This window comes from Crocuta crocuta, unplaced genomic scaffold, assembly GCF_008692635.1.
Source record: "Crocuta crocuta isolate KB4526 unplaced genomic scaffold, BGI_CrCroc_1.0 scaffold219, whole genome shotgun sequence".
In the NCBI taxonomy this organism is placed as follows: Eukaryota; Metazoa; Chordata; class Mammalia; order Carnivora; family Hyaenidae; genus Crocuta; species Crocuta crocuta.
In genome coordinates, this window is record NW_027551572.1 from 1,736,744 (window position 1) to 1,798,060 (window position 61,317).

At 37.2% G+C, this 61,317-nt stretch overlaps 1 protein-coding gene across 1 annotated transcript; it reads left to right on the top strand.

Moving 5' to 3' along the window:
* The first annotated feature begins 38,616 nt into the window (after window positions 1–38,616).
* On the top strand, window positions 38,617–60,678 carry XIRP2 (xin actin binding repeat containing 2). The gene is made up of 7 exons (XM_077751190.1): window positions 38,617–38,634; window positions 39,232–39,304; window positions 40,241–40,371; window positions 41,016–46,271; window positions 46,347–50,322; window positions 51,263–51,380; window positions 58,936–60,678. The coding sequence occupies exons 1-7, from the start codon at window positions 38,632–38,634 to the stop codon at window positions 60,437–60,439; spliced, it is 11,061 nt and encodes a 3,686-aa protein (XP_077607316.1). The 5' UTR covers window positions 38,617–38,631; the 3' UTR covers window positions 60,440–60,678.
* Window positions 60,679–61,317: the final 639 nt, after the last annotated feature.

Sequence of the window (61,317 nt, forward strand, 5' to 3'; positions counted from 1 at the left end):
AAGTAAGTAATTGCCAAATTGCTCTGGCATACACATGATTTAAGATAAATATAATATTAAAAGAATTTATTTTGGGAAATTTCTCTTTTTGTAAAAGATTCAATAGCATCTTCCTCAAGAATCTAAATAGATCAGCATGTGCATTTCTAAATGCATTTACTTGGTAGTTACCAATGTTGAACAGCTAAAAAAAAATTCATATCACCATTAATTTTGCAAGCGAAGTCCAGCATTATTAATGGCTTCCAAACATGTTCTCAGTGTTCTTTATTTAAAGTTCAATAAATGTGACTTAATATAAACTAATGTGTAATTATCATTTAATGTAATTTTTAATTCATAGAAAGTTAATTGCATTGAAATAAAACTTAGGTAGAATTCACATTATAGAGTAGCTTGGTGTTTTTAAGCTCTGTATGTTAAATTTTGATAAGTAGAGTCACATTTCCCCATTGAATTACATTATAACCTCCTAGGTGCTTTATCACTGTCTATGTTATTTACGGTATTTTTTTTTTTTTTTTTTTTTTTTTNAGAACTCAGCTGTACCTTACCTAACCAGTAAGCCTTTTTGGCAAATAATTCCAGGTTCATAGGTTACTGTAAATAAGTGCTGGAGAGAAACAATGGGAAAAAAACTTTTTGTAAAGCTAAGGGTCACCTTTCAATGTATCTGTTTTTTAAGTTAGAATTCTTGACTCTCTGCACAAGGGCTGTATTGCTAAGTTGGAATAGTTCTGGGAAAGGGGCAAGAATAAAGTGAGTTTGTCCATGTAATGAAAGGTTGTCAATTCCAGCTACAAGCTCTTTATAAAATTCAGTGTCTCTGCTTCTGCTGGATCACAAGCCATTTTCCTGAGTGCTACAGGGCAGAAGCCTGCTGGTTTGCTAGGAGGGTAAAGCCCAGCAGCTAGAGGTAGAGATGCTAAAGGAACAAGTGACAGCCATCAGCAGCCAGCTCAGTTCTTTCTGTCCTCGGAACCATTCCAGATGCTCAGAGTGGGAACAGAACCTCATTATAGCCCCAGCTTCTTCAGGAGAAACTATGCTAGCCCTCTGAGTCCCAGAGCACTCAAAACCATATATTTTTTTAGGAATGTAACTGTATTAGTGCACGTCTGCTCCAGTCACTGACTCATCCTGGAATGGGAATAATTTCAGGATGCATCATCATCCATCTGTCATCCAGAGCTGGACAACAGCCCCAACTTTGACTCTGTAAAATATCAGAGAAATGAAATATGAAAGGAAGGCATGTGTTTGTACTTAAGTTACAATTTTTTTTCCTGAAAAGATCTAGTCCAGCTATTGCAGTTATCAACTCAAAACTACTATTTATAATTTCTCATTCTCCACCCTTTAAATAGAAGCAGTAAATTACCTCAGGCTTCAATGTTTGCTTCTTTTCATTTACCTCACCATTTCAACCCAACTGGCTGCAGTTTCTTCACTGTGTCATTATATTATGTTACCATTTCTTTCCATTATGCTCATATATATCTATATATATATTTTATATATGTGTGTATATTATTTTTGTAAAGTATTGTATTACTGGTGCCTCCATATTGTCTTCCATTTCTTTCATATTCTTGAAGTGCATTTGGATGTTCAAATAAAGACAAGTAGTCTTCAGACAAGAACCAATAACCACAATATCATCCAGAATGACATTTCTTTTTACTTTTTGCATAACATTGAAACTGACACAAAATTTTGTAAACATTTGCATTAAGAAACTGTCAAACTACATCTTTATAACAACAACAATGATAAAAAATTTTAATAATAAATGTAAACATTTTCTGCAGGAGTATTCTTCCCTGGATAGATTTATTTTTAAAGTTCCAGGAGCTGATATGTAAAATTTCATTTTTTATATCATCTTTACATTTTAATTAGTATGAATAGTTCTTGAAATCAGAAAGATTTCTCAAGTGATGCAGTATCTTCTCTCTCTTTGACTTTCCTCTGCCTTCTTTTTTTTTTTTTTTATCTCATTTCCAGTAAAGACCTGTGGAATATATTCCTTAGTATATTATCCTTAAGATGTATGCAGTGCCCTCCGTTTACCAGAATCACAAAAACACCATCTCCGAGGGCCAAAACAGGTTCCAAATGAACCCCAGATAACACTTTATTGAGAAATCAGAAAATGCTGTCAGGTGAACCCTAGTTAGCTGAACACAGTCTTTGGAACCAGACTGCCTGGGTTTGTATTCTGGATCTTACACTTTCCAACTGGATGACTTTGGGCAAATTATTTAGTATCTCTGTGCCTGTTTCCTCATCCGAAATTAGAGATACTATTAATATCTATCTCATAGGGTTGTTTTAAGGATTAAACAAATTCATATTTGTAAAATGACTACAACAATAGTGCCTGGTACATAGTAAGTGTTGTAAAGGCTTTTGCTGCTACTGATGTTGTTATTATCATTATTATTAAATATATAAGACTAGTATAACATAACCACTTAACATAGCCATTAACATAACCATTATCTCTTTCCCAGAGAACAAGATAAGAAAATAAGGTACCAAGTTTTCCTAGATGCTGAACATTCAGAAAAACACACTAAAAATTGTTTTAGAGAGAAAATCATCTACCTGATTTAGGAGGAGGTTCTGTTGTTAAAAGCATCCTTACCTTTCAGAGATGCACTTTTCAGCTCAAATTAAATTTCTGTCCTCTCTGGAGTTATAGAAAGCTATTAAGTGCCCTCTTTCTATTATAATAATCCCAACACTTGAAACTAATAACTTTCCTGTTGTTCTTGATGTCAACATCACATTACTTCAAGAAATCGAACTCTTCAGCTACCTCAACTCTAATGACTCTGTCTCCTTTCTGATGGAGCTGCTCACAGCCACTTATTGGACCTTTTCATTACTTTGACATAGTTCTTGGACTCTCAAAGTATTCTCTTAGACCACAGTATTCTTTATTTTCAACTAAAACTGATCTTGGCCCTCCGCATAATCTTCCGATCTTCAACACATCTTACCCATCAGCTTCTCTGCTTTTTATTTGCCTCATCTCTCTGTAACTTGGATCCATTTGTAGTGTCTGGGTAAAGAAAAAAGGAGAACACTCACTCAGGAGGAAGGCACTGAAAGATGGGGCTGTTTATGAAGGGAATCTGAGAGCAGCAAAGGCCAAGACAAGACTCCAATAGCTAAAAAGAAAGCAAAAGATCATGAGGTGCAATGCACCAGATTTGAGGAATGAAGCTAAGCTGTAAATAGGAAAATAAATGGCAAGATCAAAAGTAAGGAAGACTAGAAATAAGATGGGATTGGAGCCTGTGATGGACATCATGCACGCATTTCAAACTAAGGCCAGGAACAACTCAGGAGTGTTGGAGGCCTGGAGTTAAGGTCTCCTGACTCTAGGCTTCAGGGATAGATATAAGAGCTTAAAGGAACCATGCTTTAGACATGATACCCACTCACCTCGGGCCCCATTGTAAGCTGCAACAGTTGAGCTTTCACTGACCCTCCCCATTTCATTTGTCCCTACATTCTTGAGCTAAATTCACTTCACCAAAAACCAATTAACATTTCCCCCTAATGTATTATTTTTGCTCCTGTTCCCAGGCTGCCTCTCTGATTATATAATATATAATATATAAATATTGGCTCCTTATCACATTTACCATTATTCCTGACAACCCCAAATGTTCTCTATTCTAATGTATAACTGGAAAGTTTGAGAATGGGTACAAGTTTGTGGGTAATACTTTTTAGAAAAGGGCTATGTTGAATTTTAGAATGTTTGGCAACATAAAATTACGGCTTAAATAGTCACCAGAGATATGCTCTGTGTATAACAGAGATGGAGATGAAGCTGAGAGCTGATGGAGTGTGTGTGTAAGACAAAAACAGAAGACTAGGGATGGAGCCGAAGAAACTATACATGGTTGGGTGTCAGGAATTTTTCAGGAGAGTGAAAATGATAGACCAGATGCCTCTGGTTTAAGCTACTCACCATCTCCATGCTCAGGTTTGAGATTTTATAAAGAACAACGCAGAACGTGCTGCAAAGCATCAACATTTTTAATTCCTCCTTCTGAGATACTTTCAGTAATGGCAAGTGTCAGGCTTGGTGAAGTTTATGACATTTTCCTCAGGCCTGGCACTGCTGATGAGTGGGACCTAGGGCTTTCTGTCACATCTGCGTTCCTTGGCAAGCTTCCATCCCAGAAGTGCACTGGGACACCCTGAATACCTACTAAGGTCCTCCTCCTAGATCTCACAAAACAAATAGGATCCCACTGTGATTAGATGTTCAACCAAGGAAACATGTGAGTGTATATCATCGTCTGCGTGTTCTGTCTGTAATCTTGTGCTTGGCCCACTGGGTTGAGAAGGCTACTTATTTTCTTCTGGACTAAACTGTGATGGAGACATGACCATATCTGGAATTTTTTTAGCTATAATATTTTTCTAATTGCTTTCTGCAGATATGTAATAACAGGAGAATTTCTGGCAGAAAATGAATTTGGCAGAAAGCCCAAAGTTGACTGGTTTCACTTTCCAAGCAAACATTCTTGTGCAGTTCTAATTTTCACTTGCTCATGCGGCGTCCTGCAGAACAGTTTTGGTGATGAGCTGGATTTCATTGTGGGAGACTCACAGGTTCACAGGCAAGAAGTTTATTTTTGCTCCCTCCTGGAAGCTCTAATCCCAACTTTCACATCTCTAAGCTGCTTAAATAACTTCTGTTGCAGAATTTGGAACTTGTTTTCTACTCTTTAAAAAGAAGTAGGAGAGAGAAAGTAACAAAATCTGTCAACAGGAACCATCAAAAGATGGGCACTGAATCTTGCACTCTTATTTCAAGACAAATCCATTTGATAAATGGTTAATGGTCATCCACTGTGTATAAGTCATAATGTCAAATTTAAATACCTACGGAGTTAGCTGTTTTCATCTCCACTGTCCATTTACTTCTTGGCAATCTAGGAATTTTAGTTCCAGATAATAATAAAAATGTAATAACCACTTCCACGAGAATGGTGTTCAGAGAGGCTCTGCCACTCATCATTAGGGAAGGTAGAAGCAGATCATTCTTAGATATGCTTTAGCCTCCTCCTACTCTCAAATAAGAGCACATAGGAGCATTTCTGGCCACCATGTGATGGCCATTCTTCCATAGTCCAATTATCTGTTGCCATTTTGTAAACTGATCTGGCTAAGAGAGTCTGTCTGAGATCATGGAAGATATGGTTATGTAGGCAAACGAAAGACTTAGGAGATAGAAACTGGTGCTGAGCTCCTGGCCAGTGGTTGATAACCTGCATTTGCGGTGACATGTCTAAAATTTTAAAAATGATATTTACCGACAACCAAGGAGATGCTTAAGTTTACAGTGAGTCCTTCCCTATCAGGTGAGTTGTCCTAATGTGGTGGCAGGTCACACTGAGCTGAAATGACTTGTCCATCTGCCCAGGGCTTTTGGTGCCTAAGAGGAATAGTCTGGGGAAGTTAATCTAATGTAAAGCTTCATATGGAATTTTACAATGAAGCCCAATATATAATTTTTAAATTGCTTCTTACAAGTCATTCCCCCCAACTTCCCTCCTCTCACCTTCTCTTACACTTGGCCTAAAATACCACTGGCCTAGGAAAACTTTTGTTTGCAAGTTTTAATTAAATTCTTTGTGTTTCACAGATGTTACTGTCTTTTTTTGTTGTTCTTACTGTTTTAATGTGCATTGAAAAGAGCAAGTTTTAATCTGAATAACATTTAAAGAGTGATTTTTACACTTCACCCTTTAAAAACAGGAGTGAAATAAGCAGCAGAAACTGAGTTCCTCCACTTACGGTGCACTTAGGGGATTAGGTTTTGAATCTGAGGGAAAAGAAACAAATGCCAATGCCAAAATTTTAAAGATAAATAAGTATAAATAAATTAAGGGATGATGAGACTGACTAACTATGTACTTCATGTGCATCTTAAGCAGGGCAGACTATTAAATTACTTCCCCTCTTTGGACCGTGCCTACTTCCAGCATATCATTAGGAAGCTGACATCATCTTTTTCTTTTGAAGTTACAGTCTGCATTTCTATCCAAAGGGCATGTGGGGCACATTAGTGGTTGGTGACAGAGAGGATAACCCAGCACCCGACTGATTCAAAGTTTTGATAGATTAAAATTATTACACTTCATAAACATCCCTGTTCTATATTTAAAAGACTATTCAAAATGTATAGAGCATTTTTAGTGACCCCTACAATTACAGGGACAGTACTGAGAAAGTAGTTGTGATGATACAAACGCTTGAACAAGATACCAATTACCTTTCAATTTAGAGCTCTCTAGTAGAACCTATAGCTTTCATCAGAAAAACATGGATTTACACATTTATTTCTTTTTTTAATGTTTATCTTTGGGGGGGGGACGCGCGTGCAAGTGGGGGAGGGGCAGAGAGAGAAGGAGACACAGAATCTTTAGCAGGCTCCAGGCTCTGAGCTGTCAGCACAGAGCCTGATGTGGGGCTCGAACTCACGAGCTATGAGATCATGACCTGAGCCAGAGTCAGTCACTTAACTGACTGAGCCACCCAGGCGCCCCAGATTCATAACATTTCTGCTGATCATTAGCATTTTTGTCTTCCTAACCAAGGTTAAATGATTTTGAAAGTGTTCATTTTCTTAGAAAGTAGAATTTTTCTAAGAACATCACTGCTCTGAAAGACAGAATTTATTTCCAGAGGAGTCAGGCATTCACCAAGCAATATGTTACATTATTGAAGCATTTCCTCTTTTCCCTCGACTGCTTAGCTTTTCCAAATAATGTTTAGTAAAGAAAGTACGTAGAATTAGTGTGGTTTCCCTTTTTCGATCAAACCTATCAGCCATTAGTTTCAGTAGAAAAAATAACTTATCAAAGGATGCTGTTGTTTGTAGACTTAGGTGGAAAAAACACTTTAAACAGAGACTTCCTTAAGGTCATTGAAAAGAGTTTGTGTAAATTTGGAGACTGAACTTCTGTAAGACAAAAGGCTTAAATTAAATATATTTTATTACTCAAAGGAAAAGGGTGATTAGTAAGAGAAAAGCTGCCACAGCATCAATTGTCTAAGTTGGTGAGAGTCAGAATTTGATGATTTGGGCTTTCTTTTAATATCCTTTGTCACATGCTAACCTCAAAAGAGAGGTGAGAGTTAGAAAGAGGGTGAAGTATTTGGGAATTCCTAAAAACAGATCCAGAAACGTCTGGCTGTACCAGAATGCAGCTAGCACAGAAATGATTTAAAGTCATAGTGGGGAAGTAATTAACTTCCTACCTCTGCCTACACGTAAACCGCTTAAAGGTGAGCACACTACAGAGTTGTTTCTCAAAGCTGCAAATTATTAAAGGTTTGGCATCTCCATTATATTACTGTGGCTCATTTTTTTTATCTGTTGAGTGCCCACAACATACATGGAACTCAACAAATCAGTTCAGTATACATGAGTGAACTAGTTTCACATGGAATTTTACAAACCCTATGAGTGAAAAAAGTGGACCATGTTAGGGGAAGACAGATTCTAAGCTAGAATGCATGAGTCATCTCCATCTACCAACAAATTGCTGTGACCCAAGAATGAAGTCACTTTTGTGTAATCTGGAGTTCCTGACAGTTTTAGAGGTGTTGATCGATGTTTTAACTAGCTTGTTCATGCACTGCCTTTCAGAGGCACACGCATTCGCTGCTAATCACAGACTAACTTTGATGACTCTCTCTCTGCAGTTAATAAGTGATTGCATTTGCTTGCCATTTCTCAAGTTCTATCCTAAAAACAAACAAACAAAAAAGCAAAAAGAAGATGGAAGATATCATTCTCTTCACAAAGGCACTGCCCACTAATAAATGAGCCACATGTAAAGGAGATTTGGAGGTGGGCAGTCACAGGGAAAGGAAAGCAGTAATGAGGCAGTGGGAATAAAAAAGGAGTATTTTAGGAAATAATGAGTGAGGAAAAGAAGTTATATCAAAAAAGGAGCAACTCAAGCAGACATGGAATAATGTAGAATGACATGAAATTTGGGGATTTTCTGGAATAAAGACTTTCAGAAGAAAAGGATGGAATCCAATTTAAATAAAAGTAATACTCAAGTAGGAACAATACTTATATTCAAACTAAATGAATATAACAACACCTCTATTCAGGAAGTATTTAACAGCTAATTAAAGGTACTTAGCAGAAGTATTTAGTAGAGGTGCATAGCAAGGCATAGTTACCTAGCAGAGCAACAGTGTAATGGATCACAAGTGAGAAAATCCAAGACCCTTCTTGTCTGTAGCAGGGGGCCACGGGTCAGCAGAGACTTAGGGAATGGCTCCATCCTCACCACCTGGCTGGTCCAGAACAGAGTTTGCTGCATCATGCCCCCTGCTCAGAGGCTGCAGAGGGAAATGAAAATGTTAAATAACTAAGTGATGGTTTCATGATTTTACCTAAATTACATAGAACAGTGGAAAACATGAGGAATCTTTTTGGGAGAAAAGAGTTGTATCATGTGATATATACAAGGATGATTTTCAGGAGCTTTACATTTTTGGAGGACTGCCTTCTTACTTGCTGGTGAAAAATTGGTTGTTTCTGACCTAGTGCCAAGATACACTTTGAATATCATACTCATTGAGTTAGTAATTTCTCATCCTTTATGTATTTTCTCCATCCCTGTGACCGTATGAGTAAGGCTATACCAAATTCTTTGCTTCAGTCTCATCATGTAGTTCCATTCCTTCATGATTTACTGAGTTTTCCTTGTTTCAGGAAACATGGTGTATACCAGGTTTCTAAAGAGGAATGGAATATCCTTACAGAAGTCTTTAGATTTAGGTAGATCAGTGTCAAGTCCTATCCTTTCTACTTACAGCTTTGAGCATTCAGAAATTTCATGACTTTTATTATTCTTAGACTTGTATCAGCTCAGATTACCTGGATAATTACATGCAGGAGATACAATAACACCTAGGGTGACTGGAAGCTAGTAACCATTTATTATTTACTATTGCAAGATATTATGTAAACTGCTTTTATAAGATCTCCTTCAGTCCTCACGGGCAATCACTAGGTCCTGTTATCATTCTCATGATAAAGGAAAGAAGAAAGAGGCTTTGAAAGGTTAAGCAATTTGCTTAAACTCAAAAGTGAACGTCAGAGATAGAATAAATATTGGGGGTCTTCTGGGTCCAGAGTGGATGGTTAATCTGTGTGTGGGTCTGCCTCCTGCTAGGTAAGAGCCCAAGACAGAATGTGGAGTAAAACAGGTTTACACAATTAACTTAGCTCCGCCCTGTGCTGGGAGAACTCACGTGTCAGTGGAAGGTGACAGAAGCCCAGTATGGGGTGGCGGGTCAGCAGGGATATGGGCAGCAGGCAGAGGAACTTACGTCAAAGATACACTAAAACGTAATGTCATACAAATTGAAGGGTAATTTTTATAAACAATTTTTAATGTGTATTTATTTTTGAGAAAGAGAGAGAGGGAGACACAGAAACCGAAGCAGGCTCCAGGCTCTGAGCTGTCAGCACAGAGCCTGACACAGGGTTCAAACTCACGAACCGTAACTTCATGATCTGAGGTGAAGTTGGTCACTTAACCAAGATACCCAGGCACCCCTGAAGGGTAATTTTTAACTGCTGGGAGAAAACAGTGGATGGAGCTACTCACTGCCTGGGTTAAGTGGGGGAAAATCTAAAGGGAAATTGAGCCTCGTGGTAGGCTACAAGTGGCTTTTTAACCCCATCAAATAGGATTGACCTTGATGCATCTTATTTCCTCTCCATATAAACAAATGTGGTTTTGGGGGTCGGGATACAGAGTGTGTGCCACCAAGTTCCTCAAGATTCCCCACCTAAAGAGAGCTACATTTGGTGCCTCTTCAGTCAAACCAGCTTCCTTCGCAGACCCAGCCATCTGGGAGCTGGTTTTATTCAGAAGCCAGCATGTTGAAATGATGCAACCTGTTGTATTGCTGTTTTTAGAGATAAGGCCAGATCAACACTTCTTAGAATACACTATTTCTTGAGAATCTCTCTGGTGCTTTTCTTTCCTTCTCTCCTTCAAGTAGAGCAGGACTGAGTATAATGGTGATTAAGTCATGCCCAGCCTTGAGCACTGTGCTTGGCTCACAGTAGATGGACAGCAGATGTTTACTGAATGCATGACTAAAGCCTTAGGAAGAGACTTTATCAAATACCTCTCTTGTGTACTTGGGATGCAGATTCAAACAAGAGGACACTGTGATGGAAGCAGGACACCACCTGCCATGCCCTGGAGCAGAATCGATCAAGAGAAAATTAGAGCCATGGCCTTTGCTTTGCATTTCTCTTCCCTTGTAGTCAAGTCCGTCCCTTTCCCTGCTTGAGTGGATCAATACCTAACCCCATCTCAAGTATGATGTCTGTAGTGACCAAAGAAATATAATTTAAGAATTTGCTTTGATTTCTAGTTCTGAACTCAAGCTTATAAGGGTGAAAAAAGAGCCAATTAGAGTCATAGAAATTCAACTTTATTGGTTTCCCTTTGACTTATCCCTACATTCACTAAAATAAATGTGCAGAAAGGATTTGTATATAGATGTTTAGGAAGCAGAAAGGAGGATTCATAGGCCTAATTATTAATTTTAAATAATTATTTATATTATAAAATCATTAATTTGTATGAATAAAATATAATAAAATATTATATTTTTATTTAAAATATTTACATGAGAGACTGTGTAAAGTGAAACAGGAAGTTCAGAAATACCTGAACTCAATTCCAGGCTCAGCCACTTACTATATGATTTTATCTTTTGAATGTTACTTTCTTTATCAGTTAAATGCAAATAATAGCACCGATCAGATACGGTCACTGTAAGAATTAAATGTAAAATGTAGGTGTATAAGAATACACGTAAAATGCTTAACACATAATCAATACTCATTAGCAGGCTCTTATCATTGTTATAATGCAATATACATTTGATTATGCTAGGGAAATGTCTAACATGAGACGTAAGCCGTAAAAATATGCACCATTGATAGGCATTTAATGGTTCTAATTTATTTGGCCATTTCAAAGAAATTAAGTCATTTTAGTCAATTATTGATTTTTTTAACTGGGCAATTCTTTAACTACACTAAGCAATTTAAAATAGTTAATAACAATGTGATTAAATTTCCAAATATACTCAAAACTGGCGATATTACTGTACTAATAATTATCTAATTTCTGACTAATTTCTATTTGTTCTTAACTGCTTTCATTCCAGAAGTACTTCTTGTGAGATGCTAGGAGCTGCACAAAATAGGACAAGTCTATCTGAAAATACATTACTACAATTAGAAAGGGCAGTTCTCTTACTCAGAGAGATTAAAATCTTAATGGACATTTAAAGTTAGTCTTATCTGTAAGTAGATGGACTTTTCTTCTTTAGGGCATGAAGAATAACTTCAAAGATGTTTCTATCACAAGGTGGTTTGTGTATATAAATCGGTGTGATTTGGGGGACGTGGAACTAAAATATGACTTAAAAAGGATCTACTAGGGTGCCTGGGTGGCTCAGTTGGTTGAGTGTCTGACTCTTGATTTAGCTCAGGTCTTGATCCCAGGGCCGTGAGATTGAGCCCTGCCCTGGGCTCCACACTGAGCGTGGAGCCTGCTTGGGATTCCCTCTCTTTCTCTCTGTCTCTCTGTCTCTCTCTCTCCCTTGCCCCTCTCTCCCATTCATGTGCTCACTCTCTCTCTCTCTAAAATAAAATTTTTTAAAAAATTTGAAAGATGTTTAAAAAGGATCTACCATGTAGCAAGTTCTTACTTGGACAGGTGTGTGTATGAATGTGTACAGTGGGTGCTTACATTAGTTTCCTATTGCTGCTGTAGCAAATTACCACAAAAGTAGTAATTTACAATGGTGCTAATTTGTTATATTATTGTTCTGGAAGTTGAAAATCCAAAATAGGTTTCACTGGGCCAAAATGAAGGAATTGGCTGTTGCGAGCTCCTTTCAGAAGCTTCAAGGGGGAAATCTGCATTCTTGCCTTTTCCAGCCTCTAGAAGCTGCCGGCATTAATCAACTTATGGGACCTGTCCTCTACTTTCAAAGCCAGTAATATACAATCTGCACTGCCCCCCTCACTCCCTCTCTCTCACCCCTACCTCTGCTTCTGTCATCACCTTTCCTTTCTGACTGTGACTTACCTGCCTCCCTCTTTCACTTATGAGGACCCTTGTGACTATGTGGAACCCACCTGGATAATCCAGGATTACCTCCTCATCTCAAAACCCTTAATTTAATCACATCTGCAAAGTCCCTTTTGCCATGTAGAATAACACATTCACAAATTCTGGGGATAAGGATGTGAACGTCTTTGGAGGACCAATATTTTGCTTTACAACATTGCTGAATCTTGTCTTCTTCCTCTAACTGGCACCTGGAGGTACAGGAGCTCTTCCAGTATCCGATGAAGTGGCGGAGTACTGGTTACAGAAGGTGGAAGGGTTAGTAAGGAGGCAAGAACTAATTCTTTTTATTACCCTGAGAGATTATTGTTTTGGTTAATGTGTACTCAGATGAATGAAAATTTGGGGGGAAGGTGACAAGTGTACGCACAGCAACACAGTGCATATTGGAGGGATCAGGACCACACGGAGGCTGGTTTTAAAAATGGAATCTGGTTCACTCTGCTCATATACTGGATGGATGCCACAGCAGGGTTTTGTGCTATCATGGCGCACACTTTCACTTGTTTCACTCTTTGCCCTTTCTCTCCACGTTTTTTTTTTTTTAAGAACTGTAAATTAATGCAAGAGTGTGCTGTACACTTGCTCTTTCATTTTATTCTCCATCTACTTCTTGGTTTTATAATATTCAAATGAGGGTAAAATGTATAAAACTCAAATTGATTACAAATTTGACTTGGCAGCAGCATTATGAATGTTTAAAAGAGATGAATTTTATTATTAGCTGAAGGATATGCAAATATTGAGAATTATAGAAAACTTATTCATGCTAATGTCTGGGAGCCTATGCTGTGTCCATCAGTATGATATCCTGTACCCAGGTCTGAGCTGGATTATAGATCTTACGTTCAGATTTGATAGAAGTTAGTTGGTCACTCTCCCAATTTAGTTCTAAATCAATTTTCCAAGTACTAAGCAACTGACTTCTTTATAACGCATCCAAAATACAGTAGCAAGGCTATTGATGCATCACAGAAAGCGTGTTTGCCTCCTTGAAGTGCATATCTGTGTTTGCATCAGGTTTGTGGGCTTCTGTGTGGGATGCCAGCTCACTTGCTGCCTGACTCTTAGTTCGGACTAAATAAAGATTTCTTGGATTGACTTTAGAAAATTTCAAAAAAAATTAACTTCTTGTTTATTTGCTTAAGAGTTCAGATCACTATTAAACCTTAGAATTTCTTGTGAGTCATAATTATATCCTGGGTTAGCTCTCTAGATCTAGGTTCCCTATGTTTTTAGTGCATACGCAATAGGAGTCAGTTCATGACAGAGCAGTCTCGTTGTTGTTCGAGGTTCCCTTCATCTGTTTACCGGGAAGGTGAGTGTTTGGGGTTGGTTTTGGTTTTTGGACACATGTATTACCTGAGAAATAGCACAGATTGTAAAGTCACAGAACCTGGAGCCAGAATGCCTGGCTTCCCCTTCCAGCTCTGAAGCTATCTTGAGCAAGTTTTGCAAGCTTCTCGTGTCTCTGTTTCCTTATCTATAAAATGGAGATAGAAAATAAAAATAGTCTCTACCTCATACGGTGGATGAGAGCACTAAATGGATTAATGTCTGACATGGAGAAACCATTTCGTACGTATTTGCTATGATTTTTTAAATTTGTGAATCATTCTTTTGAGTCCTTTATCTATTTTTCAATCATGTTTGCAATTTTATTTCTGACCTGTCAGTGTTCTTTATCGAAAAAGTAACACTTTTAGCTTATTTATCACAATTACCCCCTCCAGTTTTCCTTTTGCCTTATAATTATTTTGTTTCTTTTTTAATGTTTAATATTTGTTTAAAATATTTTTAATGTTAAAAATGTTAAAATAATTTTTCATGTTTATTTATTTATTTTGAGAAAAAAAGAACATGTAGAAGCTGGAGAGGGGCAGAGAGAGGGGGAGAGAATCCCAAGCAGGCTCCACGTTGTCAGTGCAGAGCCCCACGGAGGCTCTATCCCACAATCCGTGAGATCATGACCTGAGCTGAAATCAAGAGTCACGCTATTTTTTACTTTAACTTTTTTATGTTTAGAAAGTCCAACTGAAATCACTTTCTACTTCTCTGAAGATTCGTCATCATTTTAAAAAAACATCTTACTCTTAACTCCATCTAATACTCTAACATGCTGTGAGGTGAGGAACTGTTTGATGCTTTCCACAGAATCAGTTCCCGGTTTCTCCAGCATGACTCAGTGGTAATGCTGCTGTCTCCTCCCTTTTGCTCTTCCACATACTCACAAGGCCAGCTCCTTCATGTTTCAGTGCAGATGTCCCATTTCTGAGGATGCTTATCCTGACACCTGCTTGTTGATACACCCGAGTGGATCATGTCCTCCCCACAGGCGCCCAATTCACCTAGTACAAACCCACTAACTCTTGGGTTATAATTTCCTGTCTTTCTTTCCAACTAGACTGAAAGCTCAGGTGCACAGTGAACGCATCATATGCTTACTGTAGATAACCAATAGCTGTTTAATGATAATGAGTAAATATATTAATATAAGCCTTCTTAATTATAAATGCAAACCATTTCCTTTTGAAATTTCATATGGCAAAGATGGAGGGAGATATGTGAATGTCACTCACAGCAATTAGATTCCCATAAAGTTCTCTTTTTTCTTGTCACTGATGGTGTTTATATGTTTCTGTACTATGTTAGTCAGCATGTAGAGGCCTACAGTGTTACAGCTTCATAGTGGGAGTAGTATCTTCTACCTGTTGAACGCCCTTCTATCTCATTTAGTACACTTTGTCTTTAATGTTACTTTGCATGAAAGGAATATAGCCATGATGTCTGTTCTTCATTTTGTATCTGGCTGCATTTGTGCCCAATATTTTCCTTTTAAATTTTGTGTCTTGTTTTAGGTTTATTTCTTGTGAGTGGCATATGGTTGGATTATTTGTTTGCCTTTTGGTATGGCATTTGACTTGTCTTTATTTTCATCTATAAAGTCTGATCTTATTTCTACCTTCTTGTTTAGCTATTATATATTAAAGCCCTTTGTTTTTGACTGACTTTTGTCACATGGACTGTTTGACTTTATGTTGATGTCCCACATGAGTACCAGCGTGGATTCATATAGACTTGAGCTCACAGAACTAAAATTTCAGTGACCAGTATCCAATTTTCTAATTGATTTTAGTGTTCAGTGTTGTAAAGGGGGCATCTAAGGATATCTGAATTTTGTTTTTTCATCACAGAAACTCTTCATGTGTCTGAATAATTGTAGAACTTTTCTCTCCTTGTAAAACATTTCAAGTTTTACAAGGATTTATTGTTGTATTGGTGTTTTAAACTTAGTCTTATTTCTGATTATGGTTAATATTTTAAATCTATGCCTAAATTTTATTTTCAGCAATTTTTCTTCAAATACATATTATGTGTTCTGCTTACTCCCCTGGCCTCTCACTGTGATGCTATAATCTTACAGTTTGGATTTTGCACTCTGTTCTCTGGCATCTCCTTTCACATTCCTGTAGCATATATTATTCTATTTACTGTCTTCAGTGTGTATTTTAACTCTTCTAAACACGTTAATACTCCTAGTTCTTTTCTCATCTCTGACAGCTTTCTTTTCTTCTGATTTTACCTCAGTCAGGTGCCTACTATAAATCAGATATAGCTAATAGCATCTTCACAACACTAGCTGTTGTCTGTCAGACTAGCTTGGTCTGTCAATGAAATACAGAGGCCAAAGTATCTTAAACTTTATTCTAAAGACTTCCACATAATCCATATTGGGTAGGCAAAAGGGAAAAAAATAAGGTGACTCACAAAATTTAAACAGTATTTGTGTAAGCCAGTTTTGAAGCATCTGGTGTTTATTTCTGTCTTTCATCCAATTACATCCATTATAATACTGTTACATGGTCATCCTTTCCATAAAACTTGATCCACCACTACAGTTTAGGAATGTACCTCTCAGATTTTGAAAGGAAGAAGAAATATTACATTTAGAAAATGTGCTGATATGGAATCTTGCTTTAGAAACAAGATCATGACAAAGCACTTGGCTTTGTGAACTGTGCCACATTGGGTATTTCTGAATAGACATTTTCTGACTTTGACCATATTTTTGAGCAATGCACTGATCCCAGCACTATGTATTAAACCATTGACCTTTATCTCCAAGCTCTTACTCTATGAGGATCTTAGGATTTTATATACAACTTGTTACTTCAGATTTTAGGCAATTATTTGTTTAATGGGAAATGAAGATAGATTTGTTATTTGTTAATGTTGTAAGGATGAGCATATCCTTTTATAAACCACTGAATTCCAAATTTAAAATTTCCTGAGCAGCCAGTTAGAAGAATGGTTTATAACAAATGTGACAATGGCCTTTTGAAATATCTGTTAATACTAGCCTCTGCATATTTCTAAGAATTCCTTCACTGATAATACAAGCTGTGAAATTAGAAGAAAATCCCAGAATATATTAATTACATTGACTACTCCTCATTGTTTTCTACGTCTGACTTCTTAAAGCTATTATTTTACTCCAGGGAAACACAGAAGGTGACTAAGCATCCTTCTGTGACTGACTACAGGCATGTGAATAATTGGTCAAGAAAAGAAGAGCATACGATCTTATATTGTACTACTTTGCTTTTTCTTAATGCTTTAAGCATGGACTTTCCATAAAAAGAATTTAGGAGGACATGAGTTCTGTCACTGGGCAAATTTTGTTGGTTGATTGACTTAGTCACTTTGTTTGTAAAAACTGCAGAGGAAAAGTGCATGTTTGGTTCTCGAGAAAACAGATCTGTAGTAACATAATCTCCATTATTGAAGAAAATAGAAAGTGGACCTATCTGTAGTATATTACAAAAAATAACAATGTAAGTATTTTTCCTAAGAACCTCAGACTTCTTATAAAAGACATTCTTATCCTTGGTATGTTACAGTTTTTATGATAACACCTCATAATTTTTAGTGTTTTATTTTCTTCCAAGGTGCTTACTTATATGTTCTTTCTACTTTATAGAATTTATTCTCTTATGAAAAGAATGAATATTTGGGGGGGGGTGGTTAGCAATTATTTTCTCATCAGCGAACANGTTTGTTTGTTTTAAGAAAAATCCCTAGGATATTTGGAGTTACCTAAGTTTTCAAAATGAAGGCACTTGTGTGTGTATTGTATGTGTGGGAAGGAGAGTAGAAGAGGTAGGGGAAATATATCAATAGAATCATTAAAAATCTGATATGTGAAATAGTATTTGTTTTCTTTTTCTAGCTTTGTCTGAAAAGTAAAAAATGTGCTATCTAAATAGCTCAATAAATTTATGGTATGATTTATTTTAACTTTGCCTAACAGAAACAAAATGTAAATAAGAAATTAAGATTGGATATACTTGTGGTCTAATATATAGGTATTGCAACATAGGAGTCTTTAAGTGAGTCAATTGTGTGTTTACTTGAAACTGATCCACTATACAACATGTAGTTATCATTAATAACTTAAGGAACAAATTCCATATAGAAATGTATTATGTACACATCTTTTGTTTTCCAGGGAAATATTGTGATCCAGTGTAAGGGCTATGGCACTTACAGATCTTAGTTTAGAGGCTGCCCGACCAGCTGAGTGACACAGACCTGGGGCCACCTTCATGGCACCTGACCCTGGGTAATCACTCAGGGCCCAGGTCTCAGAAGTCCCCTGCACTTAGCTTAATGCTCTGCTGTCATCATCTTGACATTCTTAATAATTTTTGAACAAGGGACCCAATTCTGGCATTCTCATTTTGCATCCGGTCTGGCAAATTATGTCGTCAGTACTATGCAGATGAAATTCATCACCCCTCAACTCTCAGTTTCTAATCAATTAAGATGGGACAACTGATGAGTGATTTGCCCATCTCATGAGGTTACTGTGGACATCTCGTATGACAAAGAGTAGCTTCCGTGAAAGTATTTCATTATCCATGAAACTTGAAATCAGATAGGACCCCTTAATATTGCAGGAGACGTAAAGCCTAACCCAAAATGGCTTAAACCAAAAGGAACTTCATAGATTCACAAAAGTACAGTCTTGTGAGAGGGAGATTTGGTGTCAGCTCCAGTAGTGTAGTACAGCAGTTGGCTTGCACCAACTCTCTGGTTATTAAGTTTTTAGGAATGGTGCAAACCTGATGATGTCATGTAAATAGCTTGAAATCAGCCATAGCGAGAATATTTGTACTGGAGAAATTGGCAAATGCAACAAATTAGGGATAGTCATCCATTCTCTCTTCCTTCTTTTTTTCTCTTTCTTTTTTCCTGAGAACCCATTGTTAACTATGTATTTCCTTACCATTAATGTAAAGGCCGAACATATGTCCATAGCATAGTATAAGAGAACAGAAACCGGAGCCAGATCATTTGGGTCCAAATCCCTATTATTCCTTCATCTATTAGTTGGGCGACATTAGGCAAGTTCCTTAATTATAATGTCAAGATTGTAAATGTACCCACCTGATTAAATGAATTATATTTGTAAAGTGTTTAAGACTATGCCTGGCCCAGTGTAAGCACTACACAGTGTCTATTTAAAAAAAACCAGCAGTAAGTATCACCTTGATCATATTTCTCTCTTTCCTTCTTTCTTTCTTTCTTTCTTTCTTTCTTTCTTTCTTTCTTTCTTTCTTTCTTTCTTTCTTTCTTTCTTTTCTTTTCTTTTCTTTTCTTTTCTTTTCTTTCCTCACTTCCTCTGAGTTAGCCTCATTGTCATTCAGGTTTCCCTCAGATAGTAGTAAAAAAGATGCAGAGAAAAAGGGAGATCCTTTTCCCAGAAGTTTCAGGAATAAGCCTTACTGCATCTAATTGGCTCTAAATGAACACTCATGCTTTTCCTAGAACTAATTGCCACAGCCAGGGGATGGTGATTGGCTGAAGCCTCTGTACCTGTTTACCTAAATGGAAGTTCTCAGCATTCAGTTATCAAGGGAGAATACATGGATACTGGGTAAAAGCAAAACCAAACAGAAGCAACATATAAATGTTTTATGGATATATAGACACACACACACACACACACACACATCTGCTATACGCTCCTGCAAATGTAATCTATTATTATAAACTATAGTCCTGGCTCTAGTACATGAAATATTAATGCATGCAAGTGTAATAAAAAACATGCACTAGAAGGCTGAATATCTGCAGGACTCTGGGCCTATCGTGACCTGCCTGAACTTCACTTTCATTATCTACTTTTAGACATGCTAATTATCCCCAATAATTCCATGAGGAATGGCTAAACCTAGGTCATAATGCTATGTAATATAAATAACATAAAGGAAACATGTTAGAATAAATGAGTAAATCTCTTTTATTGAAATGTATGCAAGTTTGTGGGAAGATGAAAAAAAAGTCATCTGTACCTCAGAAAATGAAATAATTTATAATCCTTATTAGAAATTGGAGATATATGTTAATTTTGGTTAGAGAGAGGAAAATGTAGAAAAAGCATGTCTTAGAGGTGCCTGGGTGGCTCAGTCCATAAAGTCTCTGACTTTGGCTCAAGTCATGATCTTGAGGTTCATGAGTTCGAGCCTCGTGTTGGGCTTTGTGCTGACAGCTCAGAGCCTGGAGCTTGTTTCAGATTCTGTGTCTTCCCCCACCCGTCTCTCCCTCTCTCTGTCCCTCCCCAACTTGTACTCTCTCCCTTTATCTCAAAAATAAGTAAACATTAAAAAAGTTTTTAAAAAAAGAAGAAAAATCAGGTCTTAGATGTTCACTTGAACGTTTAAAGCTATCAAATGCATTCTAAAACTTGCTTCTCTTATCAGCAGGGATGGAGGACATTTACAGGTAGAGGCAGATTGTTAATTCTGTTTTACCTAAGCTGTTGTCCACCCAGATGGTGTTTTCAGCCTTTGCTTGTTGAAAACACTTGAGATTTATCTTTCTGCTAAATCTGCCCCTGGCCAAAAAAAATATTTTGTTAATATGTAAAAATTAATATTAATTTGAAAATTAAGTTTAATTAGAGTTAAAAGAAAGAACATTTGTTTTGGATTTCTGACAGTATTTAATGTCACAATTAGTAATCTTATAAGGTATAATAATTAAGTTCAATCTGCCTCTTTCCTTTCTAATGTACTGAAGTCAGATATTTCAGGGTAATTAGTTATTTGGTAACCATTTGTCTGAGAAATCAGCAAAGGGGCTAAACAAGTTTAGAAAATTAAAGTGCCTCTCAGTGATCCCTTCTGTCTCCTGATCAGACTATTTTATCAGATCACCCTTTATTCAAAAAGGGTTTTGAGGGTGCCTGAGTGGCTCAGTCAGTTGAACATAGGACTTTGGCTCAGGTCAGGATTTCACAGTTCATGGGTTCGAGCCCCGCGTTGGGCTGTGTGCTGACCCCCCAGAGCCTGGAGCCTGCTTCAGATTCTGTGTCTCCCTCTCTCTTTGCCTGCCTCTCTCTCTCTCTCTGTAAAAAGTAAATAAACATTTTAAAAATTTTAAATGGGGTTTTGAAATAGAAATAAAGGAGGTATGAAATATAGGAACATTCATTTTTGCCAGACATTTAAAATTTGAGATAATGTCATAGTTATATACGCTAGACTTGTCATGCTTTATGGTTCCACCTGATTAAGTTAGCAGCATCACTGCTAGCCTGTGGAGTATCCTTATGTAAATTAGAAAAAGGGGCCACTCTGGACAATCAGATCCCCTGGGTGAGCGAAGAAAGGGAAGAGGGTTCAGCTTTTTAAAAGAATATGTTGGGGAAACTTTATTTAATCCATTCCCGTATTCTTAAAAGGGTACCTTGAAATATGCTGGAGAAAGTAAAGAATAAATGTGTTACTGATGTGAAACTGCCATCATCTCTTTTCTGAGTTCATTTTCACTTGCCCATTCTGTGGTTTCTGTCTTTTCAGGACTTTCTTTTTTCTTCTCTTTTTCCTTTTTTAACAGCTTTATTGACATATAATTTGCATACCACAAAATTCACCTATTTCGAGTGTACCATGGCTATATAGTATATTTACAAAGCTGTGGGCTATCACTACAGGTTAATTTTACAACATCCCCATCCACCCCCAAAATAAACCTTGGACCTATTAGTAATCGAAGACATCCCTTTTTGTGACCTATTTTCACACTCAGGGTTTGACCTTCATCTTCTCATATGAATTTGTTGTTTGTTTTCTTTCCACAATACTTATGCAGTACTGAGTCACTGTGTGGTTATTAATTTTAAACTCCTGGAAACCTTTACTTTTCTGGGGTTGCTTGGTTTGGTTTTGTTTTCTAAGTGGCTTAAGCAGGAAAGAGCAGATGGCGCTCCAAAAATTTTGGAAGTAATCAGTGCAATCCAGTGCTTAGGTAATTGCTTTTATGTGAAAATGGCTACATTAAATCCATGTCAAGAGCGTGCAGTATTCCTGACCTTTGCTCCCTGAAGCCAAGTCTCATGTGGACAAGAGGAAACTGCAAGACAGTGTGTGTCTTTCTACATGTATATGTTGTTTCAAACACCCTAACAAAACATTAGCAGTCAGTAAAATTATGTGGATTTGGAACAATCCCTAGACAATTTTAGGTTGACAGAAAACATTTTTGACAGCTTGTGACAGATATAATCTGACATCTGTGTGTTTTAGACTCTTTAAAGGTGACCCATAAAAATTTTCTAGCAGACTAAACATATTTTTTATCAGCAAAATGTCCACATTGCAGAGCATTTCTCATACAAGTGCTTTAACCTGCCTTTAGCTTTCTGCCATGGAATAATTTTTCAAGGTCATAGATTTCTATCAACTGTGACAACCTAACCTACATCTCTATCAACACATAAGGTTGTGATCAAAAGCATGTCTTATATTATCTTTTAATTGGGTATACTGTTTTTTTAAATGACTATCACAACTTAAAGTAACCTCACTTCAACTGAGGAAGCTTGAGTAATGTGTCAGCCTGACAGCCCACCTTACAGTGCTCAGAGTTAGCAGTCTGACCTCTTCTATAAAATGAAAATGAACAACAGGTGTGTTGTAAGAACAAAATAAGATGGTCCTTGTAAAATTCTTCCTAAAAGGTCTGGCATATATGAATTGTTCAATAAACATCAGCTATTATCATCAGCAGTATTGCCACTGAAGCCCCGAAAGCATAATCAAGTGGTAATTATTCTCAAAGGAGAATACGATTCGTAAACATTTTATGTACATGTAAAGAGACAAAGGAGAATGACATTGTTCTATGCCTCCCACCTCATACGCCTCAGTTTCTTTTTTCCCCCAGTTATTTGGCCCTTGGAGACAGAATCATTTCCCAGGAGCTCATTACGTAATTAAAGATTAGTTTAAAATTAATATCCCACTGAATGCTTTGGGCATATGTTGCTCTGGAATAGTCAGTAACTTTAGTGCATAGTTAAAAAAATTTAATAGTGGGTCTCCTTTTGAGGAGAAAGTGCTTAACCCTGACTCTAGGAAACCACAAGAGGAGGGGATGTCTGGGAGAGCCAAGGAGAGGAATGTGTGTAGAGCGTATGTTCCACAGCCATCTGCAGCCCAGGTTGCCATTATGAATAAAGCTTGTGTTTCAAATGGGAGCAAATGAAGAACATAGCATTTGCTTTTGAAGATTGCTTTATTCATAGTACTGTGACACGATGTACTGAGAGAAAATATAATTAATATATGAATTGAATCAAGAAAGACAGAAAAAAGACTATCCTGCTTGAATAAATGAGGAAAGGAGAAAGAGTGGGGGCCGTGTTGAGTTTTTCTGTTTCCACGAGGGCTGTGATTTCTCGGCTTGTTCTAGCAAATGTGTGGAAAGGAGAGGAAAATGTTGGGAAGGGGTGGAGCCTACTTTGTGACATTTTCTGGCGTATGTGTTTGAAACAATGAAAGTAAAAGACATTCCTCCAGTTGTCTGAATGAAGTACAGCAAGTAGTTTTTTTCAAGATACAGTGCTAAGATCTACAAATACTAAGAAATAAGGGCCCCTATTTGCCAGAAAACTGTTTCTTTCCTTTTGACACCAGCCAGGGAATCATCCTGACCTTTCTCCAAATAGGCCAACCAACACATATAAATTTCCCACAGGCCATTCAGACTCTCTTCTACAACTCTTTCTCAGGGCCTAGTGCTGAGTGAGCTTTGATAATGAAAAGAACACAATGAGATTAATTTTTGAATGCTGACTCAGAATCAGAAGACCAAGTGTTTGCTAAATAAAGCAAACAATAGAATAATGGTCTCAACCAAGTGAGGTCTGTAACCCACTAGCAGCCAGACCTGCACAAACTGGTTTATGCAGAATCCAGTTCACTGGAGTTATTGGTTAACCAAAACATCCCAGTTCTACCATACACCAAACCAGCTTTGCTCTATACTGATTACTCAGTTTCCTTTTCAATTCAGCAAGAAGCGGAAATGTAATCTCTGATCCAACTGTGGGTTTGGAGATACATAATTCATTAACTGATTTTTTTTTACCTCTACTTTTGCATTCAAAGCTCTCTGTTATGCTCATGACTGCCCATTTTATTACTGCTTTTTGTACCTGTGCCCTGGCCACTGCTCCCTCACCACCTTGCCACTGGTGACCTTCCCATTAACTCAACCTCCATCCACATCTCTTCTCTTCCTATCCATGTCTTGGGGGAATCCCATACTTCTGTCCACAGAAATCAAATAAAAAAAGAATTATATTTTGTAAAAAAAAATTCCTTGCTCAAGTTGCCAAGTAAATTAACTGCAGTGAGTACTCCTTGCACCAACTCTAATGAAAACAAAAGCAAAAACACAAACTAAACTCCAGAAGAATTTGTATTTCTCAGGATGAAAGAATGAAAGGCTTTTCCTACAGGCCCCAACAAACCCTGCTTCCATAAGGCCTGCATGAGCCTGGCTTGTCTAGAAGTGCATCCCATACTCCTTATGAAGCCCTTACTACGTGCTTCTACCCCCGGCCTCCCTGTTTGGAGGTACAGGAATGTAGTGGTGATGAGTTTCAATGAGTCCTCTGTCTACTGGTTTCTATGTCGCCCAGTACCTGAAGCAGGAGGTCTTTTCAGAGCCCTTGACTCCTTTCCTCCTACCTCTTCTCTGACTAGATAAGGACTTAGAATCCCTATTAGTCTGGGACATGGAACCTCTGAGGGAACTCAGGTCACCTACGTCACCTCACTAAGGTTACTACACTGGAACTCCCCAGGCACCCCATGTAATTCTGATTAAATTGTTCTGGTGTATGATCAGGGATCAGGGAAAGGTGATTTTTAAAAGTTTATTTATTTATTTTGAGAGAAAGCATGGGTAGAGGCAGAGAGAGAGAGGGAGAGAGAATCCCAAGCAAGTTCCGCACTGTCAGCACAGAGCCTGATGTGGGGCTCGAGCTCATGAACCATGAGATCATCACCTGAGCTGAAACCAAGAGTTAGATGCTTAACTGACTGAGACACCCAGGTATCCAACCAGGTGAATCTGATGTGCAGCAATGAACACGGCAATACAGACCTGAGCCAGGATTTGTTATCCCAGAGTTGACCACTCCACTCTCTGTTTCTCATCTGAGGCTTCTTCTCTGCCCACCTCATTCTTCTGCAGTCTGATAGCAGGGCCCTCCTGTTCATATTGACATTTCTCTTGAAATGCCTACATTGTCAGTCAAAGAACAGAACAGGGACTGTGGAGACTGAAAAAAGCAAAGACTTAAGGAAATCATGGTGAATACAGTAACTGTCAGTCAGCTGAACAACCAATTTCCTGGTTCGGCCAAGTCCCCTTAGCTCCTTTGTTAATGGAAGACAATATTGAAATACTGTTATTTGTGTATTTACAAAGATATATTGAATATTAAAAATAACTTAAATAATTTAATGATATAAATAAACTATGGAAAGATACATCAAAAAAAGTAAGCCAGTCAGAACAAAGATAATCTGAAAACTTTGCTGGTCTGTAAAAAAAAAAAAAAAAAAAAACACAAAGATAATCTGAATAATGAATGAATTTATTAGCTTAAGCCACACTAACGCACCATAATTAATTAAAACAGATTTAACTCATGATTGTAATTTTTATCTGAAAATTTTAATTTTATAGGATTATACAATCTGTATACCTAATGTCTATTGAGTTTGTACCTTTGATATTTCTATACAAATATTATTTTCTGAAAGACACAGGATTTAATTATAAAGTGATAAACTTTATTAAATAACTTAGTGAACCTACTCAATTTGGCTCCTTACATAGCTAAACCAATGTGCGTTCTTTCCCAAAGACATAGGGAGTGCCCATAAAGTACAATAAGACTGCTGTCTGTGATATACTGACATTAGTTGCGTTACTTTGGAGCCACACACTATAACTGTCAACTTCTGCTGTCCCCAAATGAAGTTGATGGCAATTGCTAACTGTGCTGAGGCGTGACCATAGAGTCTTAGTCATGATCCCTTTGCAACTTCCAATTTCAGCCTCTTTTCTGCAGAATCTGTTGGTATATGAGCTAGCGCAGAGAGGGATTCGCCTCTCCCTCCCCTGTGGAGCATTGCAGGGCACAGCAGTGCATCATTATAAGGGGAAGCTCATTCTAATCCCACACTGTGAAGACATCGGCAAAATGTTTGCCTGGGTCCTTTGTGGAAACTGTCTTCTCGGTGAAATAGTGCATCTGTCCGGTGCGTGCATTCACCATGGGCTCCTTTACTACACTGTTAATAACTAAATGCCTGGTGACTTGAGGGATTTAGGAATTTTATAATATGGAGGGTGCCCTGGCACTACCTCTCAAGCTGTCAGAGCCTCAGTGGTGAGTAAAAAAACCCATAAGTAAGAATGAGTTGCAAGCACAGATTCAAATCCTTGCAAAAAATCCTGACTTGGTTGCTTTTTCTTCTACGATTCATCTTACTCGTTCTCCAAAATAGAATTTGTAGGAGCAATGTTCACCCCAATTATTGGAGTACCATTTCCACCGTTCCTCTTCTTCTTAGTGGTTCTGTGGGTTTTCTGTTTCTGTAAATCTATTTGTTCTTATAAAACCCATTTTCAGTTTCATTTGCAGAAGACAAGCGCACTTACAAAACACCCTTCACTGCTTTCAAGTAAGATGAATTGGGATTGCTTTAGGGGAAAGGAGTGGTATCATTCTCATCTCAGGGTCCAGGGTTGTTGAGGGAGTGTCACCTGGACCCTTGCCCACGGCCCGGAGTTTCCTGTTCCCAGTGATCCCCAAAAGTATCTGATGTTGATGAATGTCAAACACAGACATGTTGACAGCAATTTTACGTTGTCTTGTATGGGACGTGGTAGACAGGGAGGGAAGACTGGAAGAGAGAATGTATTTATGTGGCCCCTCCTTCAATTTGAATTCATATTAGTTTAAAAATAGAAATGTATTCTTTGTATCATTACACTTAAAAGAATTCTCAAATATAGAAACAATATATTATACTCATTAAATTTGCTTTATTTTTAAATTGTTAGAATGGCAAGCTACAGAATTTTAAGCTCATAGTTTACTGTTTTTTGAGGAGCAAAGAAAATTATAACAAAAGAAATTTTTAACATTAAAGAACCATTAGGCTTGTAGAACTTAGTAGAAGCTACAAAATGTTTTTTCCACTTACTTTTAGGAAAATGGGTACTTTCTGTAAGCACGTGGCATAAGGTATTATTAGCCCTTCCTACTTCTTCTGGGTCTAATATTTCTCAAAATAAATCTATCCTTATGAATCTTTCAAAATGATTAGATTGAGTCAAGCTTATCTATTCTTTTGCTTGTTCATTTATTAGTTTAAATAATTACAAATTATCATACTCCCCACCCACAAAAAAAAAAAAAAAACCTGGGAAAATACAAGCCTGAGAAAAGGAAGAGACATTAAAACATTCTGTTCTCAGCACCATGCTCTTACAGAAGTACTATCTGGGATACTGCTTGGGGACTTTATTTTTTCCAGCTTCTAGGCAGATTTCACGATCACAGCACAGGGAGTAAGATTACATCTTCTTCTAACAGCATTTTTTGTATTTATTCTCTATCCCCCTCTCTCCACAGTCATCTACCATGGTAAGGAACAAGTTATTATCAATCATCTCTTTAGGAATCAGCTGAGGCTACTTCATTTCTGACCCAATCAGGACAGGGTGCATTATAGAAGAGCCACCAGATAGACACCAACAGGGGGAGCCAAGCGCTCAGTCTGTCTTCTTTACCCTGAGGGAAATACCAGGAGTGCTAAAGGTATCATCCTGCTAAGGCTTTTGAAATTCATTCCTTGTCTTCAGAGATCAAATTACAAACATTGAATACTAAAATTCATCATATCACACGGTGTTCAGAAATATTTGGAGGAGATTTGGAGGAACTTTGATGAAGTCAGTATTTAGACTGGGGTTCAGTTTGTGAGAATTTATCATAAATATTTTGTGCTATTATTCTAAAAATAACAACAGTCCCCCCCCAAATTATATTGTTTTTCTTTTGGTTTTTGGGTGTTTTTTTTTGAAGATCAAATTCAGGAATTTTCCCTTTTTTCCCCTCAACTCCTTTTCCTCCAATGTCCTTATTTTTCTGGGCCTTTTTCATTACTACAAAGGGAATTATGATATTGACAAGGTATAGCATCTAGGTACAGAAAGTAGACAAAAGTAGCAATAACCTGTGGGGAGGAAGAAGTGTAAAAAAGCTATCCATGAGCTATAGACACATACAAAACTACTTTTTCTATCTCAGAACCAAATGTAAGTATGTTGATTTGTTCCGATAAAAAGAGTAGAGAGACAGACAGTATCATTTCCCACAAAATGCGGGTTCAATCATTTAATAATCATGGCTTTGTGTCTGGCACTTACACTCAGTATAATCTCTTATAATCCTGAGATGTGTGGTCAAATATGTATCTTTCAGTATTTCATAGACCACTGTACTTGAAATGTTTTAAAGACCTGTCAGTCCTTTTTTTAATCAATGACTGAGTCTCCTCTGCTCTGATCCATCCTTATAGAACAAACCTGATCTGCAGTTCTGAGCCTCCAGCAAGTGGGTAGGTTTTCTGTCCCTTACAGTGCACTGGTATTGATAAGCTTAACTGGGAGGAAATCTATTACAGATCAAAAAGTATGTCCTTAAATTTCATTTCATCTGATTTTTTTCTATAAATCTATAGGAGTTAAATGGCTCAGTTTTTATTAGTTGGTGGTATTTTTTATGTAAAATGCAACTAAGTAAACACTTTAAGCAAATAGTCTTTGGTCCTTTGTAGTAAGAACCTCTTTTCGGTTTTGAAACCCCTCAAACTTCTGGCATTGATTTTTGTATTTGTTGAGTCTTTGTACTTGAGGACCAGTACTATACTGATAGAAAAGATGTTTCACTGAATCACCAACCCTAAAAGAAAGAAAAATGTTTAGTTACCTTCTATAATAGTGAAAAGGAAGAGGAGCGCCTGGGTGGCTTAGTCGGTTAAGCGTCCGACTTTCGCTTAGGTCATGAGCTCGCGGTTTGTGGGTTCGAGCCCCGCGTCGGGCTCTGTGCTGACTGCCAGCTCAGAGCCTGGAGCCTGTTTCAGAGTCTGTGACTCCCTCTCTTTCTGACCCTCTCCCCATGTTGCTAGTAGATACTTTTACCAGTGAAATTGCAAATAGTCATCCTTTTGTTTTCCCCCATTTTTCCTTATTTTGAAGAAACCCAAATAATCAGAATAATTCATTTGTAACCATAATTAATAATTACCTGACTTTGGGGTGCCTGGGTAGCTCAATCAGTTGAGTGTCTGACTCGATTTTGGCTCAGATGATGATCTCATGGTCTTGAGAGCGAGCCCCATGTCAGGTGGAGCCTGCTTAGGATTCTGTTTCTTCCCCTCTCTCTCTGCCCCTCCCCCACTTTTGCTCTCTCTCTCTCACTCTCTCTCAAAATTAATAAGCCTTTAAAAAATAATAACTACACTACTCTGCACAGAAATGCAAACAGAAATTCTTGCATCAGAGTCAAATCTGTTTTATTATGCTTCTTTTATTTGGAATTAATATAAAAATTTGAAATGTCATTACTCCCAATAAACAAGACTGATGGCCACAGAGACTCAGAGGGACAATAAAAGAAGGAGACAGGTTTATATACCATGAACTCCTTATGACCTCTTAGAAGGCAAATTGTACTGCCTCAAAGTCATCCTACATGTACTTGTAATGTCACACGGAACATACATTGCCAAGAAATAGTCCCAGATCAATTCCATTATAAGACATAAATAGTGTTTTCTATGTTATCTGTTGTCAAAAGTAAATACCCTTACTTGTGTTTTTAACTGGTTTCCATTTAGTTAAGAAGACCTCAGTGTTCATAATAATACTTTTTTAGGAGGGATAATGGGCACTTTTCATTCTTTTTGACATCTGACACTCCTTCTATACTTGGCAATTCCTCTACCCAATGAGGCAGAAGCGGCCTCCACTAAAGAAGCTGTAAATACCATCCACTGATTCTCCTAGACTTGCTGGTATCTAGGACCCATGAACTACACTGCACCAGTCAGACACCCCAACTGAGATTTTGCATAAAGAAATAATGAAATGACATGAGACGCAAGGACTATGTTGGAATTAATTTTAATTATAGCTGGTGGCAGGAGATTAGCTACATCCAATTTCAAGAAATAACTATTCTAGAAGAACATCCATTATGTAGTATTGATAGCTTTGGCAATGAATGTGTCTGGTGTTCAGTGTCAGCAGCATGGTGCATTCACCAGACAGTTCTCCAGCATTACTCAGCTCTGTTACTGGCTATAAAGCTTCCAGGTCTTATTTTCAGATATCCTGGAAATCCCATGAATTCTACTCCCCACCTCTGCCATCCAATGTCTCTTTACCAAATTACCTTTCCTCTTTACATCAGTCAGACTCTGATGGTTGAAACTAGGAGTTGTGATGGGATAAAAAGGTATGTAATACACAAATCTTAACATTTCTTATTGTCTAAATAAGAGTCATACAACAGGACTTTTAGGAAAGAGTTAAGTGTAGGAAGAAATGAGTAATTGCAGATGAAATCACTATGAACTGACTGTTCACTAGGTATCAGTTCATGAAAGATGAACCATAGAAAAACTGAATAGGTGATCACAAAGGCAGTCTCTGGCCATGCCTCTGTAGAGTATTTCCATGCCCTAGCAGCCAGAATGATTTGGAAGAGTCATAATATGCACAGGCAACTTTTGCTCATCTCTCTTTGAATAAACCACCCAAATTTACTATATCTCTGTGGAAAAAAATGTAAGTATTAGAACTTATTTCTTCTTTAGTGGCTGGGCTTTGTTCTATAATGAAAAATTCATGGTGAAGTTCAATGGTAAAATTCATAAACAAAGCCATAGACCACCTACTTTCATCTCATACTTTATTTTGCCTTGTTTACTGTGTAAATAGCTGACACAAAGTAAGTGTGTAATAAATATCTGTTGCGTAAAGATAGCAAACACTAATATAGCACTTATGAGCCAGGTGTTCACTTATATTAACCTACTTCCTCCTCACAATAACCTTCTGAGACAGGCACTGTTATTATTCCCATATTAGTTCTTTGTATTTGGGGGCAGTTGGGAGAAGACAAGAAGTGGACACACTGAAGGTCTAACTAACTTGCCCAAAGAAAGTGGGCAAACGTGGTCCTAATTCAAGAAGAATGACTCTGGAGTCTGTGCTGTTTATATAAATTATATATATATAAAATTTCAGCTGATAGTCATTAAGCGCCCACCATATGTCAGGCACAAAAATTCAATGATGAGTTTATTATTTTGCCCTCAAGGAGCGCACTATATCAGAGAAATAGACATATAACAAAAATTAATGTGCAATTCTTCTATGATAGGAAATAAAAATGAGGTTTGCCAGGATACAAGGAGGTGGCAGATGATACTCTGAATGAAAGATGGTCAAGGAGGACATTTGAGAACAGAGTATGCTCCAGCTGAGATTTGAAATAATTTTTTCATGAATATAGAATTTCATTCTAGGCAAAAGGAAGATCTTATACAAAAGGTAAAAAAAGAGTATGATGTATTTGTGAATTCAGTGAGGCATAATTGAGGGATGAAGTTGGAGATGCAGGCAAAGCCCAGATAATAGAGAAATTCTAAGTTATGATTAAGAACTGTCACTTTATTCTAAGGCAATCAGGAGCCATTGAAGAAACCTAAACAGGAGAGTAAGATGGATAGATATGCACTGATGAAAGATGTTTCTGGCTATAGAAGACTGAAATATAAAAGGGGGTCAAGTTTAGATGGAAGAAGAAGAGTTAAGAGACTACTGAAATAGATTAAATACACAGGGTCAGAAGTTTAGGGTAAAGAGGGCATTGACTCAAGAGATAATTAAACATAGAATTGGCAGGACTTATAAATCTGTTGGATCTTGTTGAGGGAGGGGTGGTAGTGAAGAAGTAAAATTCTTCTTTTTCTTTATTTTGGTTTGCATTAATTAACAGATACATGTAACCTCTGATTTCTTTTTCTCTAGAATATTTTCATTCTTTTTGCAAGTTTTTTATTTGTAATTTCACTGTTCCTTGAGACTCTAAGTTTTAGCCTCTCTTATTATACTTTTATGTTTATTTATATCCTAGTGCCTCTTTGGCTTTAAGATGCTTTATGTCTACGTTGAAATGAAATATTGTATGTGTATATATATATATTTAACATACACCTACATAAAACTTTGAGAGGGCATCCTTTATAGCAAATTGAATGTTTATATGTATCCTGCTTTTTTAGATTGTCAAATAAATATAGTTATTTATATAACTAATATGTTTGATGGCCCAGTTGATAGTGTATCTTTTATATGTCCTTTTTATGAATCTTCAGCATTTTTGGACACACGGATATGGCTCTATAAATAATATTTTTGGAAAGAAGAGGAAGTCAGAGTCCTGGCAGTTAAAGCTGGCACTGCTTATTCAGAAACCTCTTTTTGAAGTCAAATATTTCTACTTTTAAGTGTTTCTTTTACTAAAAAGTTAAGTTCTGCTCCTTGTATCTAAATAAGACCAAAGCATAATTATTTTCAGTGAAAACAAAGTCGAAATTAATTGAGTTATAATACTTCTCTCAGAGATTTGTGTAATAAAACTACATAATTCATGCACCCGCATATATTACAAATCTTGCCTCAAGAGAATTTCAAGCTGAGACTTTTTATTCTAATATATGAATATGTTTTTATATATTGCACAAATACAGAGATAGATGTATAGAAAGACGATTGATAGACATTTAAGTACATTGAGATATAATTATAGACACTTTTATTAAAACAATATGACAATGCCTAGCACAATATGATGGAGAAGGTTGGTACTCAAGGGCTGTTGGTTGAATACATGCACAGGGCAAGCTATATAAGATCAAGCATGCTGAGGGATGCAATGATTTCAAAGGAAAAAGTCACTACCTTACCTTAAAAGAAATTTTTAAAAATATTTTGCATCATCAGTCTCTTTGGATCTAACAATCCAACTGACACATGCTCATAGCTTTACTATTGAGCCAAATGAAATTGGAAGACTTGGAATTGCCTCAATTCTTCATTCTCCTTGATACCTTTCCCAATTTGTATAAATTAAAAATTAGGATAAAGTATTGTCTTTCATTGATCAGAAATATCTCAACTTGATTTCTTCATGCCATAGTAACTCTGCTTAATGTATTCTGTTCCTAGATGATGCTTGACAATACTTCAATTTCATCAACTCAGTGAATACTAATTCACTAAAAATAAATAAATAAATACAAACCAGTCTGTTTAGCACCGTGCAGATCATTTTATGAAAAGGCTATCTGAGAATACATTTTTCTGTTTTGAAAGGTTCTTTCCCTTTGTGTATATGTGTTGCCTTTGTGCATTCTTTGTTTTCTTGGTATAGGCTTCTTCTCCTAAGATGCCAAATACTCCTTATAGCATCACAGCACTGCCATGTTCATCCATAAGTGTTCTGATCACTTGCAATGTTATCAAGGGGCCTCTTTCTGAGAACACTTTGTAAAGTGATTGACATGTTATTGTTACACACATCAGCTTCAGTAATTCCACCAACCAGTTATGAAGTGTTCAGTATCAAAGATTATCATCTAAATCAGAGGACTATGTGGAAAAAATTTAGAGTCTCAAATTTTTAAACTAGATTTAAAATTATAATATTTTCACTGTCTTGGAAAAAATGTGACTATTCACCTATGCACTTACTCCTTGATATTTCAGGGCAAGGAGGGAGGGATCATCTACTACTTTCCAGATGCTAAACATTGAGATTTGGGGATACAGGAGTTCAATTAAAGGAGAGGTTCATATTATGAAATAATGGATGTGAAATATGATAGGTAGATAATAAATATATCTACTGATAGGATGGAAATACAACAAGAAAAGAAGTAGGAATATGTAACTCTCTATAGAAGGTTTCAAACAGAAAATAACTTTTGAGCCATGATTTCAAAACTATATAGTAAATGTGGAAAAGCCTTAACCTGAAGCTCAGATCCTANGAATTTGAATATATCCAAATCTAGACAAACAAAATATATCAACTAGAAATTGTTATGCTCATCACTTAAAAGGAAGAACTGATTATTCTTTTTTTTTAATGTTTTATATATTTCTGAGAGAAAGAGACAGTGTGAGCAGGGGAAGGGTCAGAGAGAGGGAGACACAGAATCTGAAACAGGCTCCAGGTTCTGAGCTGTCAGCACAGAGTCCGACACGGGGCTCAAGCCCACGAACGGTGAGATCATGACCTGAGCTGAAGTTAGACACCCAACCCACTGAGCCACCCAGGCACCCCTGATTATTCTTTTAAACCTTGAATCCATTGACGTTTTTGCTAACATACATAGCACATTTTTGGTATTATGTCTGTTTAACAAAGGCACAAATACCATTAAAACATCATAACTATTTCTAGATTTATTAAAAATGAGATTAGTGATGGGTAAAATAGCTGAATTACTGGCAGTTAGCATGAACTTTTTTTTTCCACTATAGTGAGGCACTATTAGGCACTATACTATGCACTAATTTCTGCCAAACTTTCATCACATTTTGTTCTACTGGGGATACTTCTAAGAGTCACAGTAATAATGAGTCACCATAAACAAAATTGGTCCTATTATTTCTTTACTCATTATGCTAGAATGAGTTTGATTTTTAAAATATTTTTAATGTTTATTTATTTTTGAGAGTCAGACAGAGAACAAGCAGGGGAGGAGCAGAGAGAGAGGGAGACACGGAATCTGAAGCAGACTCCAGGCTCTGAGCTGTCAGCATAGAGCCTTACACCGGGTTCGAGTCCATAAAATGAAATCATGACCTGAGCCAAAGTCGGACACTTAACTGCCTGAGCCACCCAGGTGCCCTGAGTTTGAATTTGTATTGGTAGAACTGTACAGTTTTTTTTCCTATAATGATAATAACTATGGTAAGTTGGGTAGGCAGAATGTGAAGTCTTTCCTGTGCTGGAGAAATCTCCTTAGAAGAAGTATGTATATGAAAGGTAGATTTGCATAAGGTACTTGTCTAATATGTGAGCTGACATCAGATTGGTATGAGCTACGCAAACATCATATTATTTTGCGATTGTGCCACATTCTCTTCTTTAGATTCCAATATTAGAAGACATGTATCATCCCTCGTTCTATAAATGGATAGATGAGATGAAAAAAAAATTAAGTGTAATTTAGTGACGTACCCAATATTATGACATACCCAGCAGAGGAGGGAGTTAGTACAAAGTCCCCATTCCTGACTCCTGGTTAATTCACCTGTGAACAAAACCTCACTTTTGTTTCTTGCAGCCTGAGCTATATTTGAATTTAATATTCAGGAACCAATTTTATTAATTGTCTTGTTTGAATTTATGTTTGGTGCTCTTGCCAGAATTCTGTATTAAATTTTTATTTCTGTAATTTGATTTCTCCTGAGCATCATAGTGACCCATCCTTTCACCTAACCCTGTACTTTGTAGACACAGCAATTGAGAAGAATAGAAGGTAGATTTAAAATCCAAACTAAACTAGTTGCAAAATATGAAACATGGTAATGATAAAAATAAAATCTTGGCATATTTTAAGATAGACTGTATATAAATTACAGCAACCTGGGGGCAGTAAAATTGATGCATGGACAGTAACATACCAACCTAATGTAGCAATTACAGTTCTATTTAGTAATAGCACATAAGTAGAAACTTCCAGCTCTAAGCTAAATCTATGTACCCTTGTACTCTTTATGTTGTGTCATCTCCTATAGGAAAACATACTTAGATATGATAAGCATGGACTGTTTTTACTCAGGTAGATACACATTAAGTATAAAGTGCCCAGAAAATGGTAACTTTCAAAATATGTCAAAAATACATTTATTTACTGTTTTTTACTTCCAGTGTTTGCATTTGTCTTAACATACAGATTCAAATCACTAACTCTATTCATTCAACCTGATGTTTAGCAGCAAGTATAAGAAACTAAAATTTATATAAGTTCCAGGCAGGTTTGTGGTTTTTTTTAATATTAACTTGTTGTTACATATTACTGAATAATGGGAACAATGACCAACTGAAAAGTACATGTCCCAGCTAAAAAGGTTGACCATTACTTTGTTCCAACAAGCAACACCCATGTTGGAATGTTAACCCAGTGTTGCAAGATCTTCAAAGATTTCAAAAGCAGGCAGAAGTTTAGATTTTTGTAGGTATTAACTAATTCCAGTTTAAAAAGACCAATAAGCGCTTCTGTGGTCCATAGCTTCTCACATGGAACTCTAAGTAGTTCCATAATTCAGTAGTAATGGATCATGGTGCCCTTCAGTAAAGATCTTGGTACTGCTCAGGTTCCTACTGTCCTTTGCTTTTTCATTGTCCATTTAATCAGTATCATAAGAAAGCCATAGAATATTTCCTTTATGGGCACCTGGATGGCTCAGTTGGCCAAGCATCCGACTTCAGCTCAGCTCAGGTCATGATCTCGTGGTTTGTGAGTTCAAGCCCCACATTGGGCTCTGTATTGACAGTACAGAGCATGCTTGGAATTCATTCTCTCTCTCTCTCTCTCTCTCTCTCTCTCCCCCCCCCTTCTTTCAAAATAAGTCAATAAACTTAAAAAAGAATATTTCCATTATATCTTCATAGATGGAAAGACTTGTCACAGTTGTAAACAGTTGTCATGAAAAGCGTTTTTATTTGTGCCCATGCCTGTTATCTTTTTGCAGTCTTCAATGATTGTTATTGTTCCCTACAGCCTAATGTTATTGATCTACTTAAATAAAACTTAATTATGCAAAGCTTACTATTAAATCAAATTTTGATTATTTGAACTTAAAAGGGAAGGATATGGATTATTTATTTTCTATACTCCCTCTTGAGAAAGTAAAGTACATGATTTATTCATTGTTCCATCTCATTTCTAGAGCATTCTCTGGCAAATAGAGGGTTGAGTGAAATCAATCTGTTAATAGAATTTTGTGCTTTTAGTCATTCATTCATTAAGTAATTTTTTCCTTAGTACAAACTGTGTGCCAAGCATGTTATTAAATATCATTTTATATATGTGGATTATTAACTCAAGCTAGAAAACCATTCTGCCTCAGAGAAAAAAAATTACACTAGTCTTCAATTTAATGATATATAATCTACATTTTTTTCAGTTTTCCTTATGCATAATTAATAACATTATAAGATATTTTAAGTATATATCATGATATTTTGAAGGAGTTCCTCTCATCTAGTTAACCAATACATCCAATGAAATATAATATACCTACATTTGCCTTCAGTTTTCTGCAAGACTGTTAGGAACATATCAACTTTTTTTCTTAGTTCTCCTTCCTAGAAAAGTATAATAAGATTGGATCATACTATATATCTCAAAGCAGATGTCTGATTGCTGCTTGGTAAATCAGAACTTTCCCCCTGTATACCAAATACCCTTAGAGGAAAAAAATCCACTAGCAAAACAAAAAAAAAAAAAAAAACAAGTTAAGGTCTCATTAATTAATTTTAAATTTATTTGTAGTTTAAATGATTAGAATGTGACCATTCAAAACTATTTAACTTTGTTTAAAAAAATTAATGCTCCTATTTGATGAATAAAATGGACCTTGGCTCACCTGACTATTCTCTACAAAGACACATTTTTAAAAATCAGATTTCAAAAACAGTGTTTGATGGTCATGTAGATATGAAGATAAAAGTGAACTTCCAACTTCAAACAAGTTCAGATTCATGTGTTCTTAGAATTTCCTCATATCCTTATTTTTTGAAGTTAAGATTTTTAGCAATATGCCAAATGACTCATCATATCAATCAATCATATATTTATGTCAGATCACATTCTATAGTAACAACAGGGCTGGATCACCAAAATTAATAGGAGCTTCAAAGCCTCCAATACAGCCAGGGTCACTGGGATCACTTAACTCAAAATCAAAATTTACCCCATGTGCGGAAAGAGACATACACATTAGCATAATATGGTCTGTTTACGTTGGTTATATTTGATGGTTATAGTCTTCATTTGAACTCTGGATGTGTCATCAAACTAGATGGCCAACTTGGGAGATGAGAACGTCTTTCTGTAACATAAAAAGTTGGCTGATAAACAACAAAATATATTTCTTTTCCGTAAGGATTTGTGTTTTCTTTTTGAGATTCATCTTTCTCATATTATAGTTTACTAGGGGTAATAAGCAGAATAATGGCTCCTGAAGATATCCATGTCCTAATCCACAGAATCTGTGAATGTATTAACTTGCATGACAAAGGAGAATTAAGATTGCAAACAAAATTACAGCTGCTAATCAGCTGATTTTTTGGTAGAGCTAGAGAGCCCTGGAATATCCAACTTGGCCCAATGTAATCACAAGGTAGAACAGGGGATTGGAAATAGAATCAGAGATGGAAGTATGAGAAACCCTCAGCCTGATAGACAAGCAGGGCCATGCGCCAAGGAAAATGAGCGGGCTCTAAAACTGCAAAAGCCAGGAGAATAGATTCTCCCTGAGAGCCTGCAGAAAGGAATGGATACCTTCCAACACCTGTCAACACCCCCAGTGATACCCATTCAGGGCTTCTGACCTATAGAACTATAAAATATATTAAGTTCGTGCAGTTATAAACCACTACGTTTGTGATAATTTGTTACAGTAGCCAAGCAAACTAATACACCTAAGATTTTTAATTTTTTTCTGAAGACTCTGTCACTAAAATTGCATTAATTAAAAAAAAAAACAGTTAACATTTTCAGACTTCTCTTAAAGTATTGCATATTTCTTCATTTACTTTCAGGAGATAATCCACAGCAGCCAAGGGGACATTTCAAGAAGCAGCCAGGAAATGGAAAGAAATGAACAAGCAGCCTCCAAAGCACACAAAAGTGACGTTCTTGGAACAGAAATGGTAACTACTTAGAAACACAATGCTTTCCAGTTTCCAAAACTGTGTGGAAATTCTAACCTCCTTGTAAGCAATTGCTTTTAAGGTCTTTTATGTATTTAGTATCAATACATACCAGCATCTATTTCCCCACTTTGGCACTGATGTTCTTTGAAAACTAAAATGAGCATGCTAAATTTTTGAGTGCACTTTAGTTGTTAATTTATATATGTTCTGTTATAGCATGAACCTGTGCATTAAAGTAAGGGATAGGGGGGCATCTGGGTAGCTCAGTCGGTACGCAGCTGACTCTTGATTTGGCTCAGGTCATGATCCCAGGATCATGGGATCAAGCTCTACATTGGACTTCATGCTGAATGTGGACCCTGCTTAAGATTCTCCCTCTCTCTCCTTCTCTCCCTCTGCCCCTTTCCCCTGCTTGTGCTCTCTCTCAAATTAAAAATTAATTAAATAATTAAGGGATAGAACTTTACTTAGCATCCCTCAAAATGCACTGAAGTCTTGAATGAAAATCACTGTGAAATGAAGAATATATGTGCAGTACTAAAATAACGGACTTCTTAAAAACATTTATTTATTTAAAATTATCTTTAAACACAGATCTCCCATCTTGAAAAGCACACTGAGGAAATAAACCAAGCTTCTCAGTTCCATCAATATGTTCAAGAAACAGGTGAGAATTTGATATTATTTGATCCCAATATACCTTTCTCCTACTCATGTGTCTGGGTTTGAATGGAGGATTTCAAAAGCACATTCCCTCCCACTAAGGACATTTAGTAACTATGACTCATAGTCCCAAAGGAGACAAAGTAGTATTTCTATGTATAATTAGGTTCTGCCTGTGGTAATAGATGCAATAAGCTGCTAAAATAGTTCACTGCCCATCAGCCTTATGAATTCATCCTAAAAGCCTAGAAGGTGATACAGCAGTCATTTCCGAATTGCTTTTTGCCTCAGGCACCTACAATAAAGCTTAATGTTTATCAAGTTCCCTGAGAATAGAAATGTTATCTAGATCATATTACTTTTAATAATAGACTTACACACTTCTAAATTCAGTTTTCAACCTACAGATATGAGATTAAACTACAGACAAATCTGTGTGCAGTTTGCATAAGACAGGTACAGGCTCTCTTGCCTATAAAAGGGGAATGAGAACTTTTGTTGCCTTGAAGAGCTAAAAAGGAAGATTTAAGCCAATTGTGACCCAATTATTACTTCATTCTATCTGCATTTTGGTTTTATTTTGCTTTTTTAAATGAAGTAGTCTTCCTTTTCTGTCCTTCTGCTGTTCTTTTCTTGACTTATAACTTATATTATAAGCATGAAAGTAAAATATGCTTGTAGAAAACTTGAAACATACATACAATTAAAATAACAGTTCCATCACTTACGACTTCGCATCTAGAGATAACCACCACCATGGTTCTACTGTAGTTCTTGACACTAACTTACATAATGAAATAGTGTCATATGTATATATTTGTACCTTGAACCTTTTTCTTTAACATATATTGTGAGAAGCTTCCCACAGCATTACAGTTTCCTTCTCAAACATCCTGTTTTTGAGTTACCTAACATCCCCGGTATTCTTTTCTGTTTGTAGTCATTGATACACCGGAGGATGAAGAGATTCCAAAGGTTTCAACTAAGTTCTTAAAAGAGCAGTTTGAAAGGTCTGCCCAGGAAAAGGTCCTTTATTCTGACAAAGAGATGACCCCAGCCAAGCAGATTAAGGTAAAACTATTTCTCTACATGGAAACATATTAAGTGTAAAACGAGATGTAAATGCATAGCATTTTCAAATTATTGAATGTTTGATGTGGTTTTTCAACTAAATCTGGAGCCAGTACTTTTTTCTCCCATAAAGAGATTATTCTACGTGAGAGAAGCAGTAGAGTTAAAACTTTTCTCACTAGAAAAAAAATTAGGGAAGAAAAAAATTATATATGCTCTAAAGTTTAATAACTAGCATTAGATAAAATAATAAAGTCAATTTTAAATGTCAGATACTCTGCTTAAAATTACAAGGAAAACAAAATAATTCTCAAAAGTACTTTAAGACTTTTACTGTTTCCCTTTAGATTACTCAGCGCAGCACATTAAGTAAAGGAGGAAGAATACTCAAGATTATGTGTAAATGTTAAAATATGGAGTTGTTGATGTACTGAGTGGGGAATAGAACCCTAAAAGCGCAAATGAATTATAGAAAAGATAGTAACAAACACTGAATATTGCTCCTAAGTAGGTCTTTAAAAGGAGTCTGTCTTCTGTTGTTTCTAAAGGAGATATCATAGCAGGTGGACAGATAAGGGACAGTCCCTAGGAAATCTCCACCACTACACCCATTTTTATAAGATCTGATTTTCTTTCCCTTCAAGATCGAAAGTGAATATGAAGAGAGTTTAAAACCATCATCAATTGTGGGTACCTCTTCTACTTCTTGCACTTCGACCAGCCAGAGGAAGGAAACATCAACTGTAAAACATAGTGCCCACAATGCCACTTCCTCAACTCTAGCACAAGTTAATGCTACTCCTATGGGAAAGACAGAAGAATTTCCTCCACCCCCACCTGAAATATTTCAAACTCCAATAGATGTGACAGCATTTTCCCAGTCCCCTGAATTCCCCAACCCTCCTAGAACACCACCAGTACCCAAAGAATTATATTCTAAGCAAAGAAATTTGTACGAATTAAACCGTTTATATAAACACATCCATCCTGAGTTAAGAAAAAACTTAGAAAAACATTATATCAGTGAGGTTTCTGAAATTGTCTCTAGTCAAGTGAACCCAGGGAGCTCAGCTTTAGCTGATGTGCAACAAGCCCGGTATGTTTTTGAAAATACGAATGATAGTTCTCAAAAAGCTCTGAACTCAGAAAGAGAACACTTGGAGTGGGATGAAATTCTGAAGGGGGAGGTGCAGTCCATGAGATGGATCTTTGAGAATCAGCCATTAGATTCCATCAACAATGGCTCTCCAGATGAAGATAACATCAACAAGGGCATTGCTGATCAAGAAATCATTGCTGGTGGTGATGTGAAATATACCACATGGATGTTTGAAACCCAACCCATAGATACACTGGGTGATCATTCTTCTGGCACGGAAGAAAGTGCTGAGAAAATTCCTGAACTAGCCAGAGGAGATGTCCGCACAGCACGGTGGATGTTTGAAACAAAGCCATTAGACTCAATGAATAAAATGCATCAAAGTCAAGAAGAATCCATGGTAACTACCATAAAGGACGTAACTGGTGGGGATGTCAAGACTGTGAGATATATGTTTGAAACTCAACATCTGGATCAGCTTGGACAGCTTCATTCAGTGGATGAAGTTCACCTACTGCAACTCAGGTCTGAACTCAAAGAAATTAAAGGAAATGTGAAGAGAAGTATAAAATGTTTTGAAACTCAACCATTATATGTTATTAGAGACGGCTTAGGTCAAATGCTAGAAATTAAAACTGTTCACAGAGAAGATGTTGAAAAGGGAGATGTGAGAACAGCACGCTGGATGTTTGAAACACAGCCCTTGGACACAATTAACAAGGATATCACAGAAATTAAAGTTGTCCGAGGAATATCCATGGAAGAAAATATCAAAGGTGGGGTGAATAGGGCAAAGTGGTTATTTGAAACTCAACCTTTAGAGAAAATCAAAGAAGACTCAGAAGAGGTCATCATTGAAAAGGAGACAATAATAGGTACAGATGTCTCCAGAAAGTGTTGGATGTTTGAAACACAGCCATTAGACATTCTAAAAGAAGTTTCTGATGAAGATCCTCTAAGATCTGAAGAGATAATAGGGGGTGATGTACAAACTACTAAGCATCTATTTGAAACACTTCCAATAGAGGCTTTAAAAGATAGCCCTGATGTAGGAAAACTTCAAAAAATCACTGCCTCTGAAGAAGAAAAGGGGGATGTTAGACACCAAAAATGGATTTTTGAAACCCAGCCTCTGGAAGACATTAGAGAAGATAAAAAAGAGTACATACGAACAGTGAAACTTGAAGAAGTTGACAGAGGAGATGTAAAGAATTACACACATATCTTTGAATCAAGCAATTTAATTACATTTGATGCATCACATAAAATAGAGGTGGAAGGAGTCACAAGAGGTGCTGTAGAGTTAAATAAATCACTCTTTGAAACAACACCACTATACGCCATTCAGGATCACCTTGGAAAATATCATCAAGTAAAAACAGTTCAACAAGAAGAAATCCTAAGAGGTGATGTACGAAGTTGTAGGTGGCTCTTTGAAACAAGGCCCATTGACCAGTTCGATGAAAGCATTCATAAATTCCAGATAATTAGAGGAATATCTGCTCAAGAAATACAGGCTGGAAATGTGAAGTCTGCTAAATGGCTATTTGAAACTCAACCTCTTGATTCGATTAAATATTTTAGTAATATGGAAGAGGAAGAAAGTAAAACTGAACAAGCTACAGATATTGTTAAAGGGGATGTCAAAACGTGTAGGTGGCTTTTTGAAACCCAACCAATGGAGTCTCTTTATGAAAAAGTTTCATTAATGACTGACAGTGAAGAAATTCATAAAGGAGATGTCAAAGCCTGTACTTGGCTCTTTGAAACTAAGCCACTTGATACCATAAAAGATGACTCTGAAGCAACAGTCAAATTGCAAACTGTAAAACAGGAGGAGATCCAAGGTGGGGATGTTCGTACAGCATGTTTCCTTTTTGAGACAGAGAATTTGGACAGCATACAAGGAGAAGAAGGAAAAGAAATCAAGGCCATGGAAATGGATATCCAAGCTGGGGATGTCTCCAGCATGAGGCATAAATTTGAAAATCAGTCCTTAGATTCTATAAGTTCCAGTTCAGAGGCAGTTTTGAAAAAGATCAAAGCCCTAAAGACTGAAGATATTCAGAAAGGCAATGTTTTAAATTGTAGGTGGCTTTTTGAAAACCAGCCAATTGATAGGATAAAAGAGAGCCAAGAAGGTGATGAATTAGTTAAGACAGTGACAGACATACAAGGTGGGGATGTAAGGAAGGGGTGTTTTATTTTTGAGACTTTTTCTTTGGATGAGATTAAAGAAGAATCTGACTGTATCAGCACCAAGAAAACAACTACTGAAGAAGTAATGAAGGGTGACGTAAAAAGCTACAGAATGCTCTTTGAAACCCAGCCACTCTATGCAATTCAAGACCGAGAAGGGCATTATCATGAAGTGACAACAGTTAAAAAGGAAGAGGTGATTCATGGAGATGTACGAGGAACGAGGTGGCTGTTTGAAACAAAACCATTAGACTCAATTAACCAGTCAGAGACTGTGTATGTTATCAAATCTGTCACACAAGAAGACATTCAGAAGGGAGATGTTAGTTCTGTCAGATACAGATTTGAAACTCAGCCATTGGATCAGATTTCAGAAGAATCACGTAATACCGTGTCCACTGTAGACTATATTCAAGGTGGAGATGTAAAAACGAGTAAACAATTATTTGAATCTGAAAATTTTGATAAGAATACATACATAAGAACGGTAAGCGTCAATGAAATACAAAAGGGCAATGTTAAAACATCTACTTGGCTATTTGAAACACACACTATAGATGAACTGAGAGGAGAAGCGTCAGAATATGAAAATATCAAAACAGTCACCCTAGAAGATATACAGAAAGGTGATGTTAAGCAGGCAGTATGGCTTTTTGAAAATCAAACTTTGGATTCTATTAATGAAGTAGATGAAAGCACCACAAAAATCATCAGGGAAGAAATCCCTCCTTCTGATGTCAAAACAACTACATGGCTCTTTGAAACTACACCCCTTCATGAATTTAATGAAAATAGGGTAGAGAAGGTAGAAATTATTGGCAAGAGCATTAAAGAAACGTTGCAAGAACTCTATTCTCAAAAAGTTATTGAGGCTCCTGGAATCATCATTGAAGCCAATGAAGTAGGGGATGTTCGAATGGCAAAATACAGGCTAATGAATCAAGCATCTCCTGAAGTACAGAAAGAAGAAATTATTAGGGTTGATCTCAGAAATATAATGGTGAACCTACTTTCCAAAAGAGACTGTATAAGAAGAGAGATTTCAGTTAGTGAAGAAGAGAAGGGAAATGTTAATTTGACCAAAACTCAATTATTAAACAGATCAACAGAATTTCATGCTGAAAAAGAAGAAATAGTGAGTGGTGATGTACAACAAGCAATAAAAAACCTGTTCTCTGAGGAAAGATCTGTAAAGAAAGGCATTTTAATTCAAGAAGATGAAAGAGGAGATATTAACATGACTATCTATTGTCTTCTTCATGAAAACACTGGTGACACAATTGAGCGTGAAGAAGTAATAGGGGGTGATGTGAAACGTTCCATTCATAATTTGCTGTCTTCCATATCAAGCAATAAAATATCTGAAAGGGCTAAAATTGATGCCTCTGAGAGGGGAAATGTTCAGTTTTTTACAACATGCATAGAAACTGGAGCTTTGGATTATCTTAAGCAACTTCAGACAGGGTCAAATGAAACATTAACATCTGAGAAACGAGAGAGGGAGGAAGAAATAATTGGTGGTGATGTGGAGGGCACAAAACTGTTACTGAAGAAAAGGCAGTCTCGGGTCGAACGTACTGTTAATGAAGCCGACATCATCCCAGGACATGTGCATAATACAGTTAAGGTTTTTATGACAGAGCCTCAGACTACATTTTGCAGGACACCCAAAGAAGAAATTATAAAAGGTGACTTGAAATCAACCCTAAATTCCCTCAGCCAGGCCATGAATCAGAAAACAGTGGCTAAAACAGAAGAAATTATAAAAGGTGACATGCTGTCCACACTCAAGTCACTTAAGGAATCAAGCCACCAATGGACAGAATCTAAACAACCCAATGCCATCCCTGGTGATATTGAGAAAGCCATTGAATGCCTTGAAAAGACTGCAAACACAAGAACAGAAATCCTGAAAAAGGAGCTTATCCGAGATGACCTTCAAATGTCATTAAGGAATCTGAAAGAAGCACAGAGAGCTTTTAAAGAGGTAGATAAAAAAAGTGTAATGAAAGAAGATGTGAAGGAGGTGATGGTAGGTTCCTCAGAAGAGCAGAAAACAAAGATTCATCAGGTGGCTGAGCAGAGGGACAAAAAAAGTCTTCTTCAGCCAAGACCAGGACCGTTTGAGCCAGCAGCCAGGTGGCAAGGGGGAACAGATGCTCCCAATCAAACTACAGGCAAATCTTGTTATGGGAATTTGATAGAAGAAAGAACTGAAGTTAATCTTCCAAAAGCCCCCAAAGGCACCATAAAGATTGTCATAGATCGTGAACAAAACAACGATGCTCTTGAGAAAAACCTTAGAAGACTATCTAATTCACACCACAAAGCTAGTAAAAATGTGTTGGAATCAGGGGACAAAATGGGTATCTGGATGGATACCACAACAGAGCAGCATTTTAGTGATGAACAGATGACCAGACAATTGACTTCAACTGTGTCAGCCAAGGAACATCTAAAAACTAAGGAATCAGAGACAGTGAGAGAACAGAAGAAGGATGCAGTCTTTAACTCTACCCAATCTATTGGTAAAACAATTGGAAGCCAACAGACTCAAACGTGTGAACTGAGGAATGACCACCAGAAGACTGAGTCTTTCTCTGTAAAGATTCCAAAACATACCAAACACACTAAAACATCAACAGATAGACAAAGCCCAAAGCCCAGTCCAACCCAGGGTGTAGTCAACAAGACAGTTGTGGAAACTTGTGAAGTTTCAGAGGACTTTCAGAAGCAAACTTCATTAGAGCAAGAAATACAATGTTCTAGGAAAGATATAAGGAAAAAGAACATGAACCCTCAACCAATTTTGCCTATAGATCAAGACATATCAAATACAACAGAAGTAAAAGTCTCCCCAAAAAGCTACAGTAAATTTAAGGCAATTGACAAAAAGCAGGCTGATGTTCATCTGAAGAGCCAGGACTTTCTAATGAGGACAAATACTTCCACAGACTTAAAAATGGCAATGGAAATGTCCTTTAATTCAATCAATGTTAACCCTGAAAACAATGCAAAAGAAAGTGAGTGTTCTCTTCCACCTCCTTCTCCACCTCCTCCACCACCTTCCAACACATCATCTGAAATTGAATTTCCTCTTCCTCCTCCACCTCCTTTAATGATGTTGCCTGAAAAAAATGTTTTTCCTCCCTCACTGCCCACAGAGATGATAAAGGCTGAATTTGAAAGTTTCCCAGGCCTCCCTCTTCCTCCACCACCAGAAGATGAGAAATTTGAATGTCTATCAATGTTTCCACCGCCTCCCCCTCCTCCTCTTAAACCATCGCATCTCCTTCCCTCCTCTGTTCAAGAAAAGCGCAGTGGAGCATTTGTACAGTATTCCAAGGAAGAAGCCTCAAGTTCTAAGCAAACTCATTCTCAGGCAAAAGTCCTAACTGGAAAATCAGGGGTAATTTTGCCACCTCCCACATTCCCCAAACCCAAATTTTCCAAACAGATCGAAGATAAAAAGAATCACGGTTCTCCAAGAGTTGGAATGGAAAATTCCCTGCCAGATGTGGAATGCAAAACTACTCCCTCAAAAGATCAGAAAAATGTAGTAATGGTGACTAGCACTGAACACACAGAGTTGAAGCAGAATGTATCCAGAAGTCTTGATGAAAGAAAACAATTATCTATGGACTCTAAAAGGTCTCTCTCACAGACAGTTCCAGAAATTTCACTATCCAAGGAAAAAACAATAGCGCCTCTTGTAAAATCTCATTCATTCTCAGCAGGCTCAGGACAACAAAGTCCAAAACCTTATATGAGAAAATTTAAGACACCTTTAATGATTGCTGAAGAAAAGTATAGACAACAAAGAGAAGAGCTTGAAAAACAGAAGCATGAGAGTTCTTGCTACAAGATAGTCAAAACGGAAAGCCCAAATCAAAACATGTCAGAGCCGAAAAAGGAAGTGTTGTTACAAAAAACAAATGAGGTGGTTCCCCTACCTGGAATGGATTCTCAAAGTCATTCTCAAGTACTAGGAGTGGGTACTGATAACCAGCTTTCCACAACACCAGGAGTGACCGTTGCTGCTGAAGGGCACCAACCTGTTTTCCCAGCCTCAGAAGACAAAGATACCGTGGAAAAGGAAGTTATACAGAGTTCGAGGGACACACTACAGTCTATATCACCTTGTGAAATTAAACAGAGTCACCAGGAATTTAAGACACAAGAAGCACAACAGAAGTATGTGGAGGAGCAGCTGCATTTGTCCCAAAGAAAACCAGTTTCCCCAAGTTTCAAAGTTAAAAGTATCCAGCTTCCAACTCCAGATCACAAATTAAAGGAAACAGACCACATCTATGAAAGCCATAAAAAGCAATCTGAAGTTGATGTTCAAACCATTAGCAAACAACAGTACCAGAAATCTGAGAGAACTGAAGCAAGCACTGAATATAGTAATAAGCAATCTGTAGCTGAAAAATATTGTCAATTACCTAAGAAGGAGAAAAGAGTAACAATAAAATTGCCAACAGAACCCGTAGGGAAAAGCCATGAAAGTAAACTCAATATAGTTCATGAGAAGCAAAGAGAATATAGAGACTCTGAGAGTGGGAAACTTCCAGGAAGCGAAAGAACAAATCAGGAACCATCACTGACTGGTCCAAAGGAAGAGAGACCAACAGTTGAAAGAAAGCAAGAACGTTTGAATAAATCAGCACAGAAGGTAGTCAAGCAAAAGGTTACTGATGTATATCTTGATTCACAGACACAGAATTTTCAGCAAACACAAACACAGACTTCTGAAAGTCAAGTTGAACATAAAAAATTGCCCGAGCCATATAATAATCTGCAGGAAGAAAAATGTCTTGGACTCAAGGGCATACAACAGAAACAAGTCTTTTCTAATACTAAAGATTCAAAGCAAGAGATTACACAGAACAAATCTTTATTTTCCTCTGTGAAAGAATCCCAGCAGGATGATGGAAAATGTGCTATAAATATATTGGAATTCTTGAGAAAACGTGAAGAACTACAACAGATATTGTCTAGGGTAAAGCAGTTTGAAGCGGAGCCAGATAAAAATGGCCCTAAAATATTTCAGACACTGTTAAATATTATTCCAGTATGGCTATTAAGTGAAGAAAAAAGACAGTATGGAGTTTGCATTGCTATGGAAAATAACATAGAAAAAATCAAAGAAGAAATAACGCATATTAAAACTCAAGCAGAGGATATGCTTATGTCCTGTGAGAATACAATTCAAACAGCCATGATGATATCCTCCAAAGCAGGAAACCAGAGGAATAAACCTACCAGCCTTAACGAAACATTATCTAAAATATCTAGTGCTAGTGACCAGCAAGAAAATACCATTGTAGAAAAAACAGAGCACCATCAAGTAGCAACTCACCATGAAGCAACTGCTCACAATCACGTGAAAACCCATCATGAAATTAAATTAGATAATAGCAGGATCTCTCCTCCATCCTTAAAAACACGCCCACCGTCACCAACTTTTATAACAATCGAGTCTACTGCCCGGCGAACAGAAACCTCTACTAAGGATGAGCTCTCTCAGTCCCCTAAAAAGGACAGTTTTGCTGAACCATCACCAAGAAGTCCCGTGGCACAAACGTCTAGAGTCGGCAGAGCAGATGCGTCCCCTCCTCCACCCAGGAGTCGCTCTGAGCAGCTTGTCAAACTCAAAGACACCACTGCAAAGCTGTCCAGAGGGGGCGTCGCGTGCACATCAGGAACTCCGGTTCCGATTGTAGAGAAAAGGTCTGAGATCATTGCATCCCCTGCAACACTTCGTCGTCAAATTAAGATAGAAACCCGTGGTAGGGACTCTCCACCCACAATCACAATACCTATAAGTGTAAACCACGTAGATAGTGGTTCCTTCAGAGGATCCACGGAAGCTCAAGAGGAAGTTAGGCAAGTGGAGAAAAGAGAGACTTACATTCACAAAGACACTGGGAATTCCGCGCAGCGCCTCCTGCCGGACACTGAAAGTTTTGATGCGGTGGAAATCATCCGCAAGGTCGAAGGGCCCTGCGGCTCAGAGCACAGGCAAAGGTATGAAGCCGCCAACCAAACTGTTCAAATGGCTGAAAATTTCATGAGTGACCATGAAAATGAAATAAACAGATGGTTCAGGGAATTTGAAGATGGGCCAGCTTTTGAAGCAAAGTCAAATAGAAGAGTTTATACCAATGGAGAAATAAACCATAATATGAAACAAGAAAGTCGTTCGTTTTGTAAGGAGGAATTTGGATTAACATCTCTAGAAAATACAAGTTTTACAGGCTTTTCTTGCAATCGTCCTAGAGAGCTGCAAGAAAAAATCCCTGTCATGCAGCCCAGCGTCCGCTCTGAAACAAGGACTGTAAGTGAACATTTCTCAGGTGTGGATGCTTTTGAGAGTCAAGTTGTTGGGTCAAAGATGACGGTCTCTTCATCACATGGCTCAGAAGCTGGCAAATCTGGCTTTGACTTCAAGCATGCGCCACCAACCTATGAAGATGTCATCGCTGGCCATATATTAGATATTTCTGATTCACCTAAAGAACTCAGGAGGAATTTTCAAAAGGCATGGCAGGAGAGTGAAAGCATTTTCCAAAGCCTGGGTTGTGCGACCTCCGATGCGTCTGCCACTGAGATGAGAACCACCTTCCAAGAGGAATCTGCATTTATCAGTGGTAAATGAGAGCGTGCAGAATGTGAAGACTAACCCACTTAACGGCACGTGTTCCAAAGCCAGGATGACTTGTAGTTAGAAGGATGCTTGGAAATAACCAAAAACTAACAGCTTTCCCTGGCGGAGGATATCCTCCTCTTTACAATGCTTGCTTTTACTGCTTTGTTTTCACAAAAGCATCTAATATTGGAGTCATCTGCACTGTGCGAGAATAACAGTATAGATTGATTGAGTCCTGTATTTGTCAAGGTAAATCAGATTTTAGATAAAGCAGCAGATGTAATCTTGTTATTGTGACAGTATTAATAATTATATGTAACAGCATATTANATGAGGCTCAAAGCAGTGCTGAGGCTGAAAGTTCTATGTCAGTTTTGAACCACTGTCTAAGCGCTTGTTAGTGATAGAACTCCTGTGGTTCACAGGAGCTGGTAGTCACCTGAGCCCAGCAGGTGGCTGCAGGGATGATAGAGCCAGGGAAGAGGTAGGAAACATGTAAAAGGCAAACATGAGCATCCCCAGAGCCCTAAAATCTGAAGCCATTAGATTGAGGAGGAATGGCCCTGAATGTCTCAACGTATTCAGGAGTCTTGTTGCGTTCAAGTTAGGAAATGGTGTCACAGAGTCCACATGAAGTCATCAAGGAAATTAAACAAATACAGTATTGTCAGCTTTAAGAGATATCTAGGCACTCTGGAGAACTCTCTCCAGGATGCTTTAGTAGGTGAAAATTTTGGACACTGATTGTTCTGGAACCTCAAACCTGACAGTAGGATGGCCTGTCTCCACAAAAGCACTATTAGGACAGTTGTCTCAAGAGCTTTTACTTTAACTGCATGGCTAGTCAATACGCTGTTATTTCTTTTGGTTTTACAGTGTGACTGAAGACACTATCTTATAAACTTTGGTAAATTTTTATTTTTAGAAGCTGCCTCTCCAAGACAAGGCAATATGTACACTTTGTCAAAAGACCGTTTATCCAATGGAGTGCCTAGTAGCGGACAAGCAGAGTTTTCATAAATCCTGCTTCCGATGCCACCACTGCAACAGCAAACTGAGGTAAAAGACTGTGGTCTGTGGAACACATATTGGAGGAGCCTAAATGTACTTATAGCAGCATCCCTCTAGAAGATACAAATTTTTCTACATCTTGCTGTCATCCGTTAACATGACTACAAAGGAGGGTGTAGTCAGGTTCCTTTTTTCTCAGGATGGCTGTGACCCTTTTCCTTTTGAAATCTTGCTTTCTTAATCAAACCCAGGAAGGTTCCTTTTGTCTAAACCTGGAGATCACACCGATGAGAGAAATCAAGAAATGCTGTACAAATAGGCATTTTTAAGTTACCCCTTCAGTCTGAAGTCTGGATTCTACTTTCTATCTTATTTTGTTTTATTTGAAATTTTATTAATTTATTTACAATGTTTTTTAAGTTATTTATTTATTTTGAAAGAGAGAGAGAGAGCACAAGCAGAGGAAGGCAGGGAGAGAGGGAGAATGAATACCAAGCAGGCTCTGCATTGTCAGCGCAGAGCTCTATGTGAGGCTTGAATTCACAAACCTGTAAGATCATGACCTGAGCCAAAACCAAGAGTCGGTCGCTTAACCAACTGAGCCACCCAGGTGCACCATAAAATTTTTTTAAATGTTTATTTAGTTTTTGAGAGAGAGAGAGAGATTGCAAGCAGAGGAGGAGTGTAGAAACTACACTGACAGCAGAGAGCCCAGTGCAGGGCTTGAGCCCACAAACTGCAAGATCATGACCAGAGAAAGTAGAATGCTTAACTGACTTGAGCCACCAAGGTGCCCCTTGTTTATTTATGTTCGAGACTGATAGAGTGTGAACAGGGGAGAGGCAGAAAGAGAGAGAGAGAGAGAGAGAGAACCCCAAGCAGGCTCTGTGCAGCACAGAGCCCAATGTGAGGACTTCGTCTCACAAACCATGAGATCATGACTTGAGCCAAAATTAAGAGTCACACACTTAACCAACTGAGCCACCCAGGTGCACCATAAATTTTTTTTAAATGTTTATTTAGTTTTTGAGAGAGAGAGAGAGATTGCAAGCAGAGGAGGAGTGTAGAAACTACACTGACAGCAGAGAGCCCAGTGCAGGGCTTGAGCCCACAAACTGCAAGATCATGACCAGAGAAAGTAGAATGCTTAACTGACTTGAGCCACCAAGGTGCCCCTTGTTTATTTATGTTCGAGACTGATAGAGTGTGAACAGGGGAGAGGCAGAAAGAGAGAGAGAGAGAGAGAGAGAACCCCAAGCAGGCTCTGTGCAGCACAGAGCCCAATGTGAGGACTTCGTCTCACAAACCATGAGATCATGACTTGAGCCAAAATTAAGAGTCACACACTTAACCAACTGAGCCATCCAGGCACCCCCAATCTCATTTCATTTCGAGTAAGCTCTGTGCCCCACATGGGACTTGAACTCAAGACCCTGAGATCAAGAATTGTATGTTCTGCAGACTGAAACAGCCAGGCACCTCTAAAGTCTAAATTCAAGATCAGTAGTCAGCAAACTTGTTCTATAAGGGGCGAGATAGTAAATGTTTTCAATTATATAAGCCATGCGATTTCTGTCGCTACTCAACTTTCTGGTTGAGTGCAAAGCATCCACAGATAACTAAATGAACAAGTATGCTGTAAACTAATGGGCTCAATTGTATTCCAGTAAAACTTCATATTCAAAATTAGGTGGTGGGCTGGAGTATACCTATGTCTGGGTATTGCACCTAAGTAAAAGAAAAAAAAAGAATATAGAGTATTGTCAGTGTCAGGTAAAATATACTGGTTTTTTGTTTTTTGGTGTGTTTTCTTTTTTCCTGTCTGGTGCAACAGAAGCACAATATCAATACAGTTATAAATGCCTTTTAATGAATGTGGCATTTGGTGTGGCTATAGTTTGAGATGCTGGAATTGTAATTATTTTGCTAAATCCAATATGTATCAGGCTATATCTGGCTTAAAGTAACAATGTCAAACACCCTTACTGCAATGTTCTTTATTTTTGGTTTCCATGACACCAGAGTATAATAGTTTCCTCCTACCTTCTGGGTGTTCCTTCTCAGACTCCTATGTGGGTGTCTCTTTTCTGTTCATTTCCGAAATGTTAGAGTTCCTTAGAATTGCATTATGGCCATTTATTCTTCTGTTTATATTCTTTATATATATAGTTTATGGCATCCACTCGCATCACTTTAATCGTCATCCATGTGGAAGGAAGAACTCTGAAATCTGTGTAGTAGCCCAGTTCTCTCCTCTATCAGATGCTTATATTTCAATGACTGGCACTTATCTCCAATTATCTTTCTCACTAGTACACCAAATTCAATATGCCCCATTATCTTCTCTCTTCTGAAATTCCTTCCTTGACTTCTGGTCCGTATGCTACTCTCTCAATAAATGACATTAACACTAAATCAATGACCGAAACACGAAGTTTCCTTTCAGTCCTTCCTCTTCTTCATTCCTTATGCAAGCAATGACCAACCCCTATATTTGATGTCCCATAAATGCCTCTTGAGCTGTACATTTTTCTCCATTCCCACAGCCCAGGTATCTTCCAAGCAAGTGTCATCTGTCACCTGTACTAATGCAACAGTCTTTCTAGCAAATTAGCCTCCCTGCCCCCAGTATCTCTTAACCTCCATCACCACCACCAACTTGCCCCAGTGCCATGCTTCATAATGTAGTGACAATGATCTTTCTAAAATGCAAATCTGAGGTCACTTCCCTGTTTAAAACATATGATGGTTACCTCTATCAAAGTAAAATTAGCTTCTTACTATGAATTAACGGGCAATTCAGAGCCTTACCCCAGCTCCTTTCCCAACATCCCTTCCCATTGCATGTTACTGTTCATGAAGACTGACTTTCTTTCTATTCCTCAAAGTCATTAGCTTTCTCTCTCATATCTAGTTGATCCCAAATGTTATTTCCACTCCTGTAGGACTTTTCCCATGCCTCCCCTCTAGCACTTCACCAGGCTAATTAATATCCACTCATTCTTCAGACCTCAACCGAGACTTTATGTCTTTGCAAAAGCCTGCTTCAAGCCCCACATAACGATCAGGTGTCCCTCCCATGTGCTCCCAGAGAATCCCGTGCTTGCCCCATTCCTAACGCAATCTAATGTAACTGCTTTCCAGCTGTGGGGACTATGTTGATGGTTGACTCCCACACCTTGTAAAGGCCTGACATTTAATGAGGACTGAAAAATATTCAATGACTGATATTTTTTTAAAAATTAATGTTTATTTTTTGAGAGAGAGAGAGGCAGAGAGGCAGGAGCAGAGAGAGAGGGAGACACAGAATCCGAAGCAGGCTCCAGGCTCTGAGATGTCAGCACAGAGCCCAACATGGGGCTCAAACTCACAAATCCTAAGATCATGACTTGAGTCAAAGTTGGACGCTCAACCAACTGAGCCACCCAGGTACCCCCAGTGACTAATATTTTTAAAAAGTCATTACACCAAAAGCCCCAAATATAGGAAAAAAAAAAAAAAGCAAATGTATGGTTTAATAAATTATTGTAAAGTGAACTTTTTCTAGCTAGTATCAAGGTCAAGAAATGAACATTGCCAGCAGGTCCAGAAGCTCCTTCCATGTGCCTCACCCAAACACAACCAGCTGTCTCTCTCCGAGTAAACAGTGTGCTTTTTAATAGCTTTTTTCCTTGCATTTTTATAGTTTTTTTTTTTAATCCAAATATGCTTTCCTGGATATTATACTTTAGTTGTGTTCATTTTTTAAAACTTTGACATGTCTTTTACATCTTTCAAATCTATAGAGTTTTCTATCCATTTCTTTCATTCATTACAATTTATTTGTGAAGAACCCGAGATATCTGATGTGTAGAATTATCCACAGTCTGGATTTGCTGATTGCCCACTTATCGTGTAGTTCACATACTCCTTTCTCCCCTATGTTTCTGACAAACTGTCAGCTGAATCTAGATTCTGGTTTAAACTAACATTTGATACCTTTTGCAAACACGTAAGGAGTGTTTACAAGAATATAGTAAGCACATAGTGTCTGCTTATGCCTGGTTTTGTGATCATGGCAGATATTGGAATCTTAATACCTATATCCATTAATTGATGTTCACAAAATGTTGATATTCTCTTTTTGTTCTTTCTTTTTCATTATTAGTTTGAATACTTTTACAGGTGTTGCTTCCCCTCATCTACTCTTTGGTTACTTTATGGTACATTTGGTTAAGGAAAGGCAGAATAAATACATAACTTTTTTCCCTTTGTTTACCTGCTTTGCCAAAGTATCAGTTATTTATTTAACAATGTAATGAAATGGTTCCTTATCCTCTCCTAAGAGGAATCCAATTTTAAACTCCTATACTTACATATATTTGATTGATTTCAATCAGATGCAGTTATTATCATTACTGATGCTCAAATTATTCTATACGTGGCCTCTTCAGGTTGTCTCTTCAGTCCTTTTGGCAAGACCTAAGTACTCTTTGATAGTTTCCTCATTTTCTGGTACGACTAGGTGTTCTGTACTCATTTGGTACATTTACTTCCTCCAGACCCAGAATCAGTCATTTCCCTTTATTGTGAGTCAGTTCCCTTTATTCCCTTTATTTTTCTACTGGGTTGGTTACAATTTCAAAGCTTTCTTAGTGTGGAGAGCTAGTAAATGTTTATATATAAAGAAAAAATACATCATGAATTTGTAGGAATATCTCAAATTGAATTCAAAACTGCATTGCTTTTGTGTTAGCCTCTTTTCTATTCCACGTCTGTCTCCTTGTTTTCACTTCAAGACCTCTGGTTCTCAGAGACAAAGGAGATGAAAGAATTAGAATATCCCATATTTGGAAGCACCTGGGTGGCCCAGTTGGTTAGGAACCAACCCTGGTTTTATCTCAGGTCATGATCTCACGGTTTAAGAGTTCAAGCCCGGCATCAGGCTCAGTGCGTTAGTTCAGAGCCCACTTGGGATCCTCTGTCTCCTCTCTCTCTCAGCCCCTCACTCACTCATGGTCTCTCCCTTTCTCCCTCTCTCTCTCTCTCTCTCTCTTTCTCAAAAATAAATAAAACATTTAAAAAAGAGAGTATCCCATATTCATTTGAACAAATTTTGGAATAGCAAAACTATCAGCACCCCTAATTTGATTATTAAAACTTTAAAAACTGGCATTTGCTCCCATTCATCCGCATTCCATTTTTTTAAAAAATTGTGCTAGGTCTTCAGTGTCATATTAAACAGCCATCACATATCACACCACCTCCCTCATTGCCATCATTTCATCTTAGTTTATAGGTAATATATATATATAATGTTTGCATTTGATCTTTATGTTTATACTTCTGTAGCCATTCTAGTTATGCAAGCTTATTTTCTAGTAGATCATTCAGAAAAGGCTGTTCTGTGATCTTGCTAGTGGAAAGTCAGTTTTGCTGAAAGTAAAATCATTGACTTATACTTTCTTTCATTGAATATTTTAAATGCATTATTACATTTTTTTGACATAAAGTGTTGAAATTACTGATAATAATCTAGATTTTTTCTCATATAAATCATATGCTTTTTTTCTTTTTAGATAAACACAAATGATTTTTTTTTCCTTTTTATTTAAAGTCCAGTGATTTTACTAAAATATTTCTTGATGTTGATCATTCTGGGTCAAATAGTATCAGTTACCTAGTGTGCCTCTTTCAGTACATAGTTCTATACCTTTTTATATGAGGAAAGTTTCCTTAAACTATAGCTTTTTATCATTTAACCTATTGCATTGCTTTATTTTCTCATTCAGGAACTTCTTTTATACATACATGGATATTTTGTTCCTGTCTTTATTATTTGTCTTTCTCTCAAATCCTCTTTTTTCATTTCTGATTGTAAATTTTCATCCTTTTAGTCCCCTGTTTCTCTTCTTAAAATATTTTCTATTGTGTTTATATGCTCTTAAGTTCTTTTAGTTTAATTTTTATTACTTTTTTCCTTTTATTTCTGATATTTTCCCCAGATTTCTAACACATTTATGACATTTTTCTAATTACAATTCATGCTGTGCTTTCAAGCCCTTTTATCATGTTTTAATGTCTTTTAGCTCATTTTTTAAATTTTGATATTGAGAACATGTGTTTCTAGCATGTTTTCATTGTCTGTAGTGATATGAAAAATGCTCCTTACTCTTTCATTTCTTACAATGACTTTGTATGATATTTGACCTTAATATTTTTCTGTGGCTTATTTTCATATGGCATTGGTTTTCCCAAATCTTAGAACAAAGCAATGTTCAGGATGGTTTTCCCAACTTCATAGAACTGCCTCTTCTAGTTTTCATATACTGTCCAAAAAACTATAATGGCTTGAATTCTAGAATTTCCTATCTTGATTCCTCTCCCCCATGTTAGTTAGGACCCTCTCTTTCATTTCTGTCATCATTATCCAATTATATTTTTATTCCACTTCCATATTTTTGTTCTCAGTATAAAGTCTTATCCTAAAAGGGGATTGCAGTTGGTCAATTTTGAGAGTTTTAACTTCTTTAGCCTCCTCAGACTTCCCTGCTACAGGACCCTTGCACTCACTGGCCAATGAAGAAGGTAAAACCCCTCCCAGCCTCTATCGGCCTGAGATTCTTTCCAGAAAACACTGGCTATTTTGTAGTCTTATATTTTTCAGTCTTTCGGACACCTTCCTTGCTTCCTCGGCTGTCATTCATGCAGATGCGACTCTCAGGCTAGTCTTACAGTTGTTGGTTTGTTTTTACTTCCTTATGTTTTGGGTTTGGTGGGGATACTTTGTCACTTAGTTTTTTTAATGTTTACTTATTTGTTTATTTTGAGAGAGAGCATGAGTGCGGAAGGAGTTGAGAGAGAGGGAGAGGGAGAGGATCCCAAGTAGGCTTCCTGCTTGGCACAGAGCCCACTGTGGGGCTTGATCCCAAGCCAAGAGATCACAACCTTATTAGCCAATATCAAGAGTCAGACATCTTACTGACTGAGCTACCCAAGCACCCATCACTTAGTTTTGTTATAAATTTTATCCATGGGCTTTAAGTTTTGCTATCTATTTTGTGTATCTGTTTTTATGTGGAGATTCAGAGAGATTAAAAAATAATGTCTGACTAAATTTGATTTTAATGTTAACAGGCACTCTATTTGTTGATCTCCCCAAAGAGGCCAAATAAACAATTGCATCAGCAACTTTTCCAATACATTCAAAATCTAGTTAACAAGGAAATTTAAATGGTTGATTTGTGTGTGTGTACTTTTCAGGATTTATTGAAAATTGCAGCCCCCCTCCCCACACAAATCACTGAGTTAGCAAAGGTTTAGTCTTATCATTTTACACCATCTATAACTGCATATGTATTACACTATAATACCTATTATATCAGTACTTGACATACAACATGAAATTCTAAATACTGTAAGACATGTATCCTGTTGAATATTAGCAGTAACTATTATCTAACAAGAATGTTCAGTTAATAAGCACATTCCTATTGCCAGTCAGTTAATTGCACTGAATCTCTGACTCATTCTTGAAATCATTAATTTCCTAATTCCCTATGAATTTATGTTATATATATAGAATGTTAAACATTTTTTTTCTTTTTTTTTTTCTTTTTGGCAGTTTGGGAAATTATGCATCACTTCATGGACAAATATATTGTAAGCCTCACTTTAACCAACTTTTCAAATCTAAAGGAAATTATGATGAAGGTTTTGGACACAAACAGCATAAAGATCGATGGAATTACAAAAATCAAAGCAGCTCAATGTATTTTATTCCTTATGAAGACACAAATATGTGTAAAAGTAGTGTGGAAAACACTGCCTTACTTGGAGATCTTAATAAACATTTAGATGATGGTAACAGTAGAGGACAAAGAGATGATTTGAGAAAATTCAGGGAGAGGGGAAAATTAAAAATCATTTGGCCCCCTTCCAGGGAGATGCCTAAGAAAAACTTCCCCCTTGAGGAAGAGCTCAAAATGAGTAAACCTAAATGGCCACTGGAAATGACATTTCCTACATCCTCTGAATTTAAAAGTGAATCACTAATAGAACCCATTAAAACTCTGGAAAATAAAGGGCAGGAGCAAGATAATGTTTCTTTCCTGCAGCCATATCTGCAGTCCATCCATATGTGTCAAAAAGAGGATGTTACAGGAATCAAAGACATGGAAATGTACGAAGCAAGAAAAGATGAGAAGAAGGAAGGAAATAAGAATGTGCAAGATAAGCTGAATGAGGCTGAAGATACAAAGAATAAAAGGAAAAGTGAAATGGATCTTAATGACAACAATAATGTGGTTGTGCAGAGTGCTCAGAAGGAGAAAAATGAAGAAACTAATGAACCTGATGGTGCAGAAGTTTTACAGGTTGCTAACACTGATGATGAGGTGGTGCCAGAAAATTGCAAAGAGAATTTGAATAAGAATAATAATAACAATTATGTAGCAATCTCATGTCTGAATAATTGCAGGCAAAAGACATCTATTTTAGAATTTCCTAATCTATTACCACAGTCAAGGGAAGCAAACTACACCGCAAGTGAATTTCAAATTGAAAATTTAGAAAATGCATCTCGAATCTCAGAGTTACTTGGTATATTTGAATCTGAGAAGACGTACTCGAGGAATATTCTAGCCACGGCTCTCGGTAAACAGGCTGACAGAGCTACTGCTGGCAGTCCCGTGCAGTCTGCCCCCAAACCGAGTCTCAGTGGCAGGTTAATAGGAAAGGAGGAAAGCTCCTTAGCCTCTTCTGATACAAATATCTTAAACATCAAAGGAAACCATGCAAATAACAAAAACCTACACTTCTTCTTTTCTAACCCTGTGAAGATCACTGCTTTTTCCGAAAAGAATGAGAACATTTTCGAACATGACTTAATGGAATCTGTAGATCAAATTAAAAATATGCCATGTTTGTATTTAAGAGAATTTGGGAAGGACATCAAACATCGGCATGGTGCAATAGGGACAGCCCACGTTAATGGGAATACAAGTTGTGATGTTCTGAGCAGTGCACATGCAGCTAAGCCTTCGTTTCCTAGAGTGGGGGTCCAGTCTGAACAACTCACCGTGGAAGAGCAAATTAAAAGGAATAGGTGCTACAGTGACACTGAGTAAAACATCTCTTCCCATTTGCAGTTCACACTCAGGCTGAGAAACACTGATGTCTGAAATGAGAATAGAGATTTCGATAACCTTTAGTTGAACTTGTAAACCTGATGTTTGGAAATTTCATGTCTGTCACAATGGGACTTTCCTTGTATTAAGCTATACAGTGTTTTCCATAATCGGTTTGAATCTATGTTTATTCTGAATGTAATGAAAAGATGAAACAATATGGCTCTGTTTTCCTGTCAAATGGCACTTCAGTATATCGCTGTTTTCAACATGCCAGATAACATCACTGGCAAAATTCTATACTGCTGATATTTATTATAATTCTTATACCTTCTCTATAATTTCTGCTGAAATAAAATTAAATCACCTGGGGTGCAAAGCAAAATACTTCTGTAACTTTTTTCCAAATATATTGACGTTTTAAGTATACATGCTTTCCATCATTTGGAAACTGTCTTTTCAGGGGCAGGAGGTATTTAACACACACACACACACACACACACACACACACACACACACATTCCTAGAAAAAATAAAATACTAAATCAAAGCCACAGTATCAGAAAATATAAAATTTCATTCTCTTGTTTGCTCTGTAATTTAATGAAACAATGATGATTATTTTTTCAATAATTACCTATATTAAACTATCACAGACTATGTCTACAAACATTTAATGAAAAATATCAATTTTTCTTCAAAATACTGTGGAGTCCATTCTTAGAAATCAACTGAATGACAAAGATTTTAGAAGTTACTTAAATAAATTATACATATTGCATTTTTATTGCTTACCATATGTAATCAATAAATATACAAATCTACTACTACAAATGCACTACTACATTTTGTTAGGTTTTGTGGTGGGTTTTTTTTTT

Excerpts from the sequence above, each read along its gene's own strand:
- XIRP2 (XM_077751190.1), top strand. Across the intron at positions 40,372-41,015 it reads CCCCAGCCAAGCAGATTAAG|ATCGAAAGTGAATATGAAGA; the intron begins GTAAAACTATTT and ends TTTCCCTTCAAG. Across the intron at positions 50,323-51,262 it reads GGAATCTGCATTTATCAGTG|ACAAGGCAATATGTACACTT; the intron begins GTAAATGAGAGC and ends TGCCTCTCCAAG.